At 37.4% G+C, this 71116-nt stretch overlaps 6 protein-coding genes across 10 annotated transcripts; 2 read left to right on the forward strand and 4 right to left on the reverse strand.

The window, feature by feature from the left end:
• The first annotated feature begins 5265 nt into the window (after nucleotides 1–5265).
• On the forward strand, nucleotides 5266–10280 carry P24BETA2 (emp24/gp25L/p24 family/GOLD family protein). Its single transcript, XM_078581765.1, has 5 exons — nucleotides 5266–5481; nucleotides 6461–6670; nucleotides 8174–8360; nucleotides 8494–8601; nucleotides 9999–10280. The coding sequence occupies exons 2-5, from the start codon at nucleotides 6464–6466 to the stop codon at nucleotides 10130–10132; spliced, it is 636 nt and encodes a 211-aa protein (XP_078437891.1). The 5' UTR covers nucleotides 5266–5481; nucleotides 6461–6463; the 3' UTR covers nucleotides 10133–10280.
• Nucleotides 10281–11451: 1171 nt separating this feature from the next.
• On the reverse strand, nucleotides 11452–22263 carry LOC144708691 (acetyl-CoA acetyltransferase 2-like). Of its 2 annotated transcripts, XM_078582111.1 has the most exons (15): nucleotides 22207–22263; nucleotides 21416–21478; nucleotides 20031–20129; nucleotides 19775–19948; nucleotides 19577–19682; nucleotides 18660–18798; nucleotides 17682–17759; nucleotides 17524–17589; nucleotides 17033–17118; nucleotides 16372–16471; nucleotides 16159–16269; nucleotides 16016–16057; nucleotides 15851–15937; nucleotides 15569–15654; nucleotides 11452–11618 (listed from the first exon to the last, which is right to left on the reverse strand). In XM_078582111.1, the coding sequence occupies exons 2-15, from the start codon at nucleotides 21441–21443 to the stop codon at nucleotides 11585–11587; spliced, it is 1236 nt and encodes a 411-aa protein (XP_078438237.1). In that variant the 5' UTR covers nucleotides 21444–21478; nucleotides 22207–22263; the 3' UTR covers nucleotides 11452–11584. The 2 variants fall into 2 exon arrangements, with proteins under 2 accessions (XP_078438237.1, XP_078438238.1); XM_078582112.1 differs by lacking the exons at nucleotides 20031–20129; nucleotides 21416–21478; nucleotides 22207–22263 and having other exon boundaries at nucleotides 19577–19699; nucleotides 19775–19942.
• Nucleotides 22264–28791: 6528 nt separating this feature from the next.
• On the reverse strand, nucleotides 28792–31388 carry LOC144708742 (large ribosomal subunit protein uL30y-like). The gene is made up of 6 exons (XM_078582180.1): nucleotides 31262–31388; nucleotides 30327–30526; nucleotides 30031–30128; nucleotides 29812–29949; nucleotides 29629–29731; nucleotides 28792–29143 (listed from the first exon to the last, which is right to left on the reverse strand). Exons 2-6 carry the CDS (start codon nucleotides 30510–30512, stop codon nucleotides 28928–28930), a joined length of 741 nt encoding a protein of 246 aa, XP_078438306.1. The 5' UTR covers nucleotides 30513–30526; nucleotides 31262–31388; the 3' UTR covers nucleotides 28792–28927.
• Nucleotides 31389–32334: 946 nt separating this feature from the next.
• GEK1 (D-aminoacyl-tRNA deacylase) lies at nucleotides 32335–39539 on the forward strand. 2 transcript variants are annotated; one of them, XM_078581744.1, is made up of 10 exons: nucleotides 32335–32499; nucleotides 32632–32836; nucleotides 33766–33908; nucleotides 34386–34449; nucleotides 35016–35068; nucleotides 36541–36596; nucleotides 37435–37500; nucleotides 37932–38150; nucleotides 38384–38476; nucleotides 39345–39539. In XM_078581744.1, exons 1-9 carry the CDS (start codon nucleotides 32398–32400, stop codon nucleotides 38469–38471), a joined length of 996 nt encoding a protein of 331 aa, XP_078437870.1. In that variant the 5' UTR covers nucleotides 32335–32397; the 3' UTR covers nucleotides 38472–38476; nucleotides 39345–39539. The 2 variants fall into 2 exon arrangements, with proteins under 2 accessions (XP_078437870.1, XP_078437869.1); XM_078581743.1 differs by lacking the exon at nucleotides 39345–39539 and having other exon boundaries at nucleotides 38384–38628.
• LOC144708430 (transcription factor BIM1-like) lies at nucleotides 39356–43427 on the reverse strand. Its single transcript, XM_078581745.1, has 9 exons — nucleotides 43351–43427; nucleotides 43129–43241; nucleotides 42838–42964; nucleotides 41787–41856; nucleotides 41018–41116; nucleotides 40602–40662; nucleotides 40449–40494; nucleotides 40263–40350; nucleotides 39356–39495 (listed from the first exon to the last, which is right to left on the reverse strand). Exons 1-9 carry the CDS (start codon nucleotides 43425–43427, stop codon nucleotides 39433–39435), a joined length of 744 nt encoding a protein of 247 aa, XP_078437871.1. The 3' UTR covers nucleotides 39356–39432.
• Nucleotides 43428–67416: 23989 nt separating this feature from the next.
• LOC144708650 (Galactose oxidase/kelch repeat superfamily protein) lies at nucleotides 67417–69951 on the reverse strand. Of its 3 annotated transcripts, XM_078582066.1 has the most exons (3): nucleotides 69764–69892; nucleotides 69566–69637; nucleotides 67417–69205 (listed from the first exon to the last, which is right to left on the reverse strand). In XM_078582066.1, exon 3 carries the CDS (start codon nucleotides 69109–69111, stop codon nucleotides 67837–67839), a length of 1275 nt encoding a protein of 424 aa, XP_078438192.1. In that variant the 5' UTR covers nucleotides 69112–69205; nucleotides 69566–69637; nucleotides 69764–69892; the 3' UTR covers nucleotides 67417–67836. The 3 variants fall into 3 exon arrangements, with proteins under 3 accessions (XP_078438192.1, XP_078438190.1, XP_078438191.1); XM_078582064.1 differs by lacking the exon at nucleotides 69566–69637 and having other exon boundaries at nucleotides 67417–69082; nucleotides 69764–69951; XM_078582065.1 differs by lacking the exon at nucleotides 69566–69637 and having other exon boundaries at nucleotides 69764–69904.
• Between the last annotated feature and the right edge of the window lie 1165 nt (nucleotides 69952–71116).

Consider the following 71116-nt stretch of genomic DNA (forward strand, 5'->3'; position numbering starts at 1 on the left):
GAGAGATGATTCCATTGCAGTCCAATGCTAGATGCTAGCTTCTAGGTGCAATGAGTTGTAAATGCAACATGAAGATAGGGAACCGAGGCCAATGTTACTTAATTTGATGGATTTATTTGCCAAACATGGTAGGACTCAGAGATATGAGATATCAAAGATCCTATTTCGGACTCACATAACCAATTTGTAGTTATGTACTAGCGATAATTGAGTGGATAGAAAGTTTGGCAGCACTCGAAGTCAAACTCCTCATCGCGATGAGCACAGACCTCATTCTTCGATCCTTACCTGATTCATTCTCACAGTTCATCCTTAGCTTCAACATTATCAAACTTCACACAACTCTATCAGAGTTGCTTAACATGCTTACAACAGCCGAGGGCAACGTTCAAAAGGAGAATATCCAAGTTCTCTTTGTTGGTAGGACTAACAAGAAGACAAAGGTGATGACTGCTTCAAGGAGATACAAAGGAAATAAACAAGTGAAAAAATCATCACCGATAAAGAAGGACAAGGCGGAGAAAGGCATTTGCTTCTATTTTTGAACAAATGGCCAGTGGAAGAGGAATTGCAATAAGTACCTCAATGAGATAGCTCAAAAGAATCATAATGATGCTTTAGGTATCTATCGGATATATACATGCCTTGTATACATTCTAATTTATGGGTTTTGAATACTGGATGTGAATCTCATATCTTTAATGACTTGCATGTGCGGACTACTAGAAGAAGGTTGAGCAAAGGTGAGGTGGATCTGACGGCGGAAAATTACACGAGTTACTGCTACCACTATGGGGATAATGAACCCTCAAGCTTCCATCAGGATATTTCCTGTTTTTAGAAGCCCAGCATTATGTTCCTAGCATAATAGATAACATCATCTATATTTCTTGTTTTGATAAGCTCTTTCCTTCATCTTCCTTGATTCTTGGTCTCTCTCTTTCTAGTATTCTAAAATAATCTAGAAACCCCTCTTCTCAATCTCCCGGTTTTTTTTCTCAAAACCTTCCTAAATTATTCTCACAACTCCTCTCTATTCATTCAAAAAATTTCCTATTTGCTTCCTCTTTAGATATTCCAGAATCCCTCTCACTAGTCCTCGCACTCTCCTTCATATTCAATGTATCAAAATGTAAAAATAGAAATGCGCACCACTTGAAAATTCAATCATCGATCTTTGCCTCTTCTAATTTCCATTCAATGCCTCTCCTTTCATTTCTTCTTTCCACGTGCAGCTTCCTCTTAATTAACCTAAAATAAATGCACAAAAATAAATAAACCTAAACATACCTCGAATGGGGAATGAATCCACATCCTTCCTTTTCCCCTGTTCACCTTGTGAGAGATGATGAATGGGAATTTTGGATGTTTGAATGCCTTATTTTATTTATTTCAGGTTTCTGTAACTTGGATCAAGATTTGTATAGGGGTTTCCTATGACGTGTCCAAGGTGGTCCATAAATACACCTTTTATGAGAAGATTTAATGGGAGAGATTAAGTTGATAAATCACATAATAATGACAATATTTTATTGTTCAATGCCTAATTTCATTAACTTATCATTAAGAGGGATCTTTTTCTTCCTTTCTCCTCATTAATTGCTCATTAGTTTCATCATTTGACATTTTACTTTGTGATTTACCTTTGGAACAATGTGCCAGTGAGATGGGTAGCTATCATAAAAGGTTAGTTTTTAAATTAAAGTACCATGCATTGGCTTTATGAACATTATCTCTCCTAGGAGACCCTAGAAGACCTTTTGAAATCCCCACAATTATGTCATGCCATCCTCGTCAACCATAAAAAATAATGTAAATAATCTACATTAAATATTTGAAATCATGAATTTCAAAATCAACCAACGTACTTACTGTCTGATTTACCAAGCTTATACAACAACTTACCATTAGAAAAAAAATATTTCCAAAGCAGACATTAATTTGATCTGTGTTTATCTATAAGAATTTTTTTTTGAATGATACATAGTTCACTCAAAAAAGTAAACTTGAATTGTGTGAATCCATTTGACTAGTCTAACGAATTTGAAGTAATAGAAATGAGCTCAGATTTGGTCATATACTTGGTCCAGTTTTGGCCATCAAAATAGTGGCTCAAAATACACATGACTGACTTGATGACCTTGCCTTGAGAGTCAGGAAAGTCAACACATTTTCGTGTACTTAAAAAGATATAAGCATGTATTGAATGTACTTGAGATTCTAATTTATTCTACAATACATGGAAATGTTGTTATTTTATTTTCCATGTCACAAGAATATGTGACCAATAGTTGACCAAAATTCATCAATTTTTTACATTAAATGATCCTCAATGTTCAAATTATTGTAGTGACATATATTTTTGAATATCAGACAACATTATCATTATCTCCTATGACAAATATTGCTCAAGCACCTTCCTCCAACCAAGACCATGGTACATGGAATCATCATGGAAATCAATATAGAGGAGGCAAGGTGTACAAGGGAAGAGGCATGTCCAGTCGATTTTCTCCAAGATGTCAAAACTGTGGACAGTTTTGTCTTCGAGCAAGAGAATGTCATGATCGATTTGGCAACAAATTCCCCCCTTGGGGGCAAAACCCATAAGCTTCAACTGGATACAATCAACACACACATACCAATGCACAACCTCAAGCATCCATGATAATGAACTCTAGAGTTGTGTCAAAACCCTCGGGTTGCAGGTTCCTGGTATATTGACAGTGCAGTTAGACACCATTTCACACCGGATCCAAGTATCCTAAATCATCCAATTTAGTATCACAGAATTGACCAGTAAAAGGTAATGGTGAAGGTTTGACAATTATCTATTTTGGACATTCTTAATTACAATCATGGACCCAATCTCTTAAACTTAAAAATGTTTTACATGTACCCAAAATTACTCAAAATATAGTCTCTATTCAAAGATTAACATCTGATAATAATATCTATGTTGAGTTTCATTCTGACTTTTGCCTTGTGAAGGACAAGAACACGCATCAGATTCTCTTCCAAGGATCAACTAAGGATCGCCTGTATTTCCTTGACTCCCAGAAAATAAAACCAGCAACACTTCTTGGTGAAAGAACATCCATTGAAATCGGGCGCAATTGCTTAGGACATCCTCATTTTAAAGTTCTTAAGTGTGTAATTGGACATTCTGGTCTACCTTTTACACCTGTACCTAGACATAACTTATGTGATGCACGTTGTCTTTCCAAATCACACAAATTACCATTTTCAAGATCCCCTAAACAGTCCAAATATCCTTTGGAACTAATACACTCGGACCTTTGGGGCCCTGCACCAATTTTATCCCATTTTGGTTTTCAATGTTATGTTATTTTAATTGATGATTTTAGCAAACATACCTGGCTTTATCTACTCAAACGCAAAACTGATGTTTTAAAAGTGTTCATAGAATTTAAAAACAAGTAGAGATACAATTTGGTAGTTGAATTATTTATTTTCAATCTGACTGGAGTGAGCAGTTTAAATATTTACATACATATCTGAAGGACCAAGGGACCACTCATTATGTCTCTTGTCCTCATACCCCCGAACAAAATGGGACAGCTGAAAGAAAACATTGCTGGATTAGTGTAACTAGTCTAACCTTGCTCAAGAAAGCCTCTATGTCGTCAAAGTTCTGGAATGAAGCCAGTTGTACTACTGTGTTTCTTATCAAGCAATTACCCACCTATTTTTACACAACAGATCACCCTTTGAAATTATGTTTAAAAAAATACCTGACTATACTTGTTTATGTTATCCATGTTCACAACCAAATGCACAACATAAACTTATTTCCCATTCCGATAAACACATCCTATTAGACTTTAACACACTTCACACTAGCTACAAATGTTTATCCAACAGCAATCCACTAACGGGACATCCCAGAACCCCACACCATGTCCACCACCTTCAAGTCATCATGTTCCTGAACTAAGACTGGATCCTCCAGATTCTACATCAGTCTAAACAACTAATGATATCGCTCACTCCCCAATTAGGGACGAGCCTCTCAGTGATATATATTCATCTATAGGTGTTGATATTGAACATCTTCAACAAGATCATGCTCGTCCACCAAAGAGATGGTGTATTCGATAATATCTAAGAACAGCAAATCTATCCATCAGATACCCCTTACGACATTTCTTCACATCTACACTTTACACACCATCGGAACCCGTCTTGTTATACACAAATGGCCAAACACCTCTGTGGATGAAGGCAATGAATGATGAGTTCAAAGCCCTCGTCCAAAATAGGACGTGGACCTAAATTCTTCGTTCCCCCACACTTCAAGTCATTGGGAGCGAATGGGTTTACAAAATTTTCATAAAAGCCCTTATCATCGGGAAAATTATAAAAGCATCCACACTTAAATTATATCCATCAGCATTGAAAGACCTTTTGTGTATGAACCTCTAGGACCATGTATCAGTCTAGTTAATAAAGTCAATAACCTTGATTGGGTTGACCTTATTAATTAACTATATAACGAACAATGAATATAGAACGAAATGTGAAATGTGAAATTGACTTGCATGCCACATATATTTTGAACAATGTGTTCTCGCCAAATTGGATGTAAGGCAAATAGCTTATTAAACAAGTGCATATGCATCTTCTCTCAAGGGCCGAGCTTGGAACTTCTTTCTAATATACTCAACGGAACTTTGGTACAACAATACGTAAGCTGTTTTACATTCTTTCTAATGCCTATAAAAATTATACTTGTGTTAATAAGTGTCATGATTTTATACCCATGACATTGACATAAAATAAAGAATAATAATCTTCTCATAGATCAAGCTTCTCCTTAATAGTTTTAATCAAATTATGTCTCTCCAAATAAAATCAAATGAAACCAATAGACAAAACTAAATAACAAGAAGGCCTAACTTCAATCACTCTCATGATAGTTCCACCTGCAAGATTGACCTCAAATTAGAAGTTAATCTTCCCATCTCACAAAATCCTCATTTCTCGAAAAAACCCCATTACCTCTCTTCAAGTAAATGCATCTCTACTAAAACAAAACAAATAAAATTATTTCTCCCAAAACATGGTTGACTACAGAAATCTAAGATAAACCATCTTATTATTCCCATAGTGAGGGGAAAAGGGTAGATATTTCTCATTAGCAGACCAACTTAAAATATTTTCATCTGTCACATCACTGGATGAACACAAAATAAACTTCATTCAAGAGTGTTGAACAGGCAGAGTTCTTCTCTTCAAAGTCAAAGACGAGCCAATCTCTGCTGATGGGCGCCCACAATAAATTTTTCCCCCTTGACGATTTAGACATAACGCGATAGAAATAAACGCGTGGTCGATCTAACCCAAATACCCATTTCTCTTCTACTCTGTCAAATCTCCTCTCGTTCTTCGCTTTCTCCAAAGTCGAAGCATATCGCCTTCCATCTCCATCGCCAGTGGCGATTCCAAGAGGCTAGGGAGGTGATGAACGTTCTTTCCTTCATTTCATTGATGCCCTATTGCCGTTCTGTTTCTTGGGTTTTGTGCTCGTGCTTGTTTTTTCTTGTTTCTTGGTTGAGAAATTCGAACCGTGAAACTTTTTCTTTCGTTACGAAAGGATTTGGTGTTTTTTTTGTGGGATTCCCGGATCTGGGTTCTGTTCTGATTCTCGGATATAGAGTCACCCTGCTCATAGATCTGTCTCTTCTCGTGTTTGTTCTTCGTCGTGGGCTTCTTGAATTTGTGATAAAAGGATATTTTTTGAAGGAATATTACTGTTTTAAAGCGTTTTGGTAGATCTGTCTCTCTTCGTATGGTGATTACTCGTAATGGGTTTCTTAAATTTGTTAAAAATGAGATTTTTTTAGGGAAGATTTCCGTTTGATAGCCTTGTCATAGATCTGTCTCTCCTCGTGTGTCGGTTCTTCGTTATGGGCTTGTTAAATTTGTTCAAACTGGAATTTTTTTGTGGATAGATTTCCGTTCTAAGACATTTTCATAGATCTTGCTCTCCTCGTGTGTTGGTTCTTCGTAAAAAAAATGGGCTTTTTAAATTTGTAAAAAAAGGGAACTTTTACGGTAGATTTCCTTTCGACAACATTTTCACAGATCTGTCTCTCCTCGTGTGGTTGGCTCTTCGTTATGGGCTTCTTAAATTTGTAAAAAATGAGATTCTTTAACGAAAGTTTTCCATTCTAAGACATCTTCATTGATCTGTCTCTCCTCGTGTGTTGGCTCTTCATTACGGGCCTGTTAAATTTGTTAAAAATGGGACTTTTTTAGTGAAGATTTCATTGATCTATGTCTTGGTTGTTCATTCTTCTTATGGGTTTCTTATCCGTAAAAGAAATGGGATTTTTGGATGGAAGATTTCAGTTCTTGAGCCTTTTTTCCTTATATTTCTTGATAAATTTTATCATTTCCCCTCTAACGCCCAGTATTATGACTCGTAAATTGTCAGGAAATGGTGATTCGGCGCGCTCCGATAATTCTCCTCGTTCTTCTTCTTAATATTTCTTGGAGCTTTTATTCTTCTGCACTGCGGTTTGTTATAGACAGGGAAGAATGCTTCTCACACGATGTCCCCTACGAAGGAGACACCGTCCACGTGTCATTTGTGGTGATAAAATCAGAGGGCTGGGGATACAGCGAGGAGGGTGTGGATCTTGTGGTTTGTTCCTCTTTTCTCATCATCTTTTCATATCCTCATCGATTCGTTCTGCGCTTGTTGTTTATCTTGGTTATGGATGATAGTATTTGGAAATAGTGTTTGCTAGAGTACTAAGATAATTGTTTTTATAGGTGGGCAACCAGTTCCGGGTGGTTTGCCCTATTTTCTTCAAAAAGAAAAAGGATAATTGTTTTTATTCCTTGTTGTCATCATCTTGTGTCAGGTTTTCTGCCACCGATGGATGACTCATCCTTGTTCTCTAGTCACGTTCTACATTTTAACTCTTTCATACGATGAAGATGATGACGAATCTTCATCGTCCTTGTCCTTGGTTTTTGGCTAGAATAACGGGGAAGATGATATTGCCATCCTCCTTGTCATTGTGGCCATGGACAAGGACGATGGTGAGTCGTCCTCGTCATATCCCCTCGTATCTGTCGAACCCAGTGTCGTTGCTGAACCTATCCTTGTCATTATTTTATGTAAATATCATTACCCATTGGGTAATGATGTTTATTTGCATGTAATGGATTCACTCTGTTCTTATGGACTGTTATGCTGATGCATGATCAAAACTGGAATAGTGTGTGCCGGATTTATGTTAGATGAAAGTTTTTCTTATTTCATTTAGTCAGCCGAAGAGTGCATTAATGTTTATTGTCTTTTTATTTGATTACACTGTACTTTTGTATATTTGTGTCAGTGCTCTTTTGAGGCTCTCGTATAAGAGTCCTTTTAAGAGGCCCAGTAAGCACAACTCAATGAGAGTGGCCCACTGTAACCCTATATAATTATGTATGAAACCTTTTATGAATGATTGAGTTTTATTGTTTTTGTTGTCTGCCTCCTAGCTAGGGTTAAAGTCTGTGCTTACTTTATTCCGATATTTAAAGAATGTTACAGAATATTTCACTGATGGATGATCAAATGTGCAATAAGGTGTATTTGAGGTGTCGCTTTATTCTGTGAGGGATTTTTTTCTTGTTTCGTGTTTTCTTCATCTGATATGTTTTGAAGAAATTTTTAATCTGATATTTGGAAAGGATCCTGCATTGATCTTTCCGGGTGATGGATATTTAAGGGTGATCATGTCCAAATTAGTTTAATAATTTTGGATAAATCCGTCACCTTTCCTCAAATCTCAGAGCGTCCACAAAAGCAACCATTGGACACTTAGCTAATGATCGAAAGCAACCATTGAACCGTCAATTAACATTCACCGTTCTTCAGTGAATATGGCAATGGTTGCTTAATTTCACGGTTCTTCAGTGAATATGGCAATGGTAGCTTAATTTCACGGTTCTTCGGTGAATATGGCAATGGTTGCTTAATTTCACGGTTCTTCAGTGAATATGTCAATGGTTGCTTAATTTCATGGTTCTCCAGTGAATTCATAGTTTTTCAATCACTTTCGTTCTGCCACTTAATGTTTTTCTGAGCTATGTACGATGGTGATGATGATGATGATGATGGTGATGAAATAATTATGCTAATGTGATTCAGATCAAAGGCCCACTGGGCGATCAGATACGTGATTCACGCGGATTGACCAGCGACAAGGTTGAGTTCACAGTCCAGAGGAAGGGGGTCCACCGCTTCTGTTTCACTAATAACTCTCCCTACCATGAGACTGTTGACTTCGATGTCCACGTCAGCCATTTCGCCTACTTTGAGCAACACGCCAAGGACGGTGAGAAATGGCTTTAATTACCGACTTCTCGAATTTATTCATTTTATCTTGAACTTCCTGAATTTTGTATATCATTGTTAATGTGATGTAACTTCAGTTGATTGATTATTATTTTATCCATTTAATTTTCCAGAGCATTTTGCTCCTGTAATTGAGCAAATTGGGAAGCTGGAGGAAGCGCTCTACAATATTCAGTTTGAGCAGCATTGGCTAGAGGCACAGACGGAGCGTCAAGCATTACGTACGCGTTTGTTTTCAAAGTTTTATTTTTAGTTATATTTGAGTTGGTTAATTTTCTTAAAAATAAAACTGTCCAACTTAGTTTTGCACCACGTCGAGTTATCCAGCGTTGACAGGTCAAAAAAGTCAGTAATATTTAAACTTACTCTTTATCTTCTTTCAAGTATTAGAGATTTTAAAAATAATGCATGATTTTTATTTCTCAGAATTATTGCAGCTAACATAATGATTCTCCGTGTGCAATCTAGTTTGTCATGTATATTTTATTTTATGGTCGAACAAATGTTTACTATAAATTTATGGTCGAACATTTAGTAACAACAATTATTTTCCTCTGTTGAAATTATTGCAGTGAACGAAATGACTATTTGAGAGATTAATTTCTTGCGGTTGAATATTAAATATAATGCTCAAATATCTTTCCCGGAATTCTTTCTTCTTGGCAGTGAAATTAATATATAGTGACCAATATCCTTCTCGGAATTTTTTCTTTGAATTATCGTTGTGAACTTTCTCATCCTCTTTTTAGCAGTTTAATATCAATAGATAATGATCAATATCTTTCTCGTTTCCTTCAAGTAATTGCAGCTATCTTTATCCTTAAAATCAGTATCTTTCTCGTAATTGTTTCGTGGAGTCATTGCAGCTATCTTTATCATCTTTCAGAGAGCATAAATTAATAGATAACTATAATCCTCTTTTCAGCAGGGGAAGATTAGTTCGTAAAGGATACTTATATTGTTTAGGATTACTGTAATCCAGCTTCTCTTGCAAAATGAAAAACAAATACTCAGAAATAACGTTTCTTGTTATCGTTTTTTGAACATTGGAATGCAAACCAAGTTGTTAATATTACATCTTCTTTGAATTATTGCAGTGAAATCATGATGAATAATCTTCTTTTCTGGATTATTGTAGTGAACCATATAATCCTCGGGAGAGATTAAGAAATCTATCTTGTCCTGCAGATTGAAAAACACCCATAGATACTTTTTCTTGTTATCTTTTTTCTAACATTGGAATGCAAACCTAGATGATAATAATACCTCTTTTTCGATTATTTCAGTGAAATCATGATAAAGAATCTTCTTTTCTGGACTATTGCAGTGAAATCACGATAAAGAATCATTAATTTTGGATTATTGCATTGTAATCACGATAAATAATTGTCTTTTCTAGATTATTGCAGTGAAATTATGATAAAGAATATTCTTTTCTGGATTATTGCATTGAAATCACAATAAAGAGTCTTCTATTTTTGGATTATTGCTTTGAAATCACGATAAAAAATCTTCTTTCTCTTGAATATTGCAGTGAAATCACGATAAAGAATCTTCTTTTTTTGGATTGTTGCTGTGAAATCAAGATAAAAAAATCTTCTTTTTTATATTTTTGCAGTGAATCAAGGCATGAACAGGAGGACGATCCACAAGGCCTTGTTTGAGTCAGCAGCTCTGATTGGAGCCAGCGTTCTACAAGTTTATCTCCTCCGCCGCCTCTTCGAGAGGAAACTTGGCTCCACCAGAGTTTAACAATTTTCTTTTTTTTGTAATGTTTAATCATCTGGGTTCTACAGATTTATGTGTATCAGTTTCGGCCTGGTATAAGTTTATGTATACAATCAACGGGGATGATGCTAAACTTTTAATAAATCACGTTCTAATTTATGTTCCAGAAGAATGTCTTGGACGGGATAGTCTTCAGTTGGGACTGGATATGAACAAAAATATTTCGGCCGTTACGAACTCTGGATGAGACAACTCGGATAAACCTCTAAAAGTTGGGGCGTATGACGAGACAATCTTTGTCCCTTGCCCTGGACGAGATTTTCAATTCAATATATCCTCAATGAGAACTTCAATATTTTGCTCTACTAATAATTATGTATGGTAAGCACACAAAATCGATATTTGAAAATTTTTCTCTCATCTCTGTTTCAAAATTTTAGATGTGTAACCCCATAATACCTGTACCGGGGATTGTCCAACCAATACCCGTCTGTTATCCGGTATTGGACAATCGATACCCGTCTGTTATCAACCTTAAAGACGGTTTACGTTTAGGCGAAATGTTCTTTATCTATATTCTAAGTTGTTTAATATATACCTTTCAACCTTTTTGTTTTCTTCCATATGGGATAACAGGATTCAGAGTTTAACATTGAACTCCGAATCCTATTGTCCCATATAGAAGGAAACAAAATTTTAAGCTGTATATATAGAATGAGGTAGGAAACATATTAAACAATTTAATAATATTTTATAATTGCTACATTATCACCTTATTTAGGACGTAATAAATATATAAATTTAATATGTTATTATCTTTTTCAATAAATACAGCTCAAGGTTTCTGTTTTCTTTCATATGGGACAATAGGATTCGGAGTTTACACTCCAAATCCTGTTATCCCATATGGAAGGAAACAAAAAGATAGAGAGGTATATATTAAACGGCTTTCCAAATTAAAAAGCCTACTGTTAAAGAGCTGGCCCACATATATCTTCTACATAATGTCGCACTATGACAATGAATTAATTTTTAAACAACCGCTCTATGTTGGATATCGAAATCCAATATCTACGTCCGATATCCGATATCGTCATCCTCCCTGCGAGACGGAGGCTGATGACAACATTGAGACGGATACAGATATCGGATATCATTACTGTAGCAACCGATATCCGATATTGAAATCCGATATCCGGATACAGAAAACTTCTTGCAGGTTCCTGCAAGATTCGATCTATACATTAGAGCGAAGAGTTGTTTTTTCTACCATTGATTTATTTGAGAGTAACTGGTATGGTTTTTTTTATCTTGGGCATGGGGCTTTAATGACAGCTTCGATGTAGTGAGAAAATAAATTGTGCTCATGGATTAAGCCCAAAATTTCATTTATTCTAATAAATATGACATCTATATCACTTTATTTGTATCACCTGATGAGATCAAATTATTAGTATGTCATCGGGCTGCTTTGATTCATAACAGAGAACGCTCTGATCCAGAAAATGGCCTGAAAAAATAAATCAATCAATCAGCAGACTTGATCACTGGTCCTAAAAAATATATGAGGCCCAAAAAAATTTTATACTCCAGATTAAGTTCCAGGAAATGATAATATTTAAGAAAGCAATTGAGACAAGTACTATAAGCAATTATAATTGGACTAGTGATATTAATTGAAAAATATTTGCCATGCACATGATATAATCTCAGTATCATGGAAATCATTTGAAATTCACATGAGAAACTTAATCTCGTACCAATAAACCACAAAATTACAGGAAATGATCAAAATCAGGAGAGAGAGAGAGAGAGAGTGAGGCGGAGAGATCGATACTTCCAATTTCTAGAATATTTTTTATGCAATTGACCAAACCACTAACACTGCCACAATCATCCGACATTACATGATCTAAATCTCATATTCATTATACAGAATGACAATAAATACGGAAAGTGAGCAAGATTAGTAATCATTAGACCTAGCTTCAACTGGTAAGGAGAGATCATCCGCAGATAGTATGCTTTACTCATTAGATCAGACCACAAACTGGTAACATGATATGAATCCTGTCCCATCTAGGGTTAGTTTCATCATGTTAGCCTACAAAGGAGCACTTTGGTCATTTGGCCATTATGAATGAAGCTAGAGTTACTTATCTCTCCTCTCTATGTCTAAACTCGCTATCTACCTCACTGCGTCATCAGAAGCCCAACCCCGGTTGATCCTTGCCTCCACCATTCGACCTCTCCTCTTATCATTCTCATTCTATTCTCCAACCCCAGGAACATCTTCATTTCTTGATTCTTATTCTGATTATAAAATCCCTTGATTCTAATCATCCAAATCTTGAGAGAGTAGATGGAGGATGACGAAGGAGAGGAAGAGAGGTTCCCTGAGTGAAGAGATGAATGGGAATGGAAAAAGGGATTGACGAAGGATCATCAATGATAGGGGCTACTCTTCAGGAGGAATGATATTGAGCCTGTTGATAGGATCCTATCAATGATATTCAACCTATCTAAGTGCAGTTTTGTCATGTTAGCCCACAGGGGCATTTCAGTCATTTGGCTATTAGGTATTTCCTTTAAATATGGATGCCCTCCCAAATGGCAGCCAAGAAGAAGAAGAAGAATGAAGTAGTGTTCCTGTCTCCCCCTTCTCGTCTAGGTCTGGTCTCTGATAGGAACCTTGATCTAGGTTCGTATCGGGAGGAGGTTGGAGGACGAGGCGAGGTAGACGTTCCCGGGCTAGAAGAGTCGAAACGGGAATGAAGAGAGAGGTCGAACAGATGGGGACAGGGATCGACCGAGGACGAGCCGCCTGATGACGCGGTGAAGGGTTGACGATCGCGGGGACGGGGATCGCTGGAGACTAGAAGGGAACTGAACGGCAAGGGTAGGGATCGGATTGGAGGGGAGCCGGCTGAAGATCCGGGGAGACGACCACGGGGACAGGGGATTGCTTGACGGTCAAGGGGATGGGACCGCGACAGGGAGGATCGAGATAGTGAGCCAAGAGGCCGATCTTACCATAAGTCTTGACTGCCCTCCTCAATGGAGGGCTACACATACTTATCAGAAAAGGAGACGATCTACCTTAAACATGAAATGACTAAAATGCCCCTAACAGGCTAAATTCCTAGGATACCCTTTGGGGGTAGAGGATCATATCAGTCTCTCTCTCCCCCCCTCAACGATCCCCGGCCCTCGTGATCGTCTCTACCTCACCGCGTCTTCAGGCAGCTCGTCCTCGGCCAATCCCTGCCCCCTCTGCTCGGCCTCCTCTCGGATCCTTGCCGTTTCACCTCTCTACCCCGGGAACTTCTACCTCGCCTCGTCCTCTACCCTCCTTCTGATACGAGCCTAGATCCAGCTTCGTATCACCTGTAGAGTGAGAGAGAGGGGGTTATGGTCGAGTAAGGGAGAGGGAGGTATTAACTAGTGTAGCTTGAGTTGGGATTTAAATAGCTTCATTAGTAAGCTGGCCTCTGGGTTGGGCCCACTCGTACGCTGGTCTTTCTTCCATTCGTAGTCCCGAAGCTGGATCATATCATGCTGTCACCCCAATCACCCTACAAATCCCCATTTTCTTATGTCCCCCATTTTCTTACGCTGGTCTTTCTTATGGGGCCGACGAGTGGCGAGTCCTCATGAGCTGGCGCGGATAGAAAATCAGAGAATTGACAAAAACTGAACACTGATTCTCACATGAGGTGTTCATTTTAGGCAGATTCTTCAACTTTTCAAAGGTTTCCATCTCGTGCGGGGAGCTCCTCATATCAATGATCTGTTCTGGTTCCAGCTTCCATTATAGATCTTACGCAAGGTTTATAGGGATTGTCATCATGTTGATCTGGTCTCCAATAGACTTGGACAATCAAGAGCCATGAATAATTGGGAGAATCGATGATGCCAGGGAAAGTACCAGCTTGTATTCCGCTGGGCTAATTCAGGAACAGATGGCAATTCAGCGCAGCTTCAGCTTCCTCCCCTTCCCCAGTGAAGACTTCTGATATGGTCTGAGCTTGAAAAACAAATAATCACCCTATTCAGATTATCAGTGTGTCTTGAAGTCTGTCACATTTCGTCAGCACGGCTTTGATTTCAGCAAAAAATAGTGGGTAGGTCTCTTCCATAAAGTGCCTTGAAAGTGATCGTCCATATCGCTGTATGATAAGAGGAATTATGGCAGAATTCAGCCCGTGTATGCACTTGAGGTCTTGCGATCTTCTCCTGCAAAGAACCTCGAGAACTTCTACGCACCACAGTTAACCACCTCATCTGCCCTTCTGATTTGGGTTGGTAAGCTGAACTGAAGCACAATTTGATGCCCTGATTCTTATGCAGTTCGCGACACAACTGAGGCGTTCACACCATCGTCTATTGACGCCCTTGCAATCGGACTGCCCCTTTGGCCAAAACATTGCCGACATCCCTGTCAGTGAAAGGATGATGGAGCAGGATAAAATAATTGAACTCACTGAAGTGGTCAACCACCATGAGGCTTGTGTTGATGTCGTCTTTACCTTAGTAGGTCTGAGCGAGACGGAGCACCGGGAGTAGGGGTAGGTGTGTTTCCTTGCGTTTCTACCCCCCGAAACGTGCCAAAAACTGGTCTTATTAGAGTTTAGAGAGACACTGTTACACATCCTAATATGAGGTCCCAAATCTTCCAAAAAAAAGTTGATACTGGAATCCTGCCAATCTCTGAGTGGCAGGAAATATCTACGAGGTTTGTTAGGTACGGAGCCTTTTCAAAGCACCCTATCAAGGCATTCGAACAGGCTCATGCAGATCCAAAACTTCCTGCTGGTTTTAAATAGAATCCGTAATTTGGTTCCCTAGATAGAATCTGACGCAGCCTTAGTAGAAAATCCTGTCAGAAGATCTTGTCAGAGAAAATCCTGTCATAGGATTTTGAGGGGCTCTAGTTAATTTTCTGGAGATCCTGTCAGTTCTAGAAGAATCTCCTTCGTGGGTCAAAAGTTGCCAATGGGCCTCAGAAAAAGGGCTTCTGGGCTACATCAGAATCCGTGATAACTTATAAATTGTACTTCTTCCAGTCGCAGAGAAAGAGTGGAAGTTTCTACCTATTTCCCCTTGTCCACTCTCAAGCAATTTTTACACTTCCCTGCTCAATTCTTAACAATGCAGATCAGTAGTGAGATGACTCTCCACCTCCATACTCCCTCGGCATAGATAGATAGATTGGTAGGTCGCATCGATAGATAGAGGGTGTCATTCATCATCGTCCTCGAGTAAAATCCGAGGTAAAAAAAAACCATGATTAGAAAGAACAAAATCCCAAAAAAACCATGAATAGAAAGAATAAAATTCCTTGGCATGGTGACACATTTGAGTTCTGCTGATTATTGTGCTCAAACCTTTACGATTTTTTTGTTGATATTTTCGACAATGCAGAAGCAGCAGTGCAACTTATTGAGGACAGGTACTTACATGTGCTCAAGAACAAGTGCTGAAGCTCCACCACCGCCATTGCAAATGCCCGCAGCTCCGAATCTCCCGTTTCTTTCCCTCAAAACCTGCCATATTCAATAATTTTAATTTTCCTATCACCTAAAATCCATGAGACAGGAATATTTTCAATAAAAACAAAAAAGAACAGGCAACTGGAAATTTTTTTATTTAGATGTAATTTCATGAATGCTGTTTTATAAAGGGAGAGCAGGGAAGACAGCAAGCTTATATCGGGGAGGATGGAAAAAAAAAATTCCTCACCCCAAGAAGTGTGACCAAAATACGAGCCCCACTACAACCCAATGGATGCCCGAGTGATACTGCTCCGCCATGCACATTCAGTTTCTCCTATAAATGAGAAAAAATAGAGGGATAATATCAATGAAACTTGATTCAAAGAAAATAAATTAACAACGAAGTACTTACGGAAGGAATGTTGAGCAGTTTCCGATTTGCAAGGGCCACAACCTATAATCAGCAAGAGAATATTAATAAAACAGTAGTTTTGACAAATAAGAGTATTTTTTGGAAATAAATGTTCTGAACCATAAGCCAGGTTGGAGTCTCACAGAAAAAGCTTCATTAATTTCATAGTAATCAATCTGCGAGCCCTCTAAGCCAGCATTTGAGAGAGCTTTTGGAATTGCCAGTGCCGGTGTTGTGGTAAATAATTTTGGATCCTGGAAGACGGCTTCAGCTCGTAATTTAAAAAGATTTAGGAAATATATTAATCTGTAAAGCTGGTTTTGCCATTATTTGTTGGGGGGAGCATTAAAAAGGACCTGTGCTGCATCAGCATAACCCTTTATCTTTGCAATGACGACCAGGCCCAGTTCCCGGGCCTTCTCTTCGCTGACCAAAACTAATGCGGCAGCGCCATCACTGCCAAAATGGAATTTAGGTGTTACCAGTCATGTATTTCGGAAGGAAATCAAAATAAATAATGAAAATTCTTTTCGGAGATAATTTACCTTTCCAACATAAACCATGAGGAAATAATTTCCAAGAAATCAATTCAGATGGTAGAAATGGGGGGCAGTTTTCTATGAAAAGGTCATTTCATTTTGATTCAGCGTTTAGTTTTATTTTTTTTGAAAGATAGCGTTTAGTTTAATGAAAATGAGAGATGAAACCATTTCTGATATTTAGGAATTAAATTTAGGAAATACTGGGTTACATCAAAAAATAAGTCAAAGGTGAGATCTACAAGTGATCACAAAAGAAATTAGGAACAGCATGAAGCAAAAACCAATAACCAGAGACTGGAAGCCATAAACCAGAAGTAAAGTTGTTTTTTCTAAAGATACCAGGACCAAAGTTGTATGATAGTGGTCTGAAAAAGACCCGCATCCATGCTTTTGCAGACAAGTTTAGACGTTTGAAAACATAAAAGATAAATAATACAAACATTCCAAAAACATGTCAAATGGATTACTAACTTACCTTAAGCTTGAGGCGTTGCCCGCTGTAACAGTGCCTTCGTTCTCCTTGAAACTGGGTCGAAGTTTCTTCAGTTTCTCGGGATCAAACTATGCACAAAATGTAAAGTGAGCTGATCCCTAGGAAAGGATAAAGGAATCATATTAACGAAAGAATATATCATTTTCAGACTGTGAGTTATTCTTTCTTTCTATAAATCTTTTCCTTCAGGTAAGATGAGAAGTTTTATATGATGAAAAAGTATTTATTTTTTAGAGAGATCAAAGCTTAAGTTTGACGGAAGCAGGATCAATTAATTCTCCGAAGAGCATTTGCATGAAACAGTTTGTGAAATCTTACATCCAAAAGAACCGAATAACAGGGTGAAGAAATTGGAGACCACATGGAATAAAATGTAAAACCAGTAAAAGCTTACATAGGACTCAAAAGACGACAAAATAGAGATGGAATACGATGAAAGGACAGAAAATTAATTAAATAGCATTATCACTTACCTTTTGGAGACTCTCATCCTTATCAACAACAGTCAACGGCTTCCCCCTTCCTCCTGGGACTTCAACCTGTTTGAGATGATAAATGAGTTCGAGAGAAATATTGTATATTTGAAAATTTATTATCTGACATCAGAGTATCATAGGCCAGAAGAACCTACCGGAATGATTTCCCAAGAGAATCCGCCACCTTTCTGGGCTGCAATTCCTCGTTCGTTGCTCTGAATTGCAAAAGTGTCCTAAAAGAAATAAGAAAATTTAGGAAAATCGAAAAAATTTTAAATGCCCAATTAAAAAACAAAGCATTTAATATTGGTTTCAGATCTGCTTTATGCCACATAATACGTTGACTCTGATGGTATTTTATTTTCAAAAACTTCTCGGATTCTATTTGCACCAAAGCTCCCATTATAGATTTATTTGTGAGTGATTAATTCAGTTGACTTTTGGAATTACAGCTTGTAGAGAAATTATTCATAATGAACAGAAATTTGAGGTAGGATGCAACGTTCTTCACAGACATGTCGTCCATATATACTTGGCTAAATTTGAGCAGACCCATGGCCATCGAAAGTTGTCATTTTACTCAATTTATTCCTCCCCAATTCTTCTCGAAAACTGTCTCCAAATCAGACCTTCTATCAGCCCTTTATTTTTTGGATAAAAGGAGACAGCGCGGTCAAGAAAAGACCTTTGAAAGCTATTTCTATCTCTTTCTCGCTTTGATGATGGATTTAATTACCCATGACATAACTGAAAGTAGGTAGACACTGTATTTTTTAACTCCTAGGTTTTCTTTCTCTTTTTCAAGTCATTTGAGTATTCATCATAAATCAGAAAGCCGCAAGATTTCAAACTAAGGAACTGGCATCTGATGAATAAGAGTATCCACCAACTTATTTTTCCATCGGAGTTAGCCACAAAATAATGTCCGTAAGAGAGCTTTATACGAATGACCTTGAACCCACAATGAGGCTAGCAAATATCATGCTCTCCGGATGAAATGTTATGAACTCGGGGAGCATCGAATCTCCACGAATACAACCCATTTTGCAGGAAATGGAATGCAATTGCAAAAATAAGAAGACGAGATAAAAGCACAATGAAACTAAACATAATGAAAGAAAAGGCACGTTTACCTGTTCTTCTCTGGGAATAGTGTGAAGATCAGCACATAGCTCAGCACATATTCCCATCGCACAATTATTGTAGGCATCCCATAGACCATCCTTAAGCAGGCCATCAACAACTGTTTCATGCCCATATCGTGACCCTTTTCTGAAAATATTGAGATCAAGATTAACGTTTTTGTTTGGCCAAGGCAAAAACTAGTGTGTAAGGGGACAAGAAACTCAGAGAACAGGCTCAAGATGCCTAGATCAGGTCTATACTATGAATCATTTAAAATTTACGTAAAACTAACTGTAATAATCCTTTCGGGAGGATTTTCCTCTCATTATTACAAAAAAAAAAATCCTTGAGACTTCTAAAAAGTGTGCATGCTTTAGTTGAAGAAATTCCCTGTCTGTCTACCACCAAAAAAGGAAAAAACTATATTTCTTCATGTACTTTAACAGAGAATAAAGATGCTTTTATCCATCATGGTACAGTGGATAGCTACATTTAAAACACATACAAACACAAGCATCTCTTTCTTCCTGTAGATATCACGTATGATGGGAGAACATAATCTTTGCAGACTATATTTTATGAGTCGACTTCTATACCAGATTTAGGGTCATATAGTTTCATCTTCGGCTATTATGAGTCTCTGCATAAGGGTCATAGAGCCATGTGGCGCCATGTGGTATATGAATACAGTAAATGATAAAATAATATAATGCAAAAAGTGATGCTCTTAGAGCCTACTCAATTAGACTTGAAACAAGAAAAAATATCGTAGAAACCTGATGAAATATTTTTCAACACAGAAAACCGAAATTTATCTTGTAGCCAAAACTGCTAAGTTGAGCACAGTTCTCGAAGTACATGCAAGAAATTTTGCCATGTTCAGCAGATTAAATACAGTTGGAGATGCATACATAAAGATAGTAACCTTGCATCAGGTAAATATTTTGGCGCATTAGACATGCTTTCCATGCCGCCAGTGACAACAATGTCATTGATACCGAGTTGGATACTCTGTGCACCCAGCATTGTTGCTAAGAGAAAGAATAGACTACATATAGTTAGGTAGAACGAAAACTTCTTCAATCAAATAATTTCTAAATTTTGATATAAAATCAACACAAACCCTTCATGCCAGATGCACAGACTTTGTTCACAGTTGTGCATATAACAGAATAAGGTATCCCAGCACCTAGAGCAGCCTGCCTTGCAGGTGCCTGCCCCAGATTTGCACTCAGTACATTTCCGAAGAAAACCTCTTGGACCAGCTCAGGACTAATATTCGCCCTCTTCAGTGCACCTGCATTCAAATGTACAAATGTCAATATATTGCATCATAAAGCTGATGAGGGGAATGAAGAGGAAAGGTTTTCTTGTCTTACTTTCGATAACAATGGACCCAAGTTTGGTAGCAGACAAGGACGAAAGGGAACCGAGGAATGCGCCAATAGGAGTACGAGCGACTCCAACAATGCAGACATCTGCAAACACATTCAATGGTGGGTACATTTTAGGTTAATGGCTAATGGAGTATTAGAAGTCCCATTTAAACTATAGGAGGGTTTTTTGTTGTAATTTTAATCATATATCCCCCTATTTAAGGTGGAAAACCCAGAATTTCAAGCGTCATTCTATCTGCTCAAAGGGAGGCAGGCTCTTCCCTTGCCCTTCCTTCACTTATCTCTCCTCCGACATTCCAAAATCAAACAGGTTCCAGTCAAGTTTTACAAGTTTAAGCCCAAAATAGCTTCCCAACTTGTTCTTTCATTACAGGGGGACACACTGGGTACTCGTACGTTATTGGGCCTGTTTGGTAACCATCTGAAGAAAATTTCAGCGCACCCAATGCTTAACATGGATCAGAGCAATCAACTTTTTAATAAAATACAGCTTCACGAAATCAATAACTTCAAAACCTTTTTTGGTTCATATTTACTGAAAAAACTAATAGAAATTATTTTATCATCTGAAGGAAATTTCAGCGCACCCAATGCCCAACGTGGATCATAGCAATCATTTTTTTAAGAAAATATAGCTCCACGAAATCAATAACTTCAAAACCTTTTGTGGTTCATAGTTAATAAAAAAACTAATAGAAATTTAAAACCCAAAGAAGTAAGGAAATTTCGGGCCGTCCGAGAAGTATAGGATATGCTCCTCTGGAGATTGATCTCAAATGGAACCAAGAACTCCAAGGGTTTCCGAGAATAGAAGTAGTTTCCAGGATTAGAAGAATTGAAGAAATAGACAGAAAAGTGAGATAAAAAAGGTAAAAACAATAGAAGGAACAGTCAAAGACTGGCCGAATTAGTCTAGTCTCCCTCGCAATCGAGAGAATCTCCCTCATTACAGGCAGTGTCGCCACAGCAACTGACTTCCAGAAGGCTTCCTCAATTCCCAGTTCACTTCCTCATTATTTATAGGCGGATGCTCCCACCAATGGCCCCTTCTTTCTGACGTGCTGTTTGATTTGGCATGTGTATGTCTGGTATGCTTCCTCCGCAGGTATTCTTGGGTTAGGTTCGTATTAATACACAAGACAAAATTTCGCACAATTTGGCTCACACATCCTTTTTGGCAACTTTTTGACACGATTATTGCATTCAGGAATATAATTTGCTCCGGACCAGTCAAATTTTGTTTACGGAGGAGTTTTAATTTTGACTTGTGCAAGATGATTAAAAGAATCACACGCTTTCGCACTAAAAATGCCGATGGCAAGACCACACAAAGTTAAATCGCGAGCAAAAAAAAATGCTTCACTGACCTCTACGAGTAGAATTATTGGGAGCCATGTTCAGAGACTGACTAGAACAAGTGAGTCCAGCGCCTGGTATGAAAATTCAGATGAAACAGGAAAATCAATTATTTGCACTGAAAGAGGGATAAGAGAGAAAGTTCGGCCAATTCAGTTAAATTAAAATAGTAAAAACCAGCGCCCAGCAAGCCGCATGCAACGCAAAAGGCACACACGTTTACAGAATACTGAGTCCGGAATTTATGCCACAAAAGATCAGTCATTCTATGTAGACGATGCAGAGGTACGCGGAACTGAGAGATACTCGAGATGATTCTAAGTTACATAAAAGAACACAAAATACAGCAAGACAGACAAAATTACTGAATGACCAAAGCAAAGATCAGTTGGCAGCCAATCCCTACGGACACCAAGAAGAAAAAGCCATCAGTAGAACAAGAGACGGTTAATATAGTGCGCTTGCTTGAAATTCAAATAAAGCATCTGAAAAGAACAACCTCGAACGTGGACACACAGCACAACACGAATCAAACACAACGACAATGGTAGAAAACACAAATCGAAGATCTGATACAAATTCAAAGATCAGTTGGTGGTCAACAAGTAGAAAACAAAATCAGCAAACAAGAGGCAGAAAAACACGACAATTGTGCTGGATTGAAGTACAAATACACAATCGCAGAAAAAAATAGATATCGAACTCGAACACACAGCACAACATCAATCAAACAAATGATAATTGCGCTAGAGAAGATGCGCAAAACTAACAGATCAGATACAGATTCGATTTGAGAGCTCACCTTCCGAGCTTGCCGAGGAAAAACTCGGAAAGAAAGATTTTAGAATACGGATCGTACTTATATACTTGTTCAATTTTCTTATACTCTCTCTCTTGCCGGTTACTTTCGTCCATTACGTCATCCATCTCGGCCGTTGACGTCCTCCGTCGTCCGTCGTCCGCCTTGACCTCAGATTACAGTTATTTATTTACTCTAGGTTTATAACAGTCCTTTGTCCCGTTCCGTAGTACTCCATCGCTCTGTTTAGGCCCTCCGACTGAAATAGAACGAAACTACAAACTCTGTGACGGATGACTGACCTAGTTGTCGTTCTGTCCCGTTCCGTTCGTCCCCGGAGATTAGTTGATTTAAAGTTGCCCCTCTTTAGACGACATTCTTGCCTCTTTTGCCCATATTTTTGTATGGCCATTAATGATTGATTCCGCGAATTTCAATTTGCTGAAGGAATATAAAACTCCACCCATCACTAAATAATTAAAGGATAATTTATGTGCTTGAGGTCAAAATTTTTGATAAATTACTTTATTATGAGGGGTAAAACGGGTGCCAGCAGTTCGATTGAAACTCGGAATGAGTTCGGTGAATATTTGGGCTTTTGGTAACAAAGTTAACGGAAAGGCGCGAGTGAGCGGGAGCAAAGTATTCAAATTGGTTTGTGTAGTTAAATTCAATGTGTATAGGATTACTATGAAGCAAAGTATTCAACCAAGGTTGTGTTGCTAAATTCAATTTTGATACACACAATCATCTTAGAATATTTTCCCTCATGAAAAATGACTTTACCTAATCAGAATGAATTAACATGAAAAATGAATTTCCCTCATAAATTTGGGTTGTGTGTCAAAATTGAATGCAAATGTGTTTTCCGTGACTTTATATTACATTTTTGAGTTGAGCATTAATAGTGTTTGTGTGATAAAAGCCCACTTGGTTGTAGTTGTTGAACTACCTAATTATTTCCAACGGAACCAGCTCATTAAATATCGGTTATAAATATGCAAAGTAAAGAGATACCATTTTATTATTGTCAACAGTAAATAAATATAATGGAAATATATGTGGCCGCCAAGTCAATCACTCATGTTACACATCATTCTAATTCACTGACACAATACATTCATATGACGCACATTATTGCCATTATATTCAGAAAGATATTAATTTTAAAAAAAAGAATCTATATGTTATAAGTTATATCTTTTTAAAATCAAATTTATTTTATACTTTCTAATTTTAAATCATGTGAATGCTGGAAAAACAAAAAAAAAAAAAAGCATCGACGTGGAATCGCAATCAGTATCCCCATATCAATTAATGTTTACATGATTAATTTTCTTTTAATGAGAGTGACATGCGTCAACATGTAACTAAGCAAAAGAAAAAATGCATTGATGAGGCACACAGAGATGTGCCATCATTTCACACATTAATTATTGGAATATTCTACATTTTCTATTGTTTTCCTAAGTAGGACACATCAAAATGTCAGGTAATCGTTAAAAGGGCATATTTGAAATCAGCTAATTTTAAAAGATGAATCAACCACTATGCTGAAGAGGAGAGAAAATAGTCAATTAAATGTACAAACAAGATTGCTTCAACTTCTGTGTTTGATTGGTAACGATCCAAAAGGCCCACTACTCTACAATTTTCAGGGCAGCTTTGTCTTCCTTCCCTATTTGCATCTTCGATTTATACAGTGTGGCATGAAATTTTGTATATATTATCGTAGAAATTTCTGCATACATTTGTGGGACGATTAAATGAGAGTTACTTTGTAACATATATCAAGCCTCTTATTAATATAATGGGTGTTTGATGAGAGGCAACAGAGATGAGGGGAACCTTAACTGCACTTGCAAATTATTCCATATTGTTATCACAACTAGATCACAAATTTCCACATTTCTATCACATCTCATGCCTTGTACAGTACACTGTCTTCATCATCTTACCACAATTCCACTTACGAACATTGTTCTATCATCACATACTATACCTACATATTAAATACGTTATGGTGAGACAAAGAAAATGTGACTGATGTCAATACAACACTTTTGCTAGTCAATATTTAAATAGCCGTAAATCCCTAATTACCATTCCCTAGGAGATGACCTGTACTTGTAACTCGCTAGATGACCCATATAAGTTTATATTTTTATTGATTAAACTCAAAAGTACTAACAACAAATTAAATACTAATTTTGAGTTTTTTAGCCATTAGAAGATATACTCAAAATTTAGGTTTTCTCAAAAACTATCATTAAATAGATATAAAAAGAGATCCCTCACACAAAATTCAGTCGCCAACCCCAGATTGAGGATCTGAATTTTATTTATTATTAGGATTTGATTCCTTATCATGCTTAATTTACAAATATTATTTATCTTCTTTACGGCCTGTAAATAAGTCTTTTGTGTGATGGATAATTTGGTGATTTTTATAACTGAATTTAATTTGTTGTAACTGATTTTTATAACTGAATTTACTCGGGCGTGTAAATTTCTAGAGCTTATTCTTCAGTGCCTTCCTAAGCAAGTTAAGCTGTCTTGGAGATATCATGAACTCCAATTTGGCCAAACAAGCTATGAATGGATCGTGATGTTGTCTAGATTGGGAGATGAAAATTTCAAGGTCAAAGATCTCTTTTTAAGGTCTCATGAGGACCCTCGTCAGCTATGGATAAGGTGGCCGGCCATAGACATGTTCATTTTGTTCTTTTTGTGCGAATTGTTGGTTCTTTTTAGTTTTCCGAACAGAACAAAAACGAATTCGAATTTAACATCGCACAGACCCGTGTGCAGTTCTTTTGTTCACTTTTTGAGAATTTTGTACTAGTTTTGTGCAAATTTGTGCAAATGTACGGGTTTTGTTTGTTTTTGAAAAAAAAAGAACAGAACAAAGAACAAGGCCCTGTGAGGTTCTTTTGTGCGAATTTTTTCTTTGTTTCAAACGAACAGAACAGAACAACCATGTCTACCCGACCATGGGGGTCCTCCAGCCGTGACTCGAAATCACTCTTTCAAGGAGCCAAACAGTAGCGAATTTGACTAACATTAGAGTTAGTATAGTAAACAAAATTAATTATAGCATTAGATCTCTGATTTGGTTCGTATTTAATGTAATGACTTTAGATTGTTGCTGAATTTTGTAGGAATGCTATGGTAAACAAAATTAATTGTGCACTTCGGAGGAAATGGTGATGACACAATTGAGATAGTCTAACCATAAATTGATATCAAATTTCTTGAACAGTGTTTCTCCAATTCATGAGAGTAGCAGCATTGCATAGGGGTGATCTATAGACAAATAGATCTCTAACTCATCTACACTGTCAATTCAGAAAAAAAATCTGAAATTGTCAACAGAAACTCCATTCCCAGATGATTTCCGCTTAATTGGAATCATCTGTCTGAAATTTGGACTGTAGAGATGTATAATTCACCTGCTCAAGCTGTTGGGATAGATAGTTGTCAATCACATGGGAAGAAAGATGGAGGTCACCTTTCGATTCTTTAACATCATCCTCAAATTCAAATTACAGTGACAGAAATTCAAATTGAGCATAGACTCAGCCCAAGATCTAAAACAATTGAGATGTTAATATTAAGTCCACTCCCTCGACCTCCATGGTAAATAAAGACCAGATTCTAGTAGATACCATGGCATTTTAGTCAATGCCCATCTCCAAATGTGATTGCAGGAATACTCAAAACACAAATAAAATGTAGGGATAGAGCACCTAGGGTCTGTTGGACCTTAACGAGTCTTGACGAGTCTCAATTTCTCCTTGAATAACTGTTTTCTATCAAACTTGCATCAGCCCTCTCTCCTCTCCAGCTGCTCTCTGCCCTGAAGCTCTGTTGGCTAGGGTTTTGGCCAAAAAACACACTTAATTCTATTGAATGGGATTGGCCTTTAAAGGCCATACAGAGTGAGGGTGGGCCCCATGTCACTTAAACGAAATGGGCTACTTATATCATGTGGCCCATTAGTACATGAAGAAGAAAATACAAAGGAAAACAAAGGAAAAGAAAAGAAGAAAAACAAAAGACTGTCTAACACCCCCCTGCAAGTTGGCGTGAATGTTGATCATGCCCAACTTGGAGATGAGTCTCTGGAATTGGGAACCGGGAAGGCCATTGGTGAAGATGTCAGCAACTTGCTCCAATGACCTCACATACTGGAGTGTGATAACTCCTCCATTAAATTTTTCTTTAATGAAATGCCTATCAATCTCAATGTGCTCTGTCCTATCAAGCTGAACCGGATTCTGAGCAATTGCAATGGCTGATTGATTATCACAACACAGTTTAATATCCCCTTGGTAGAATAAACTAAGGTCTTCCATGATGCCTTTGATCCAAAGTGCTTCACGTACACCATGTGCTAAGGCTCTGAGCTCTGCTTCTGCACTTGAGAGAGCAACTACTTTCTGCTTCTTCCTCCGCCATGTCACTAGACTGTTCCCAATAAAAGTACAATGGTCAGAGGTGGATCTTCTGTCTGTTATTGAATCAGCAAAGTCAGCATTAGAATAAATCTTTACTGACACATCTTCATCTCTTGTGAACAAAATACCTAGTCCCACTGTAACCTTAAGGTACTGCAAAACTCTATTTGCTGCCTGGAGGTGAGCTTCATATGGATTATTCATAAACTGGTTCTAAGTACTAACATCATGCGAAATATCCAACCGGGTATGATTTAGATAGATGAGTTTTCCGTTCAACCTCTGAAACGAGTCTTTATTCACTGGAGGGCTATTGTTTTCCTTATCCAGTTTAACATTGATGTCAACTGGTGTTCCCAGCAGTCTGCTGTTAAATATTCTTATCTCATGGAGTACATCCAAAATGTGCTTATGCTATGAAATGAAAATTCCTCTTTTTGAGTATTCAACCTCAATACCCAGGAAATATGTCAAGGCCCCCAATGCGTTAATATCAAACTTCTCAGAAAGTTGCTGGCTAAGTTGTTGAATTTCTTCCTCATTGTTTCCTGTGACAATTATATCATCCACATAGACACTAAGAATTGCCATAGAGCCAGAGGGACTATGCTTGATAAACAGTGTATGATCACCGTTACTCTGCTAATATCCCATTCTTATGACTACGGACAATTTTCCAAACCAGACCCTTGGCGACTGTTTCAAGCCATAAAGTGCCTTCCGTAATTTACACACCACATTAGGTCTATCAGCTAGTTGGTATCCAAGAGTAGTCTTATACACTTCCTCCTCTAAATCACCTTGCAGAAAAGCATTTTTAATATCAAACTAGAGCAAATTTCATCCCAACTTTGCAGCTAGAGCAATCAATATTCTGACAGTATTGAACTTGGCTTCAGGTGCAAAAGTTTCGAAGTAATCAATGCCATATGATTGAGTATAACCCTTGGCAACTAGCCTCGCCTTGTATCTCTCTAGAGTCCCAATCAGCATTGAACTTTGGTGTATTTATCCACCTACACCCAACAACTTTTCTTCCTGGAGGTAAGAAAGTTAAGTCCCAAGTATGATTTTTCTTTAATGCCTCCATTTCATCATCCATGGCAGTCTTCCACTCTCTACTCTCTAGAGCCACTTCAACATTTCTAGGAACAGAGATTCCTCTGAGAGCACATAAGGATGCTTGGTACCTTGGGCTCAGTCTGGCATAAGAGACATAATTCTCCAATGCATCCGCTGCTTAGAATAGCTCTTGATAATTTCTTCCCACATCTGCTTAACAGATTCCACATAGAGATAATTGTCTACCATATCAGAGGCTATAGTTCCAAGAAGCCATTGACGGATAAGGGACTCCTCTGACTTCCACACTTTATACCTTGGATCTCCAGAGGTTATCGGATCCTCCACAAGGTGGTCTCCAAGGAACCTATCTCCCAAAGATAATTCCACCAGCTTACGCCATTGATATGCATTATGCCCATTGAACTCTATCTTGATATAAGTGAGCACAATTGTGACCCTGTCTCGATCTGTGCTGGCCACAGTAATAGAAATCTTGTTCTGGTCTTCCATTCCAGATTTCGAAATGCCACTTCACGAACAGTGAATCCTCTAGCAAGAGAGATATAATAGAACAGAGAGGAAGGTTTCTACTAAAGAGAAGGGAGGCGCAATGTGCTCACCAGGCTTGATCTGACGCCATGTCAAACTTGCATCAGACCTCTCTCCTCTCCAGCTGCTCTCTGCGCAGAAGCTCTGTCAGCTAGGGTTTTGGCCAAAAAACACACTTAATTCTATTGAACGGGATTGACCTTTAAAAGACCATACAGAATGAAACGGTGGGCCCCATGTCACTTAAACGAAATGGGCCACTTATATCACGTGGCCCATTAGTACATGAAGAAGAAAATATATAAGAAAACAAAGGAAAAGAAAAGAATAAAAATAAAAGACTGTCTAACAATTTCACCCACAACTTTCAGCCAGTTTCTTTTATTATCCTCTCCCAATTTTCAAAATCCTGAGAGAAATAGAAGTTATTTCTTTGAAATTCAGCTTATATAAGAAAAAATATCCCACCTCATCTGACTATTTTGATCTGGAAATCTCGTTTTACTCTAATAAATCAACAAGGGCTTGAAAGATCATATTACCTTCCCTTTAAAACTTCATTAATACAAGCGAAAACAACAAAAATTATAAAGAGAAAAATTATGCTAAAGAAGATTGGATTTCCAGAAACACCCAGGAGAAAAAAGAGACTAGTTCATCTGGGCGATCAGATCATTGATCTGGCCTTTGCGGTCACCAGAATCCCCACCGTCTTTGAAGGGTTTCTTCTTCTTTTGCAGGAACCCATCTGGCCTCTTCAGCTTGAATGGGGCCAGGAAGCTCGTCACCTCCTTAAAGTGGGGCCCAACTGTGGCGATTTGATGGACAATATCTTCAATACATATCACACCAAGGTTTCCAAGAGCCTGCAATTCAACAAAAGAATGATTTTCAGCAAGTGCAAAATATATAAATTTAAAATATATATTTCATGGACAATTCTATGATGTAATTTTTTTAAGAATTAGAAATTGGAAGTTAAAGGAATAAAAAGGTGTTCTGACGTATATTCAGGAAACTTGGGTATATTCAAGAAGTGTAAGAAAAAAATTTTAACTCTAATTTTATTTCCATGTGTGAGTTTCAACATCACTTTAAAACCGAACCAATAAGTTTTGTACTGCGTGCAGCAAATATAGACGGATTGATAAAAAAATGTGAAGAAATATTTTAATATTGTGCTGATGGAAGTGAACGTTCTACTCAACAACAGCAATACATAATAATTATGACTATGCATTGAAATCGGTGTGACACTGAACGTTAAAAGATCCGAACATTTCATAAATAAAATCTGATCGTGATAGATCCCTTCTACCCCATCAATAAAAAATGATAAAGATGGGGGCACCTGCTCAATGATGTTATTGTCTGTAAGAGGAACCCTTTGCTTGTTTATTCTCCCGGAACCCTTTTTGAATATGAGCTCTCTCACACTCTTCAAATTTGGGGACCTGTCGAGTGTAAATCTCACTCAGAACGAAGATGAATGACAGTTCCTAATTAAAATAACATGATTGCCCAGTCACAATACCCGTAAGTCACAAATGGCTCCACTGTAAGTAACATGTTCATCGTCCCCTCACTGACTTTCAAGAACACTCCGTCATAGATGTGCCTCAGCCTCAGCAGATGAAGAACTTTCTTTGTTCTAGGGTGCATATCCTTCGCTCTGAAATAATTTTTCATTGCTTATGAACATTCAATAATAAGTGATAGTTTAAAAAAATGTGGCAAAGAACTTGACACTAACCCATGTGTCCGTATTACGAAGAGAAGATTTGATTCCGGATAGTTAAGTGATGATCGATGGGCTTTGGTTCTGTGCTTCATTTGAACAAGATCCAACTCCTGAATTCATAATTACAAGTCAAATTTGATAAGGGAAGAATGACTAATCCAGGGAAGTTAAACGTTTGATGTTTTCTAAGTCACACCCAAAAAAAGAAGTGCAAAGTATCATTTTTCTTAAAAAATATTTTATCTTTTTTCAAAATCTGATTGGGAAGTTTAATGGGAGTAAGAGATCAATCAGGAAGAAAAAGTTACCTTAGACCTGAACTCTTTAACAAAATCTTCAGGCTTCTTAATTAAGTTATTTGACCTTTCTTTTGCACTCCTCTTCTTTGCCTCGGCATATCCTTTCCTTCTTAGGGCCAAACCCTCGTTACTTCTTCTTTTCTTAAGAACTGTCTCAGGAATATAAGACAGCGGCTGTGGATCTTCACTTGCCATTTATCTAGTTCTTCCTGAAAGATGTCACAAAATCATACAAACCTTAACAACGACAGAGCAATCTTCAACCAGGGAGAACGTTTTGATAAAAACAAAAAACCCCTCAAGACACAGATTTAAAGTTTAGAATAAGAATCAAAACGTCTCCAGAAGATTAAAGTCCCTTCCGAGATCGACAAATTGCACCCTTCGTTCGGAGATTACTCCTAAACATACAAAATTCTACTCCATTTTGCAACCGAAATCAATGGTTCCAAGCGGTCCCAGAACAGACGCGAAGAGTTTCAAACGGAAAAACGTTACACGATTGAAAAGGAAGCAGCAAGAAAGATCGAATATAAAGGCAAACCACTTCATCTCCACGTCTCGAACAAAAGGAATACCGCGATGTGAGAAACAATAAACCGAAGCCTCGGAAACTGCGTAAAATCATTAACCAGCTCGGATGATGGACTTGGAATGCGATTAAAGTCCTCCCTTCGAATATTAGACCTAAATGTACCAAATTTGAAATTATCCTCCATTTTAACTTCCGAAATCCATGGTTAGAAGTAGGTTTCATAAAAGAAACGAATAATTTAAAATCGAAAAACGGAAAAGGATTAAAAAAGAAGCAGTATGATGATCGAATGAGAAGCCAAACCACTTCGTCTCCATATCTCGAACAAAAAGCATACCGCGATGCGGAGAACGAGAAAATCTAAACCACAAAAACTGCGAGAGATCATAAACAAGTTCGAATGATGTACCAAGCACAGCGGATAATCGATCGCCCCTCGTTTGCGACAAGCTCCGAGCTCAGCCGATCTGCAAAGAAGGAAGAACAGCAACGGAATTCCGTTAAATAAAACCCTAAATCGTCCGGTCAAAACCCATCCGGTCAACGCAACGGGAGAAAATCACTAAACATCTAAAATATATCCATTCAAAATATAATACTAGTTTTTTTATTATTTTTCCCTTTTGAAAAATAGAAAACGAGTTAAGTAAATATCTACATCCTATCAATTTTGCAGTTAAGTAAAAATCAGTTTTTTAGAAAAAAAATTGCTCTACATTCATTGAAACATACATGAAATAGTTAAATACAGCAAAACCATGTCTACATGGCCAATAACTCTCAAGAGACAATAAACATTTTGGATACTAATTCAGAAAACTTGTTATTTTGAACAATAATTGAATTTTAAGTACATTCAGTAAATGCCCTGAAGAGCTTTATGGATAAATATTCAATCGCCCGAATCAGATGAAGATACTTATGATTTCTTACATAAATTTTAACGATAATACTCCTCACTAACTCCGAGTATTTATTTTAATTTCATGACAAAATTTTAATTATTTAGAGAGAGCTCCCAGCAAATCTCTAGAAGCTCAGACGCTTTAATTTTTTTTGATATCTACTTATAATTACTATTTACATGAGAAAATGAATAAAGACACTCTTCGCAGTCTATCAAATACTTAATTCGAATTTACGAAAAATCATAGAAATGAAATTATACCATTCACCTCCCCCTATATAAATAGAAATATACAAATAGGACTCACTTTTTTCGTAGAGTTATTTATTGATATTTCCCAGAGATTGTACACTTTCGCAAATTGAATTTACGAAAGTAAAAACACACGAGAGAGAGAGAGTGAGTCTGAGAGACACTATGAGAAAGAGAGACTACGAGAGAGAAACTCCTCATTGTCTATGCGAGTAATTATTTTACCTCCAGGACAAAATTTTCAAAAAAGTCTGTTACATCCCTTCTCTCTCTCCCTATAAATATCGAGAAAGAGCACCGGGAAATTTCTGCGAACTCATAGAGAGAGAGAGCGAGAGAGAGAGAGAGAGAGAGAGAGAGAGAGAGAGAGAGAGAGAGAGAGAGAGATGGTGACGGTGGTGGTGGCGACGACGGCAGATCCAGCATCCATCGGGCCGGCGTCTGCGCTTCTATCCATGCCAGGATGGCATCTCGGACCTTCGCTTGAGGTAGTAATCCGCGATAATTACATCGTTTTCTTAATTTTTAGCTTCGATCTGTTGAAATTTTCTTTTCTGAAAGACTCGATCTGGAGAAATTGATCTAGAAAAGGATGAACTGTGCGGATTATGCATGGATAGGGAGGTGGATTGACGAAGGAGGGCGGCATGGTGAGCTACACCAATGGAAGAGTGAGATTGCTTCAGCACGGGAACAGCATCGTGGCGGAAGACGACCTGGATCGTCGATGGGAGGAGGCGACGGGGGAGATCGTAGAGGAGGTCATCTTCCTCAGCAGGCACTCCGCTCTTACTCACCGTCCTTCTCTCACTGTTCACCCCATTGGTGAGTTTCTTACATCGAAGCGGCTTTTGTTGTTCTTCTTCTTTCTTATTCTTTTTTCTTCTTCTTGTTGTTGTTTATTTTCGTCTTTTCCTCGTATTATTCTTCTTCATTTTTTCTGTTATTGTTATTCTATTGTTTATACTATTTTCTTCATTTTCTTCTTCTTACTATTATTGTGTTCTACTTTTATTATTATTATTTTATTATCTTCTTCTCTGTCTTATTCTTATTAATGTCATTCATTTTAATCTCTATCTTTATTATTATTGTTGTTATCTTCTCTTTATTTTTCTTCTTATGTTTTTGTATTAATTTTCTTCTCTTTCTTCTTCTTATTTCTCTTATTATTATTATTTTATTCTTCTCCTTCTTATCTTTCTTGTTCTTCTTTCTCTTATTATTATCATTATTATTTTATTCTTCTCCTTCTTCTTTTTCATCTTCTTTTTACTATCATTATTTTTCCTCTTCTCTTTCTTCTTCTTATTCTTCTCCCTTTTTTTTCATCATCATAATCTTCTTTTTATTCTTATTCTTATTGTTCTCCTTTTTCTTTTTTCTTATTCTCCTTCTTCTCCTCATTGTTTTCCTTTCTTCTTCTTCTTTCTTATTCTTCTTCTTCCTTCTTCTTTCTTCTTCTTCTTTCTTCTTCTTCTTCTTCTTTCTTCTTTCTTTCTTCTTTCTTTCTTCTTTCTTTCTTCTTTCTTTCTTCTTTCTTTCTTCTTTCTTTCTTCTTTCTTTCTTCTTTCTTTCTTCTTTCTTTCTTTCTTCTTCTTCTTCTTATTCTTGATCTTCTTATTCTTGTTCTTCTTATTCTTGATCTTCTTATTCTAGTTCTTCTTGTTCTTGCTCTTCTTTCTATTCTTTTTTTCCTTATTTTTCTGCTTCTTCTTCTTCTTTGTCTTTGCTTTGGCTGCTTGTTGGAAAAGGTGTACCGCATTTGAGGGAGGATGAGGTTCCTCTTCAAGGAGGGCGGCCTGGGTGGGCAAGTCTCCCTAATCCGAGGATAGGCCCGTGGATTAGACTCTTGAAGAAGATAGCCAACGATCATGGGCTCATCCCTGAGTTTGAGGTATGGAACTTGACGACCTTGATTAAAATTTTAAATTTCCTGTGCTTTTTCTTCCAGAAATAGTGATTTTTAATGAAGATTTTCCGGAATTAAATTAATTTAGTTACTTATTGGAGCATTTTTCTGCTAAGAAATGTGTCCTGTGAGAAATTTTCAGGTTCCACGTATACCTTGGGATAAAAACTTCTCATCTCTGAAAATAATTAAAATCAGCAGTTAATAGGTATTATCGTTCAGCTATCAAAGTCTTTTTAGCAGAATTTGGTTCTTTGAGCTCAAAAACTGTAATCATAAACTTATGATTTTTCAACAATGTTCGTCCATAACATGTCCAGTTTCAGAATTTTTTCCGTCTCTCAGATCGTCTTCTTAGAGTGCAGTGTGCTATGCTTTTCTTCAACTTGAAGATTAATTTTTGTTTTTTTTTGTAGTTTATTGATTTCTACGAGTTCTTAAATATATATCCCCTGTAAACAGGTTACCTTGGAGGCAACTCATCATGGTCCTGTGGTGAATACACCAACTATGTTCGTAGAGATTGGTAATTCCTCGACATTTGTAGTTATGAATTAAAACGATCATTAAAATCTGATAAGAGTCTTGTTCAAAAAAAAAAATCTGATAAGAATCATATCTTCAACCCAATTTTTCTCATTTCCTCTTATTTCATACACTTGTTTCTAGGGCATGACTATAACTGTCAGTCACTGCACCAGCTGCGGGCTTCTAGTAAATGACAGAAATGTCTAGAGTTCAGAATGAAAAACTTCCACATATTACGTGTTCAGGACTGGTATAAATGCCAGTTTACAGAAGGATGGGGCCTATTAGTAGTTACAGGTGGGCCCAGACAACGAAAGAGAAAGCAACGAAAATAATTAGGTGATATGGATATTGGGCCTGTTTACTTATTGTCGAATACCATTTACAAATGAAGACGAGAGAGAGAGAGAGAGAGAGAGGGAGAGAGAGAGAGAGAGGGAGATTGAACAACTATGTCAAACAACAACCATTGAGTTAATCTTTATTATTTTTTCTGATTGAATAAAAATTGATTTTGTGCATATGATTGTTGTTATAAAGCGGAAGCCTTCTTTACTATTGTAGGAAGCACTGAAGCGCAGTGGGGAAGGCAGGATGCTGCCCAAGTCATTGCTCTAGTTCGGTATTTTTCAATTGTATTGTTTAATTTATTTGTTTTTGTTGCTCAAATTGGATTATTGTTTTTTCTGCTTTACTTAAATACACATTTTAATTTTCCAAGTAACTAGATGTCAGGTGAAAATTCTTTCCCAGCTCGTTTTCTTTTTATCACATTGAGCTTGTCTTTGGAAAAGCTGAACCCATACATTTTTTCCTTTCAATTTCTTCTAAAAAATGTTTTCATTCCAATTATATAGAAACTTTCTATTTTAATGTTCATGTTGGGACTCATACTTTTTTAAAATGCATGGATCACTTGCGTTTTTATTTCTCATGTTGGATTCCAATCTTCGTGTATTGAGAATAAGGCTAGAGCTTCTAGTGTCTTCTAGACAGATTTTTTTAGCTTTAGGCAATGAACAATAATGTGAGCGGAGGAAATGTTTTTTGGAAGGTCTCCAACAGGGAATGATCTTGGAAAGGTATGTATAGAGAAAAATAATAATGGCCACAGGCCATTTTGTGAACTCTCCCAGGGAGGACTGCATGTATATTATAGGGTTTTGATAAAGATCCTATTGAAATGTACCCTGGACTTGTGTAATGAGGAACAAGATCTTTGATTTAAGATTGTTCAAGAAGGAGAGATGAGAGTGTAGGGAGAGACAGTGTTAAGATTGTTGAAGGGATGTTAGGATAAGAGAGTCGTTGCTGATCCTGCAGGGAAGAATGTCTGCGGTGACACCAGGTGTAAGATGACTACAATGGGATGAAGAGGACGGGAGGAAGAACATCACCAAGAGGAGAGGGAATAAGAGCAACTTCCATACTTCTTGCCTGCCCTTCCCAGAGGAGAGCAATATTTATTGAAAGGAAAAACTAGCTAAATACCCCTAGGGTTTGAATGAAAGAAGATGCCTGGAGTCGACGAAATGGCATAAATAACCCTAGATATGACGAGGATCGCATCAATAACCCTTAAAGGGGCTGTGGCAAGTACGCATCTCATTACATTGGAGATCCTATTTGTTGGACCATCAACCGAACGCAAAAATATATACTTTGATTTTAAAACAACGTTAGTTTGGTAAGTCAGCGAATCATCAACAGAGAATAGCGAGTTGGTAATTCAGAATCACCGACTCGATTCACTATATTCTGGATTCTTGATTCACTGTATTCTTTCTTCTGAACTTGTTCTCCTGTACGATCTCGGTCCACCACAACGTGTTTCGTCCTTTCCTTGCAGCCCCCCCCTTCTCTGGCTCAGTTTTTATTTATTTAAAACAACTAATTTCTGCCAAAAACACCATCCTCACAGTCCATTGTGTTGCTCTGGAGATTCATATAATATCCATCAAGTGCTTCAAAATATATGTCATCTACTTTTCAATGATGCTAGTTTTCTTTTGTTTTTATTGTTTCTCTTTTTTCTTGTTTATTTCTGTGCCGTTATCTATTTGTAAACGTGCCTCTATGATCATGACAGTTAGCCTGGGAAGGACTTGGGCTTGATGGGGGGAGTGGTCTGGGACGGTGGGACAGGTACAGTCATGATCCCAAGCCAACTATAACAGTCTTGTTTATTTAATCATAATTTCTTTCATGACAGAAATTGTTTCCAATTTCCCAACGTAGTTTATTTTGAACATCTGGAATCCGAAAAGGCAATCCATTGCAAACTCCTTTTTTTATGGGAATAAATTGCAAACATCGTTGTGACGCGGCTGTGACATTAGAAAAGTAAATGTTTTTATTACCTTAAAACTCTTTTCTGTTGAAGTTTATGTTATTTTAGATCATTTCAAAATTCGATTTAATTTATTGTTTTCACGTCACTTTATTATTCTTTGTCCGGTATATTATTTTCAATTTAATTTCTTGTTTTCTGAATCAAAGAATCGTTATCTAAAAGAACGTCTGGTTGAGCTGGTCTGCTGTTAGTTATTTGCTTGTCCGACTTCTATCAATATTGTAAAAAATCAAGATGAACTTTAAAAATAATTCTCTCCTCTAAGTAATTATTTTGATCTAATCTGAGTTTATCATTGAAAAGTAAGATTTTTTTCATGGCTTAGATGAACAAAGATTCGTTTGGTTTTATCTGTCAATTTTTGGATAATCATCGGACAGAGAGAGGAGAAAGGGCAACGGGACAATCCCGCTTCCAGGGAGCTCCAAAACAAACCCTAGAATTTTCACTCTACTATTAAATAGGCTGATAGATATTTCAGTTTTACTTTAAAAGGCCTACAAAAGTTCAGAGTTTACTTTTTGAACCTCTAACATCAGTTATAGATTATTGGGACATTGTGTGATTTTCCCGTTAATGTTTTCAAAATTTTATTCATCTCTTATTAAAAATATACCATTTGGGGAGCAGGGGTGGGAAGGTCCTCCTCGGATTGGGTGGAGGACACTACGTGCCTCGCCACATGGACATTGCAGCGTAAGTTCTTCTCCATTAATTGTTTTTCTGTTTATAATTACACGTCTCTTTCCAGAGTATATTCATGCACTAGCTCATTATCAGGGTTTAAGTGTAAATGCATTTACTTTTATCGAACCCCCAAATTTTCAGCTCATTGCTTGTCAACTAGTAAATTCAACGATCTCAAATAAATAGAAATTCTCCGCCTATCTCGCCACGGCATCTCGTCCGAGATGATAATATAAATGTCATTAAATTTTCCCATGCATTCTAATATATTATTGTGGGGATTCTTAGCGTTAAATACGATTTGCAGCTCATTTAACCTGCAACCCTAAGCATTCGTTTCTCTCTCTTCTTCTGGTCTCATGAAGAGAGTTGACTCCCTTAATTTTTATACTGTGGGCCCCACATAAAATCCTCAAAATAAAAAATAATAATAATAACAGCAAGGATGGAGTTTGGGTGGGGCACATGCTCTCAGGCTACTCTCTGCCCATGGAAGAACCAGGCAAACACAAGAATGGTGGCGGCAGCGGTAACGTTGACGGGCCCAATGGTGGCAGAGATGGTGTGGGGGGTACTTGGAAACAAGCCATCAAGATATCACTTGCTGCCACTGAGGCTGCCTTCCCTGGTGGCCAGATCATTGCTCATCTAGATAACAAGTATGCACCCTCCCTCTTATCATAATAAACTTTTTTAATTCCATGTTTGTGTGCGATATAATGACGTTTGTTATCACATTACCTTCTATAAATCTTAATAGTAGTTCGTTATTTGCTTGCTTATTTCCTTTTTTTTTTCTTTTTTCCTGTAATAGTAAATGCATCATTATATTGAGCTGAGCATCAAGTTTCATTTTAATATCTTGTATTTTTGTTGTGGTATGAACTTGCAGGGCTTTCAAGGGCTGGCAGAGGAATGCTGTAACCGGCTTCCTGGTCGAGCAGAGCGTCAAAATTGGAAAACCTGCTGATTTCTTCTGAAAAATGTTAGTTTTCTCTAAAAAACTATTGGTAATCTCTTTAATGATGTTCATTTGTCTATTTATTAATGAGAAATAATCATATTCATATATAGATATGATTTTCGGTTCAACACTGCGTTGTGGCCGGTGTTGGCCGAAGCTCCCTCTTCTTACAACGATTAGTTTTATGATGTTTTGTGTCTATGTATTTATGCGAAATAATCATCTTCATATATAGATTTGATATTCTGTTCATTACTGGGTTGTGATCTGCGTTGACCAAAGCTTCCTATTCTTACGAATGCTAATTTTCTCGAAAGAAACTATAGCTAATCTCTTTTATGATGCTCATTTGACTAAGTATTTATGAGAAATAATCATCTTTACATGTATATTTGATTTTCTGTTCGACATTGGGTTGTGGGCAGCGTTGAACGAAGCTTTTTTTCTGACAAATATTAGTTTTCTCTAGTAAAACTAATGGTAAACTCTTTTATGATGCTCATTTGTCTATGTAATTATGAGAAATAATCATCTTTATATGCATATTTGATTTTCTGTTCGACATTGGGTTGTGGGCAGCGTTGAACGAAGCTTTTTTTCTGACAAATATTAGTTTTCTCTAGAAAAACTAATGGTAAACTCTTTTATGATGCTCATTTGTCTATGTAATTATGAGAAATAATCATCTTTATATGTATATTTGATTTTCTGTTCGACATTGGGTTGTGGGCAGCGTTGACCGAAGCTCTTTTTTCTGACAAATATTAGTTTTCTTTAGAAAAACTATAGGTAAACTCTTTTATGATGATCGTTTGTCTATTTATTTATGAGAAATAGCCATCTTCATATATAGATTTTGATTTTCTGTTCAACATTGGGTTGTGGGCAGCGTTGGCCAGAGCTCCCTCTTGCAACATGATACAGGGCCGGGATTCGTATCCGTGTAATGAATTATGTACAGAGGGTCCGGTCAGTGCCTAGCTCGGGCCAGGCTTCGGCCGCTTCTCGGGCCGGGCCGAGAGCGGGGCTTCCGTCTGAGCCTGCACCTCAATTTTCATTTTAAAAGTTACTTTTCAGAGTTAAATTTCACTAAAATAGTAACTAAAAAGCCTACTTTTCATTATAAGCAAATGAATAAGTTAATAAGCATGGAAAATATAAAAAAAACAACTGAAATACCCTTTTTTTTAGAAGAAATGCGGTCCCATCATTAGGAAATGGCAAAGGTAAGAAGGGGAAAATAGAAAATAGTAAATCATATTTCTCCTTTTGGAAAAAAAATAGTTCCATGATAAGTAAATACAAGTTATAAGAAGGGGAAAATAGTGAAATAATAACCACAATATCTCCTTTTCGCAAAGAAAAAACAGTCCCATGAAAAGAAAAATGAAAAAATTTAACAATATGGGAAAATTACTAAAATATTGAAAATTCACTTAGATAGTAACTCAGATATCTTCTTATTGCAAACAAAAAACAGTCTCCTGTTAATAAGAAAAATACTAGAGTTTTTATTAAAATATCCCTTTTTTGCAAAAAAAAAAACAGTTCCATGATAAGAAAATGAAAAAGGTCATAAAAAGGGAAGATTAATAAAATACTGACAAAAATATCCTTCTTCTCGCAAAAAAACAGCAGTTCCATGATAAGAAAATGAAAAAAGATAATAAGAAGAGAAAAGGTATATTAGTATTATCAAGTATTTTAGGGATAAAAGACGGGAGGTTCACTGATTCGTCGGGTGTTCATCCCTTTTATATATATATTTTAAAAAATTATGGATAAAAGAGAAGAAAGAGAAGGATACCTTCCCTAATTTGACCTCCACTGACAGGTTACCCTCGGTCAAATCCAATCCGGCCGCCTCCAGTGCCCCGGTCAATCTCTCCATCAATCTTCCACGCCAATTAAAAAAATAAATAATTATTAATAACCCGGCTAGAAATTTCAAGAAAAATAAATCAATAAATTCACTTCTTATAGTCGAATTTACCTCTGGGAGTAGAAAGAAGAAAGGTCACAGATCCCCTCTTCTCTAGCTGAAATACTCAAAATCAATTTAATTCAGAAAAAAATACACGAAGGATGAAATGGAGTAAAAAATAATTAACATATATCGGAAAGATGACGATGACGACAGGCTGACCTCTTATTGGCTCACCCGCCGCTAATGGCTGGAAATTGGCCATCTCTCTTGATGCCGAACCCTACCATAATTAAAATTTATAAAGGAATTTTAGAAAAATGAAGCTTGCCTTTCTAACTTGTTTCTGCCAATGGTTTAGAGAGTAAACCGGAAGAAAGAGTGGACAGTGTCTCGACGATGGAGGGTAAATTGGAATTTTAAGCACATGATGAATGATTGGGTGAGTACCACGAGAAGGAATTTAGAATAGAATATTAAACAACAATGATTGTTAACTGTAGTCAAATTTTTCTGCCCATGTTTGGAGAGAAAAAGATTTAGGAGATCTGGGTTTAGAGATGAATGAATGGAAAGTGTCTTGATTATTGAGGGTAATTTGGAAATTTGAAGCTCAGGATGAAAGATTTAGTGAGTACCCATTGGGTCAACTTTGGACCGTCATGGCTCAGTTCTGGGCAAGGCCAAGACTCATACTTTTGAACCTTATCTTGTAGTACTTGAATGTATTCGATCGCCTGTGGATCAGCAAAGAAGAAAAAAAAGGAGAGAGATAAAAAGAGTGAGAGAGAGAGAAAGAGAGATATAGAGAGAGATAGAGGTAAAGATACAGATAGATAGATGGATATATAGAGAGAGATAGAGGTAAAGATACAGATAGATAGATGGATATATAGTTAGAGATAGAGGTAAAGATACAGATAGATAGATGGATATATAGTTAGAGATAGAGGTAAAGATACAGATAGATAGATGGATTTATAGAGAGAGATAAAGGTAAAGATACAGATAGATAGATGGATATATAGTTAGAGATAGAGGTAAAGATACAGATAGATAGATGGATATATAGAGAGAGATAGAGGTAAAGATACAGATAGATAGATGGATATATAGAGAGAGATAGAGGTAAAGATATAGATAGATAGATAGATGGATATATAGAGAGAGATAGAGGTAAAGATACAGATATATAGAGGTAGAGGTAGAGATATGTATATATATAGATAGATAGAGATAGAGAGAGAGATATAAAGAGAGATGGACAGATAAAGAGACAGCTAGAGTAGAGGAAGAGGTAGAGATAGAGAGAGATATAGATAGAGGTTGGCATAGAAAGAGAGATGGATAGATAGAGAGAGAAAGATAGAGAGAAAGGGCTAACCCAATGATCAAATGAAGCTTTACCTCTAAAAGAATGGATGCTTTGTCCCTCTTCTGCTCGCTAGGGGGAATGAGGTCTCTTAAAGTGCGGAATCTAAACAAAGAATTGACCTTAGGATTAAGGATCGAAGCAGTAGGAAAGACTCAAAAAATAATTCAAGCTAAAAGTTAAAAGAGATTATTAGTTTTACTAGGAATCTGCATAGACACAAGCTACACCCACAAATTACTTCAGGAGGGGACTGATCCGGTCATTCCTTTTCCTATTGGGGAGTTGTATCTTATCACTCTCCAGATATCTTGTAAGCCAAATTATTCTTGAGAACATTGCCACTTTCGGTATATTTTCAGAGAGAATTACTCTTTGAAGTCTACTGCGGATTCCAACTCTTAAGGCTGGACCTTGACAATCCGTTCTTACTTTAGATCGAAATATTGGACAACATGCCTATATTCTGCATCTCCTTGGAGTTTTCATACTCGAATTATTGTTCGATCCTGATCTTACGCCAGGATCGTAAAAGAAAGATCTAAATCTGAAATAAGCCCATACCCGGCATGCTTTTGGATGATTTCTAGAGCACTGATAAATAAAAATTTCGTTGAAGTCTTCCAGCCTTTCTCTTTTTTTTTCATCATTTACTTTCAAATGAACTTCTAAAGTTCATAATTTGATTTTAGGAAGGAAAAGTTAAAGGTGCTGAGAAGCCAACCACTGAACGCCAAGAAAAAACTAGAATGAATTTTTAACTTAGTTTTGGCGAGGAAGAATATTGCATGAGGTGGATATAAAAAAAAGATTATAATACAACCAGGAACAATCTACAAGATGACATTCTTAATTCTCATACGAATTAGTAACATGCAACAGTAAAAATTTACTTTCCAGCTTATCCTCTCTCCTCCCTCTCAACCCTTCTCTGGAAGACTCTGGTAACGTTCAATTTCAGATTCAAGCAACTTTATTTGATAAAGAAAGAAGATTCAAGCGAGTTTATACTAAAATCGAAAGAGACTGCGTTTCTGGAAAATAATAGAATGATTAAGAAAGAACATATTTAAACAGAAGCTCAACCTATCATTGATTTTTGTCCTCCGTCGCTGTTCCGTAGCCGAATGCTTTGATCTCGGGGTGGAAGGCTTCTGTTCGGCGTTTTGTTCGATTGAATTATCCACGTCAACCTTAACCGTTCTGACTGCAACTAATCAATCGATCAAGGAAAATATTACAAACATTGCATGAATCGCCCCCACAAACAAACACCCGACCTCCAAAAATTGCTAAAAGAATATACGAGACCCCAAAGACAATAAACACCGAAAAATTCCCTAATTCTAACTCAAAAAAAGGGGTAAAAGGGCCGACCTTTGTGTTTAACTTCGCCCTTATCGAAAATATCGTCTTCGCCGCCTGAGAAACCACCATTAGATCTGGACGCCGCGACCATGTAGCCGTACTTAGTCCAATCCAGACGGGCCCTGATCTTGCCCAAAACCAGTCGGGAGGAATGAAGATTATTCAAAATACAGCTCGAACTCGAGACGGACCATCACCAGGGAAGTGATAATCAATAGGAAAAATACGAACTTTTGGAAGAAATCGCAACTTTGCGGTGGATTCGGAAGAGCTGGGCGACAAGTCTCGTGGCTTCTCGTGTTCTTCATTCCCTCAAAATAAATAGATAAAAAGTCAACTTTTGTAGTTCGTTTATCCACTGCCAGAGATAATGGGTCGGACCCACAGTGGGTATGGTGTATGGTGTGATCTGGTGTGGTATGGTATGGTATGGTGTGATGTGGTGTGGTTTTGGTATGGTATGGTATGATATGGTATTGTTTTGGTATGGTATGGTATTGTTTTGGTATTGTCTTGGTATGGTATGGTATGGTATGGTATGGTATGGTATGGTATGGTATGGTATGGTATGGTATGGTATGGTATGGCATGGCATGGTATGACATGGCATAGTATGGGATGGTATGGTATGATATGGCATGATATGGTATGGTATGGTATGGTATGGTATGGTATGGTATGGTATGGTATGGTATGGTATGGTATGGTATGGTATGGTATGGTATGGTATGGTATGGTATGGTATGGTGTGGTGTGGTGTGGTGTGGTGTGGTGTGGTGTGGTGTGGTGTGGTGTGGTGTGGTGTGGTGTGGGATGGGATGGGATGGGATGGGATGGTGTGGTATGGTATCTATGGTATGGGATATTATGGTATGGTGTGGTATGGTATAATATGTATATTTTTGGGAATTAATTGGATGTAAAAGGCAAGTTTATTTTAATTTATTTTCCACCATTTGTGTGATTTGCGCTTAAAATCGAATATATAATACATACATATATATATGTATATATATGTCAAACATTAAGTAATGAGCCAGCAGTTGAACGTCAGACCTGAGTTCGACCCCCTTGGATTCCACCATTTGTATGTTTCGCACTTAACATGGAATATATAATACATCTCTATATATATATATATAAATATATATATACAAACATTAAGTAATGACCCAGCGGTTGAACGTCAGACCTGGGTGGACCCCCCTTGGATTCCACCATTTTGTATGTTTTGCACTTAATATGGAGTATATAATACATTACATATATATCAAACATTAAGTAATGACCGAGCAGTTGGACGTCAGACCTGGGCTTGACCCCCTTTTATTCCACCACTTGTATTTTTTGCACTTAACGTGGAATATATAATACATACATATATATATATATATATATCATTAAGTTATAGCCCAGCGGTTGGACGTCAGACCTAGGTTCGGCCCCCCTTGGACTCCACCATTTGTATGTTTTGCACGTAATATGGGATATAAATATATATGTATGTATATATATATGTATCAAACATTAAGTAATGACCCAACGGTTGGACGTCAGACTTGGATTCGACCCCCCTTGAGAGAAAAATAATATTTATGCCACGTGCCTATGTGGCCAATAAGTGACCTAGGTGTAGGCGAGTTGGTGGCCGACTTCATTGGCCGTGTCCATCACCAAGCTAGCATGGTTGCCCACGTGGACCCTCCACATAGGCAAACCACCTAGGTGGCACTTTCCACGGGGGTGTGGCTGCTTATGTGGTCCTACAACATGGGTGAGCCACCTAATCAGCGCACGAGACGTGGACCCCCTAGGTGGCTCCTGCCACACGGGGGGTGCCTATGTTTTGATGTGGCTAATACGTGGCAAAGCCGCGTAGGCCCGTGTTTGAAGTTGTTTGGGCCTGCCTAAAGGGAATCCTGTCTGACTCAATGTGATAAGTGGCAGCCTCCTAGCCAATGGCAGGTCCTATCATTGGCGGATCGAGGAGAAACCCGAACTGCTAAGAGTGGACATCGTTGGTGTCGGGTCGGGTCTTGGTCAGTCCTAGTCATTGTTGGGCTGCCGCAGAGCTGTTGTGGGCACCAGTTGCCGCCGAACTGACCCCATTCGGCTAGCAATGGTTTCGTCCATGTTCAGCCCTCCAAGGACTCCATTCAGATGCTGAACGGGGTCCATTTGAACCCTGGAGAACTTAGAGTGGAAATTGGCCGACGTCTCAATCTAAAATGACCAAAGCAAGTGGAAAACTAATTTTAGCTTTGTTTTGGACGATTTTGATGTCATTCTTCATCCTAATCAAGGCAGACCATGGATATGATACTACTTTTGGGTTCTATGGCTTTGCTTTTGATGAAACTATAGTGATTCACACAATGGAAGACTATGAACAAAAGTGTAATAACACCTACAACGTGATAATCAAATCACAGGTGCATGAATCACATCCATAATTTCTCAATTATTAGAGTGAAATGGGTTGAGCTATTCATGTGTCCAACCTCAAGATGAATCCACACGATATATGATTTGTCAATTTTCCTCCATCCTAATGAGCCTTCTTCTCACTCCATCGTCGTTGTTACGTCATTCAAATCACATCGCAAACAGAGAGAAGCCAAGGTAAGAAGGGAAAAGAAGGGTGGGACTCTAAAATATAGTGGCCTAGGCAAAAAAATTTCACGACCGTCCCCCATTTTTACATATGGATTTTTTTCATAAAACTGTTTAAATTTAAGTACATCTATCAACATCCAAAAGACCATTTGCATATATCTTTCTAGGTCAATTACCAACAGAGTTAATGTCTCTAGTTATAGTGGCCTACTAACCTTTATTGGGCTTCCAACTTAGTTATATTTATCATCATACATATTAATTAACCACTCATCGATTTAAGCAAAACCAATAAGTTGAGTTTTCAGTTGATAGGGTGCCAAGCTACACCTTGTACTCGAGAAGATAGAAATAAAAATATTGACTCACTCATGTAACCTTTTTGTGATCAACTATCAAGTAGTTCTAGTCCCTAATCTTCGTGACACTTCTAGGATGACTTTGGGCATGGTCAACTGTCTAACCTTAATTGGTTATCCGAGTTAGTACTGATGTGTTTGAAAATCATCGACAAAACCTTCTATGTTATTCCCCTACCTTGACGGAGGGCTTCATTGTATCATCTCCATTGACTCGTTCCCTCTTACATCGAGGGCAATCTCATCTTCACCACTCAATAATCTTCATGACTCCAAGAATAGTAACTCATAACTCATAGTAAAATTACAATCACGCATCCACATGACCTCTTTGGTGTCTCAAGACTAAGGGTCACTTACACAATGAAAAGAAAGTTAAATGGGAGTCTGTTACTATACCATTTATGGATTCCAAAAGATCATTTCAATGAACTTTTGCCACTATAGAGCACCGGCTATCTATCCTTAGTGTCTCCATAAAAATGGCTATGGGATCGACCACACTCATCACATGAGTGAGGTAAAAAAATTTTATTATGAATATTTGTGACACATGCCTAAGAACCAATGATCCTTGTGTTTTGATCTCATCATAGTTCGCATACACTATAAGTCAAATCATGTATTCATGAACTTCATAATAAGCATTACACATACACTATAATGAATACATTGTAGGAATGAACAATGAACGAGATGTAGATAGTGTTATTGGCTTACCAGCTACATATATTTACATCACTATCGTCACATAATACCTATCAATCCATCTACCTTCTTACCTCGATATTATCACTTAATCCTCCATCTCATTCATTCTTATTATCTCACTAATATTAATATCTCCTATCTACTATCCTTCATATTAACTATGACTCTCTCACCTTGCATTTTCTTCATCTCTTTTTCTCTTATTTAATAAGTAATTTATCTCACCTATTTATTTGATCACTATCATACTAAGGAATAAAAAGCTATGGAATACTTTCTTTTCAATTATGAAATGGCTAAAGAATACTGACACCAAGTTACTGCAAACTGCCTTAGCGCAGTCCAAAATTATACACATATAACTTCATTAGTCTGTTTTGAGTGGATATTTACTTTTCCACAACACTCGAAAGGTAGACCTTACCTATGTATCATCATAACATACATATTATCATAACCTACTTACTATGAAATGTCTAGAAATAAAAAAAAATTCTCATTTTGTAATCCAGCCCATGAGCACACAAGACACATGAGGAGAGTTAAGCAATGGTTGATGCAAAGCCATAGTCGAGTGACACAATGGTTGATCACTTGACACATGTGAGAGGCTAAAAATATAGTGAATCTCAACCTACTTGACTTTCACAATGACTCACATAAAGTTAGTGAGATGGCATCCACTATTGGAAGCAAAGCAAACACAAAAAATAATCTATGGCAATATGAGATTGCGAAATCCTTTGTGAGGAATAGAATATTCATAATATCGTCTTGGAATCTGACTAATATTTAGTAATCAGCTACATGCCCCTTTTGGCACATCATGAGCATCTGGTAAAACACCGACAAGTTTCAACGAAAACTTGGATATGTCTAATAAAATCTACAAGCCTATCAAAACTACAAACATGCTCTTAAACAGCGCAGTATACTCATGTAGTAGCAACCTTTTCCCCTCTTGGAAGTACATACCAAGAGAAGAATGTGATAGAGATTGGCTTAAGTGGATCATCATGCTCTCTATCACAACACTTTGCGTTCTCATTCTTGATAATCCAAGCCAATGGAAAATTACATGGAATTAAAAGAGGGTGAAGTGTGTAAAGAGTGCAGCTTTGAATATCCTATAAGGATCTTCATGCACTACTCTGTGTGGGATATTAGTGAAGATGACCGATCCCTCAACACCTAACATCATAAAATTGATCCATTTATCCATTTAGCCCAACACTAAGTTGTAAGATTACAATGCCTTTGACTGAGTGCTGACAAGTCCCACCTACCCTAAGTCACAAGGTGATGATGTCCAAAACTGAGATCGTAAACCAGTTCAATGTTTTTTGGGTTCTACAGACCTTGAGATGGATGAACAAATCAAAATGATCTGCAGCGAACGACTTCTACGGAATCAAAATGGTATCGATAAAAACATGAAACGAAGAATCTATGCATGGATCGCGTTTGTGATTTCTTTGATCCTAGAGCAAGACTAGTCAAACTGCTTAAGCTGCTTAAGGATCGCATTTGTGATTTTTTGGGTTCTTTGATCATGTGGATATGCTTGGTCTGCTTAAGTGAGCAAGACCAGGCATATCCACATGATCCACAAAATGTCCAATCTCCTCCTTTACCCTTGCAAACTCCACTCACCTTCTATCGTCGACATTACGTTGTCCCGATTGCATCGGGAGTGGAGAGGAGGAGTAGAAAGAAAGGGGAAGGGGAAGGTTCCTGAACAGCTCTGGCTTGGGAAAATTTCATTCATGGCCTTCCCCTATATATAATAATTTGGTATTTTTCATAAAAAACCCCAAAAATTAAGTATATCTTCTAACATCCAAAAGCCCACTTGCATGTGACCCTATAGGCCCATGTATCAGTATAGTTAACGATTCAAGCGACCCAGTAACCTTTATTGGCTTTTCAAATTAACTAATTATATCATCATATACATTAATTAAAGTCGGATCGATTTAACCCAATCAATAGGTTGAGTCTCCAACACGTGGAGTGTCAAGCTACACCTTGTGCTCTAGAAGATACAAAGGATTATGTATCAATTCAATCATGGAACCTATTCATCATTGGTTATCGTGTATGTATAGTCCCTCATCCACTTGATGCTCCTAGGACGACTTAGGGTATGACCAACTTTCAAACCCTTATTGGACATCCGAGTGACTACTAATGTGTTCAGAAATCATTAGAACTCTTCTCTGATATTTCACTACCTTAGCCAAGAACTACATCGCATCATCTTCCTCGAGTTTCCTCTTATACAAACTTGACCACTCAATTGTCTTTGCAAACATCTTGATGCACCATTTGAACATACAGAAAAATTGGCCATAGTGATATAGAAGTCTTTTGTGGAAGGGATCTTGCTCAATAGATCAAAGGTACAAAAGGAATAACAAGCTGATGACTCCCAAGAGCTCTTATCAATGGAGTTGTTTGGCACCTCGATGTCGACTCATCACATCATAGGGTTAAAGAAGGTCCTAGATTTTGGTTATTCGCCGTTGAAAGTGGTAAAAGAGTTGGGTTTTAGACCATCATGGGACAGTACACTTTATATATACCTTTGGCAAGTGGGAACTGTGAAAATCCAACCCAAGTATAAGAGGAATGGGTTGGGCCAACCTATGGTGCACCGGTTGTTATGCCAATACAATCATTGGGCAGCTAAGTTGGTATGGACAAATGACTACATGGTGAGAAAAACTTCTCTAAACAAGTTCATGCACAAGGTTTTTGAACATAACATTAACATGTCAGAAGCCATCTCATACCATATGTATTACGACTTCCCAGCACAAAAATGAAACAGAGTCAAATTGTGGGTCTTAAAGACTAACTCCATATTACAGGTAAAACAATGGATGATAGATAAAGGCATATTATTTAACAGAAATTATTTAATTTTTACACTTTTATTTTCACCTGCCTTATGCCAACATTTGAGTTAATCTAATGCTAACCATTCAAAAAATTTGGAAATGATTAGAGCATTTAATCATTGTGAAAAGACGCTATTATGGCATTGAAAATTGTGAAGTCACAATGACCAATGATTAATTATTGCCTTTTCATTTTTTGAAATCCTAAGATGACAGGGAACAATAGAAAAAATATATGATTCAGATTATAATAAAAGCAATCATGGATAACAAGAAAATAATTTATGAGTTACTCGAAGGTAGAAAGTCAAAAAAGTGGCACCCTTATGTGACGTCACTCATGAATAAAAATGCAAAAACCACGTTGATGTGGTGCCACAGTTAGTGTTACCATGTCTTGACTTTATTATCCTATTGACTGAACATGCATGCTTTATATATGTTTTTGTGTCACTAATTCAAAGAGGGTACAAATTTATGTGACGAATGACGATGAATTAGCACATATAACGAGTACATTATTATATTATTATTTTTCCTCCTCTTTGTTGTAGTACATGTTTCAGTCTTGATGTGGTCAATCGCTGATGATGAAGATAACATCAGCTCTCAATTGAGTGGGTGATTTTGAAAATTTTAAGGGTACCAAACAATTAAAGGACAAATATAAATCAGTAGATATATTGATGTGGAGTGAAAGATCATGTAACTAAATGAAGGACCAAAATTTTTCCAGCCATAATGTGATGAGCTTATATATATGTATGTATATATATATATATATATTAAAATCACATTTTATCTTTCATCACATCAAACTCCATTTTCATCAGCATCTCATAACCCTCATCATCACTTCACCTAGTCATCTCATTACAACTAAATTGTCATCACATTTAATCTACTCATATATTTACACCTACTTGTATCTGTCTATCCACCTTCTCATCCCATTAGCCCCTTTTTCTTCATTTTCCATCCCTCTTTCTTTTTTTCTCCCTCAAATCAATATTTATTATCTTCTATAATTCATATTAATTTACAAATAGTAAATATTATCTTCATATCTCACTGTTTCACTCATCCCCTATCTCACAATCTATAACGATCCCCTCTCATGTCATTAATCACTACTTAAGGAGTCTTATTTTCCTAATCACAATTCAACGTGGAGATGATCCTCACTCATCACTAGAAAGATCTATTTCAGTGAGTAAATGTATTTATACATTTTATTGATTCAATTCAAAAACCAACAATGATGAGTTGAAGTCCTAGTTTTGAATTGATCAATGTTTCAAATAAAATTTGCCACCTTATCACCACATTGTCAATTGCACAACATGTACTAACCTTCACCTTCCTGAAGATTGAAGGCCATCGACTTTAAGTAAATGTGTTGATTTGGATGAATTTATTGTTTTTATTTGATGGGTCTATATGCACCTTGGTCAACCAATGACCAATCTGATTTCCAAGACTTTGAAAAAAAAAATTTCATCCTATATATACAGTTTTAGGATGGGTTTCGCTCTCAAAACTATTTCATACATACATGCTTCACCTATGCTCATGGAGTATCTTAATATAGTTGACTTGGCATGTAAAGTCAAAGTATGAGACATTCACATATTGACTACATGAGCATAGTTTGTGACCATTTGGATGGTCAAATGAAGACTTCGCTTTTTACCAATCCCCAAAATTTTATTCCCACAAAATTTATGTGACCAGTCAAAAACATTGACCAATAGATGGTTTCTGCTTTTGGGTCTACTCTGAATGATTTAACTAAATATTTTATACTCTAAATGATTTAACTAAATATTTTATACTCTGAATGATTTAACTAAATATTTTGCGTTCAATAAGTACATTATATTTGAATTAATGTTGAAATAATTATATTGAATAATCTTAAAATTTTAATTTCATAATTATTATTAAGTGTAACTTGATAGGTAGAGATGTCTAAAATATAAATTCATTTCTGCATTTTCGTTTAGGGGTCAATAACAAATGATTTATATGAATTATTTTTATCTATTATAACAATTTGAATGAATGCATGATGTCCAAAAAAAGTCATGAAATTTAATTAAAGCTTTCAAAATATATTTATTTCATATTTTCTTGATAAGTATTCGAGCACATAGGTCTTGCTCATCAGATGAAGATCTTTAGGATGACCGATGATCATGTGACTTTCTTTAGTATTTGATAATATTTATCTTCTGAACCGGACTATGTGATATCACGTTGAGGACATTAGAGAGTTCTCCAAAAGTTCCACTAATCCCCCCTCACGAAAGTCAGGCTGGTGAGAAAGAGAAAATGGCAAAAATGGTATGCCTTAAAAAACATTTATAATAATAGTTTCTGCCTAAATCTTACTCCAAAGGAAGGACATCCCCTTCCATTCATAGTTAGCAATGGGCATTTATCCTTACCCATCAGTTAATAAAAGTTTCAATGATGGTTTTAATGGGGCATTTTCCCTAGAGAGTGCCTTAAATACACAAACAATCTAAATGACTCCTTGGATATTAAAGCTAATGATTGATTAAATGCATTTAAGTTGTCTGTATTCAAAGCTCCATCAATTGCATTCAAGGGCTGATTCACGGAGCATCTCATGGAAACTCTCCCTGATCTTCAAGGCCTCCTTCATGGCTGCATTGGTGTGATTTATGCCTTAATTTTAGGTCATTCAAAGAAAGAAAAACAACTGTGGAAGAAGAGAGCGTGTGTCAAGCAAAAAAGGAACTATAAGATTCACTGTTAGGAATCAATCTTGGTGCACGTTTCCAATCATAAGTTGCATAAATTGTGAGCATACGCTCTATTAAGTGACAAAATAAGATAGAAAAAATGTGAAACCTAGGTGACTCAAAAGATATTAGAGGTGCTGGCACACACAACCATGCCCCATCATCCGACGCAACACCACCACTACAGGAGGAGATGACACATGTGACATGTCGTCATCGTCCACCTCAGACCTAGGATCTGAGTTTCATTTATTATTAGATTGATTTCTGAAAGTTGTTTGAAATTTCTAGTTATTTTCTCTTTCCTCCAAGGCCTATAAATAGGCCATTGCTGTAATGGATAATTGGTCATTTTTTATATTTAATTTTTCTTCTAAAAAATTGCCATGATTTCCTCTCTACCACCGCCACCGCCACTCGTTGCTGCCACAATCACTGTTGAGAGGAAAGTGTCCCTCTCACACCCTGTTCTGATCTTCGGGTACTGCCACACCCGCGCGCCGCTGCTTGCCCGCTTGACCACCACAACCACCATCTGCCCATGCCTCATCGTCGACTTCACGGCCACCGCGCACCGCAGTTGCCCACGCGGCCACCGCTCTCTGTCATCGCCCGCGCGGCCATCGCTTGTCGTCATCGCCCGCACGGCAGCCACTTGCCACCATCATCTGTGTGGCCATCGCATGCCTTTGTAGCCGGCGCAGCCACCACGCACCACAGCTGCCCATGCGACCACCGCGTGCAGCCGTTGCCCGCGCGGTCACTGAACGCAGCCACCACCCTCCTGCACACTCCGCGCGTCGGTCTACATCAGACATCTCGTCCTTAGTTGGATCTGCATCCAGCCCTATCAAAGCGGCCATCATCCACTCTCGCCATTGAACTCTTCCATAACTTCCTGCATCGCCCTATTGCAGTGTGCCGGTGCTAAAGGCCCACTCTTCCCTCTTTGGTGATCTGCATTATTCTAACCAGTATTTTCTCATGTGTTATTCCACTGCCATCGGACTGAGTAGAATAGGTTTGCGTCTTTTTGTAATTGATCGTTCGGGGTATTGGTTGTAAGACAGTCCTCCCGGCCTCAACCAAGGAAAGGGGCTGCACCATCAACATTTTCTCCAGATTTAAATGTTCAAAATCAACATCCAGAGCCATCCTACATCAAGAGGCCTTGATTAGAGACAAAAATCATACATTAACTATACTTTAGAGGGTATTTTTGAGGGACTAAAGTATTGAGATTTGAGAGGACATTGCATGAAGAAAATTCTGCATTCATAAGGGAAACATATTGGGGCTTCTACTGAAGCGTAGTGGGCCAAATAGAAGTGGACATTGGACTAATTCAAAGGGGGCATATTGGGCTGTCTTTGAAGAGTAATATTAAGGAGATCAAAAGAGACAGATTAAGGAAAATAGAAATAACTAATTAGTGGATTTGTTTGAGGGCTAAATGGGAAAGTTCCAATATACTTCTTATAATCTCCAGCATCTTGATCCTTTCGGATTGTCTTGAGGAAACATTAGTGCATTAACTTGAAGAGCCATTTTGCGATCCAATTTAATGGAACTTAATAAGCATACGTGAGATTTTATTAAGAAGTATTATTGAGGAAATTTTATTGAATTTGTGTGGATTTAGAATAGTGAAGTTTAGTTGTCCATCCATGTTCTCTTATTGGGCTTAGCGTGAAACTAAGAGAAAATAGTTGGGAAGAAAACTAGGAGTAGGAAAAATTTGATTGAGTTGGACTATCAACGTTTCAACCAGTTAAATTCAAAGATAAAAAGTATATAGGAAAAAAGTCAAAAGTGAGAAATTTCTTAATTTGAGATCATATATTTATATGTGTTTGTTATTTTTTTAATTGATTATATAATCTTGAAAGGTCTAGGGATATTGAGAGAGTTTTCTATACTAGGCTAAGGGGGATAACTTAGAGATCTATGTAGTCGATACTAAGGTTATGGTAACCTCATTCACAGCGCCTATGGGGGCCAAGTAAAGTGACCTTTGTGGTCCAAATAAGAGATGGAAGATATGTGCATCCAATAAGGCTAAGTGGGGCAAGGAGTGACAAGTTCTATACCAAGTTTTTTTTTCATTGATATCTGGGCATAACCCTCTTTCCAAGCATTTTCTCGGTGGACTTTTAATAAATTAAGCTATAAAATGAAAAACAAATATTTAAATACCTAATTCACCCCTCCCCTTTGGTATAAACCTAGTCACATCAAGCAACATGTCCGAGCAAGGCCACTTCCCTTCACCAATTTTGTATGCTTCCACTTGTCATTACTTATTCTTGGTAATACATCATGTCATCGAACTTGACTTCCCAAATCTGAGTCATTTAAGAAAGGGAGATTAATCCAGTAATCCCACAGAAGCCCATGCAGAATTTTTGTGAGCAACATCCATGGGATCTCCACAATTAGAAGGAATATAATATTGCATGTGATTTCTTGGGGTTTATCCATATTAATGTAAAAGTTTGTGTTATTCTGAAAAAATCCATCCAGAAAGCCGGTCCAATATAACCATGTATGTCTTAGTTGGTGGCCTCCCATCACGTTGCATGAGATATTTCTTATAGAAATTTATATGTTTACACAATGCCGCCAAAGTTGTTACCTTCGTGCAACAACATAAACTTCCAACTGATGCTGCCCCTCTCATCATTGCAGCTAAATATAGTTCCACTCACCAATACCAATTGGGCACAGTGATGCCAATCTCCCCTGATCCCTTTTGTAGGTCATTCACCCTTTGATAATCACAAATGACATGAAATTTTAGAACTAGTTTCAAATATTTTACATATTTATTTCCATTAAGGTTATCTTAAATGCAAATTTATTAAGTGTAAAATAATATTTTTCATTTTTAGATTCATAATCTGATTTTTCCTAATTAAATGATAAATTCATAAAATAAAACAATGTCACATATCAGACTATACATTTATGGCTTTATTCAAATATTTTCAGGGGATTATTATATTTTAAGGATGATATTCTGCTTTTCCACAATTTTATGGTATTTTTTGAAGCATTCCACCATTGATTTCATAAATATAATAATTGTGTAAGTAAAAAAATATTGTTCTGGATTAGATTTAATTTTTTTAGGGGATTTAATTGCATTTTAGTCTGCTCTGCCAGCTGTTAAAACCTGATTCTCTGGAATTGTAGCCAATGATTATGTGTGTTTATCTAAGATATTTTTATTTATTAATTTTTTCATGGTAAGTGATTAGATAATAGCCCATGACACATGGCAAAAGGATAAAAATCAATGCTTTATTTCACAGTCATGGATCTAACATGATTTAAATGCAAATGTTGATGTGACATGATTGGTGTGTTTGGGAAAAATCAAGGGCATACTGAGACATGGTTTCAAATGTGTATTAAATTCTACATAGTTGAGAAATGTGGCATTTTGTGCCATGCTGGAAATCCATGATGAGAATAATTAATTTTTTAGATTTCTCCAACTTCAAGATTGGCTATCTAACAATTCAGAGGAAGTATCATCTGAAATTTTACTGGTAGTTTATCCTTTATCATCTGTAGCTATCCCTGACATATAAATAGAACCTCTCTCTTGAACTTTATGAAAAAGGCGCCTTTGGATTTTTTACTAATTACTACTAGTAGAGTGATTTGTTCATTTAAAATATTATTTTGGTATATTCTAAAGTTTTGAGAGTGATGGATTCAAGGAGCAATGATCTGATCAAGACTAATTAAGAGAAAATACCAAGTATTATGTTGGACACGTGACGAAAAGTTTAGTGAAATATTTGATATTTTTCAGACTAATTTATTCATCATTTTTCATAGGTTATCCCCCTTAAGGATTGGTGGACACCATCTAGCACCCAAGACCCGGTTATCCCCCTTGAGGAGACAAGGTGGAAGTGAAAGACCCAGCCTTCAAATATTCGCCCTACTCAACAGGCCAAAAGGTTGACTTTGTCCTCACCCGTATTTTTTTGGCACGTCTTTGTGTTTTGGGCCTACAAGTGTGGCGTATGTCTTTGTGTCTGCACTTGGGGTACGTGGACCCTAAATGTGATATGTAAAACAATGTTGCGGTGTCGTCGAATTGGTTTACACCACAGTAAATAGGTGAATGCGATGCTGGGATTGAGTGATACAACTTTTAAAATAATGAGAAGTAGTTCAAGTGTTGCCGATTTAGAATGAAGGTCAGGAGATGACTCGAGAGGTCTAGGGCAGGTAGGCTCCTAATAACCCGATCGATCGGTCTCAACACCAACGAAGCAGGAAGGCAATCACTACCCATAAGTGTCCACAACCTTCACTGTTCTTATATTTAATCCGCCACCAAGAAAGAGAATCCTACTTCAAGATGAGGTGGCTAATCCTGAGTAAAAAAAACTCTCTCTCCGACAGAGGAGTGATGTCATCGGCATTGATGAAAATAATTAAGCTGAAAATTTAAAGGGGTTGGGGGAGGGAATTGACCTGTACGTAAGCTCTGGCATGGAGGCGGGGTGCGTAAATCATCCAAAAGGGTGAAATCCTTCGGTGCGTACATCTGGCAAGAATACGGAGCACCTGGGATATCCGTAAGGGAAGGGATCCTTTCGCAATATCAGTTGACCGGGGATCCATTACACCAAGCATTCAAGACTAGCAAGAAGTCGATTTGGAGTCTCGCTGGTGGGGCCCAAGGGGACTCATTTAGAGGAGAGAGACCCCTCAAGTCAACATATCCCAAATCGATCAAAGTATTCCCAAACTAATTCACTAGATCGACGGTTGAGAAAGCTCTTTCGATCGATGGAGTTCCCGGCGGACTGGCGGACGATGGGTGCAAACCAGGAACAGAAGAAGTATATAGATTCCTTTGGTGGAAGGTCAGGTCCTTTGCGTCAGCTCGGGCTTGACGTCGCGGTTGCTGCCAAGCTTGCAAAGGAGCTTTCCGATGGTCCTCCATAAGTGTGGGCCTTCTAAATGCCCAGTACCCCTATGTATGGAAGGGTGGTTGCCCCTTCACTTGTTAGAGAAGAAGGAAGGAAGTAAAAAATAATTACCTATTTTTTTAAGTTAGTATTTGTGATTTTATCATCTCAATGTGGTCACCCTTGTGAAACCCTAACCCAGCTGCCACTGCCGCCGCCACTCAAATCACCACCGCCATCTGCTGCCCCTCGTCGTTGAGTGTCCATATCTTCTATTGTCGTCATCCCAAAGGCCGGTCGTCGCTATAGCGCATCATCACCGCCCACAACATCACCACCCTGGAGCGTTGTCGGTCGCCACCAATAGTGCCCCGTCCCACAACACTCTTGGTCATCCCGCAATGCCAGCGCCACTTAAAGTGCCCCCACCATCGCCATCAGTCATCCCTGCCTGCGCCACAAGATGCCCATACCCACACTACAACCGCATGCTGCACTACTGCCACCATGCTACCAATAGCGCTCCCACCATATGTGACCATCACTGCCGCTATCGCAGTACGCCGCCATTGGATCCACCATCTTCATGCCAATCTGCCGCTGTTTGTGCCACGGCGCCACCACCTCGTGCTGCTCAAGCTGCCACGCCGCTATCACTTGGCCCTTTGTGCCATCGCTGCCACCACTGCCACGTTGCCGTGCGTACACCATTTGTGCCACCGCCTTCACGCCACCATTTGCACACCATTCACACTATAGCCTTTGCGCATTGCCATTCGAACACCATTCGCATCGCCGACGCGCCACCACTCATGATAACCTGCCGACGCCCTGGAAGACAGTCGCTGCACCACCGTTGACAAACACCACCCACGCGTTCCCGACCGTTGCCACCATCAATCATCGGGCCTACGTCCCCGAGGAAGCTGAGGAAGCACCTAAATCTCCTCCCCATGCGTGTGCCCTTGTGCCTATTAGTTTTCTCAACGCTCGTGCACCTACACAGCCACTGGATCAATTATGTTCATCCCGCACATCGATCGACACCCCGGCTACCCATGCACAACCTGCATCCCCAACAATTGGGATTCGTTAAGCCTGAACCCCATACTGTCACCATTGCACCACCACCCTGTGATGTAGTTGACATCAACGGCACGTCCGCCAGATTCTCGCTATTATTATCGCGACCTATTGTGTTTTGGCCCCACAGGTGCATCCATCATCATGTCTTTGTACTTTCTTTATTTCCATTAGCTCATTCCGAGTTCGTCTCCACCTCCGGACTGGGGCTAGGTTAGGGATAGATAGGGCTAACGCTCCTAGGGATAGGGCTTCTATCTGTACATCCTTGGTTGGACCCGTAGAGGGTGAACGTACTAGCAGTGGTAGCTGTGCTCGCACCGTCGGCCTTCAACCCAACGTCCGGGTCATTGGGAGCCTAGTGGCATTTACAGGTCCCTCTTACCACTATTTAGTGGTTGTCGGTGTCATGCGACGTCCAGTTTCTTTTTCTTGTTGATTTTCCACGCACATTCGCATTGACATTACAACTGCATTTTTACTCTCGTAATTTACACTGGAGCAATCGATCGATCTCAACCCGTCATTCCGCATCAAGGATAGACTTGGTTTTTTTTTCACCATCTTCACACCATTGTGAACTACGGTGCTCCCTGGCACGTATCTGGCTTCATATCTCCTGACCTCAGTAGTCGCAAGATCGTATCCCTTTCCTCCCTTGTTCATCATCTTATATTTGATGTTATATATGTCATGATCTGTGACTACAAAACAACATCACTCCACTTCACATGTACCTCACATGCCTAACTTGATCTCAGTCAACTATTAGTACCAAAGTGCCATTTAAGTTAATTTTATTAGAATTATTTATAATTTCTACTCATAAAATTCCATCAAATTCCCAAAACTATTCTATAAATTTTGATAAATTTGGTTAAATTGGATTAATATTTCTTACCGTCATAATATTATTTTGCATTAATTGTCACTAGTTATATTTTATTAAATTATTTTGCATTATGTCTTGAAAATGTAAAAGAATCAAAATTTCAGTATCAGGTCCTTGTTCACTAGACCCTTGCCCTTTGGTCACATGCAAATTATACATATTATCATATACTTAAGAAACCTAAAATGCATATCAACCCTAATTGGTGGTTTAGAGAATATCCACAATTGTCTCCATGTTCTGACCTACGCAAGAGATACTACTGTCAAGGCATGATAATCAAGATGCCAACCTCAAAACCCTCTTTAATAAGATGATAACACACAATATTAATAGGCTTTTATAATGATACTTACATATTTATTAGTATTAAATTATTTATACATGCATGTTATCAAGCCTAAAATGATTAAATCCGATTTTAGAGTCATATATTAAATTTTTTGAGTTTTTAAGTATTTTTAGGGATTTTTCTGACTAGATATTCTGAAAGAAAATAATCTTTTGAATCTTTTGTATGAATTTTTTGACATTATATTCATAAAGATATGATTTTCCTAAGTCACAATATATATATATTTATATGTTGTGAAGTTTATATTTAATTTTATATGAATCATTAATGTAATTTTCAGTTTTCTTTCCTCCATGCAATGTGTAACTGTTCAATTTATCAAATGGCAACCAACCAAATAAGTAATTTTAATGATTGACGTAAGCCAATCACTAAAGCTGAACCATTATGGCATCATGATTAGCAATGTCATAATACCATCTATCACTAGCATTTATTTTTAATCCAGATGATGACGTGGACAAATGGAAAAAAGAAGGCATTTTTCACGAATTAAATCAGCGTGTTGGCTGAGTTCTGCAAATCTTCAAAAATAATATTTAAATGGTCTAGAAATTCAAAAGGCACAGCACAAATGACATGTTAGAGACGTGGTTTTTCCTTAAAAGCCATGCGCTGATATGTGGCTTCATCACACACCCTCTTCCTTTAAATATTATTACCATATGAGTATACTGTTATGCTTTATTTTGTCTTTTTCACGAACCACAAGAAGCACAATGGGAGTCGTCGATCGTGGATGCTGCAAGCCAATTTGAGCCAATGATTGCATTTAATGCCATGATAAAGACAAACCCTAAAAATAACACGATGACACCGATGAGGATGAAGCGAGAGAAACATTTTGGATTAAATAAACGACTATGAATCGTCCAACTTTAAGGCTTCATTTTTCTCTCCTCTATCAATCCATATGGTTGGATCTATAAGTTGAGCCCCCGAGCTTTATAAAAGATATCTTTAAGCTCACATCCTCATAGAGAGGAAAATTGAAAGAATGAGGTTTTGAAGGTCCATCAAGGGTGCTCTTTGTGTCTTGAGTGCTTAGAGAAGGTCAATAGAGAAGTGGGGAGGCTGATATGCATCAAGAAGATGTCTCGGCCCCGGCAGAACATAGGGATCTAAGGTTTGTCTCTTGCCTTAGATTGATCTACCTTCAACACATTCACTTCACTAGATCACATCCATTTCATCATAAGTATCCACTATTGTATTTTATCATCCATCATCATCTACTAGTTGTGTCACATATCACCAAGCACCTTCGTCACGTACCATCCACATCATTCTGATCTTGTCACCTGTTTCCCTCTCTATTCACCTGATAAACCCTAAAATACAACCTTCCTACATCTCATTCCTCACTCATATCCTACATCCACCACCTTCATCCCAATGCCTCATTTTGTCATCTCCATCATGTCTCGTCTAACCCTCTTATCCTATAATAAACCTAATTTATATATTTATTCTTATCATTCCCCCTTATTAATTATCTTTATTGATGATATTTTCTCATCCTTACCTCTTCACGTATTCCTCTATCTCACTATCTCGCTTTCACTTACTTCGTTCACATTCTCTATCTGCCCTCTTGGTAATATTCATCTTAATCGTATTCACTAATTACTATCCCTATCTTATCTCACTCACCAACTTCATCTTATTGTTACCTCTTATGCTATAGGTATCCCCTCTCACCCTCTAAAAATCTGAGTTATTTCCCTAAGATTCGTTCCATGTGGAGATAAACCATACTCATTCATTTTCTAGTACATTTGAAGGAGTATTGGTTAATAAATTATATTGATTAAACTCAAATCCAAAAACGATCTAAATAAAACCATAATTTTGAGTTTATCACAATACCATCTTAAATATTGTCTTTTTATTTAGAAAAACAAGTCACTAAAATCTACAAATGTTTCATCTTCTATCACCTTGACATTTAACATTAGTATTTTGGGTCATTTGATCAAATTAGAGTTTGAGTCACTGATCTGATCAACCTTTCGCCTGCAAGATTAGAATGGAGTTTATGATCATATTTTATAAAAAATATCGAATTTTAATAATACAAAATTACTGGAGATAGAGCAATGAGCCATGCTCATTCCAATTTTTGATATTCCTTGAGCATTTATTGTGGATATGATGTAGACTAGCCTTGATATTCTTGATAATTCTTACAGCTCCCTCTTGTTTTTCTAGTTTCAGAGGTATTCTACCCATGTATTTAACCAACGAAGTATTCACCTCTCATACCCTCATCCTCAAATGTCAACCTAGCTCTTCCATGGGACAAAGTGAAATTTATTTATTTATTTGTCGCTCCATTTATATGTGTATTGTCATCAAGGCTTGAAAGTGTACTTTAAGGTTAATGAATAACCTCTCAACTTTTTCATCAGTGGAGTACCATGATAAAAATAACATTGCCATACTCTGTATCTTTTCACATGTACATGTGTCATATGTTATCAGATTGGAGGAATCATTTTTTGAAAACTTAAAATATGTAGGATGAATTCAATTTCAAATTGGAATTTATTTTTTTCTATAAAATGATCAAAGTTGACTTGATTTTGGCGTAGACTCCTATTTCCTCTTCTATCTTCATTTATTAAAGATTTTCTTTGGCTGTTGTTCTACAATCAGCTTCTTATTCATTGTTACAGTTATATGATTAGAATTATCACTGTGGATACATTGGGTAACCCACATTCAAAAGGTAAAAACTTGTCCTGATTTCTAAGTCACCAGATTTTGAAATGTTAACTTTTGCTTCGGGCATACTTTAAGAAATTATTTACTCTCAACAGCATATCATTCAGAAATTGTGTACTTTTAATTGTAAAATAATGTTTTTTGTTAAATTACAAGTTTAGGCCTTTATATAGTATTCTGTCTGGTAGAAATAATATAAACACAGGCAGTGCCAGCACCTCTGATTTATGTTTTGACAAATACTTGGTTTTATTTCCCTCTATCTTTCATCAGTATAGATTTTTACCCTAAAAGAAACACTATTGTGACTCATCCAAAATCTCCACCTTTATCATCTTAAAGGTATATGTAATAAGTTTATTTTAGGCCTAAAGTTTTATCGTTGTTTAGGTAAAATGTGATTTTGCAATAAATTTGAAGATTCACCTTAAAAACAAGATATCAAGTATAGAGAATGGCTTTGAACCACTAAGAGGATGATGTTTCAATCTGAGTTATAATTTCATTAAGATTTATTCAAGTAGGTGAGATGAAAAAATAGAGTTTAGATAGATGATAAAAAATAGCTCTCTATTTTCAGGGATTGAGATATTTAAGATCTTAAAAGAGAATAGGAGATAATATAGTGATGACGGACAAATCAGATTCCAAATATTGGATGAAAAATGTAACTTGTGGGTATTTTTAATGTGATGGAAAACAATATAGAGATGTTCCTAAATTATTCATTCACTCAATGCTATGTATATATTTTTTAGGCTAGGTGTATAGAAATCAACAACAACAATGAAATGAAAAAGGGGAAACTCACTGAAATCAAAGTTTAAGCACTCAATTATGATCTGTGGATACCTTCTTCCCTGCTGGTCAACAATGTTGGAGCTGAGTCCATAATATATTTTCTTGGGTTTTGGGCACTCTCCTATCTATACTAGGATATGGATGGATAGAAGAGAGAAAGATGAATTTTTCATCCAATGAGAACTAAAAAATCCTTTTTCTCCTCAGATATCATGACCAGAAATTACAAAATTTTGAGATATTCCTTTCCTCATCTTTTTTTTCATCAGTGTCGTCACATCATCTTGAATGTCCAAGTCCTTGGCAGATCCAAAAAGTGGGTATTTATTGGGTACATGTAAAGCCATGTCTTATATTTGTTTTTGGTGACTAAATCAGGATATGACATGATTATCTACACATATTAAAAACCTATCATTTAATTATATGCAATAAAGTGTATTGTGGACAACAGAGTTGATAACATATATTTTTAGTAGTTTAATATGACCATATTTACATGTTTATTTGCATTAAAATAATTATATATGCATGTTATCAAGCTTAAAATGATTCACTTCATTTTTTGAATGATATTCTGAATTTTCTGCATTTTTATGTACTTATGAAGATTTTTGTGACAACAGATTCTGAAAGATATAATTTTATGAATTAGAATATGATTTTTCTGGAATTTTTTGACATTAAATTTGTAAAGATATGATTTTTATAAGTCCATATATATATATATTAATTTATATTTTTGGGCCTTTATTTAGTTAAATATGGAATTTTGAATATATTTTAGTGCTTTAATGTTGTGACGCCACGTGTTGCCCTTCGATTCGTAGCTTGAGATAATGATTGTCGACAACCAATCATTAACTTAGTCAATAATTGGCACCACCCAATCATTTTGCTAAGCAGTTATGTCATTGCGATTAGGGATGCCATAATTCCATTTAATGGAAAAGCCATAATTCACTTTTTCCTGGCGCAGGTCATGTGGATCAATAAAAAAAAGAAGCTCTTTTTTGCAATAAATGTGTGCCTGAACAAAGGCAAATAATGTTCAATATATTTAAATAATGATGGATAGGCGACGTGTCAACGCCACATGGACCGACGTGAAAAAAATACCGATGGTTTTTCCTTTCTCTCTCTTTGGAATTGTCAACAATGACGGACAAGCGACGTGTCAATGCCACATATCCCCACGTGTACATGTGGCATGCATGTGTACACATGGTGCACACATGTCACATTTTTATTGGATTAGAAGAGGAAATCACTGATGTGGCACAAGCTAAGGCGCTGCCATGTCAGTTGTGAGCTAGTACTTTATAATATATTTAAATAATATATTATTATTCTTCCTTTTTGTCTTTTCCCATAGTGACATGTGGCGCGAGAATCGTCAATCATGGATGACAAAGAGGAATATCAGCCAATCATAGCATTTAATGATCACAAGAGACAAACCCTAACTGAATGACATGACAACGCTAACGAGGATGAGGAGAGAGAAATATTTGAATTAAATTGGTGGCTAGAAATCATCCAGCTTCCAGACTTGATATCCAACGATCTAGAACTTGGATTGAGCTAAACTTTTAAGGGCAACTTTTTTTGTCTTCTATCCCTCCATACAATTGGATCTATAAATTGAGCCGCCAATCATTGTAAAAAACATCTTTAAGCTCACTTCCTTCTATAGAGGCAAATTGAAAGAAAGTGAAGTTTTGAATGTCCATCAAGTGTTCCTTGGTGTCTCTAGTGCTTGGAGAAGTTGAACAGAGAAGTGGGGAGGTTGATATGTAACAAGAAGACACTTTGATCCGGTGGAATATAGGGATCTAAGGTTAGCCTTTCGCCTTACATTGAATCATATCCAACACATGTATTCGGTTTAACCATCTTCACCATCCATTACCTTCCTTTAGCCGCTCTGTCGTCATTACTTATCATCCACTCTCACCCATTTCACTTGTTCTCTTACACCATCAGGATCTAACTAGCCATCTCTCATCTTATTGTTCACTCTCATCACGCATTCACTGCCGTGTATGCTAAACATAATTCCTCTCATCTTTGTGACGTCACCAAATTGAGACTGTTCTTTCCCTAACATCCGTTCTCTGTGGAGACGATCCTTACTCATCACTAGCGAACTAAATTATTTATGAGTATAGGTTTATAAATACTATTGAATAAACTCAAATTCTTAACAATATAATTCCACCCCTAATTTTGAGTTTATCAAAAGCCACTTCAGTGTTTCTTTTCCTTTTTGGCCAGTAGTCATTCGCCACATGTGATCTGGTATGTGTCAGCTGCTAGTCATATTTATTGGGACTTAAATCACCAATTTGTTGCTACCTCATGTATTATGCATCAGTTGCATCGAATGCAAAAAATGCATTTTTATTGGCTGGTTTGACTATTAAGTTGTATGCCTGGAACAGGAACAAGATATCATACAAAATATATAAATTATTGGAGTAACATCAAATGACTACACCATTTTTTAATTGTGCGCTGCCCAATGTTCATAATAATGTGACTGAATGCTTAAAAGTGCTTTAAAAACCCTTCCAAAATTCAGTAAAAATATATTCTGACTTATTAAACTAATTTCCTAATGTATCTGATGTCAAAAACTGTGCCAAAATTCCAGAAACTCTAGAAAAATCACAATATCACTCTAAAGATGAATTTAATCATTCAAAGTCATTGTAACATGCATATATGATAATCATAATGCAGATATATGTGTAAAATTCAATATATTGATGCAATAATTAGCATGTTATCAATATCTTGAAGTTGATACTGTTATAAAGACTCATCGTAGAAGTAAGATAATTGTGGATAGAAGAGTCGAAACTTAAAAATAATGGGCTGAATAAGCACCCGGGCGGAGCAAAAAAAATCTACCGTCAGATATGCTGAAATCCAATCACAAGATGAAGGGTCAGAGATTTTGGTTTCTACAGATCAAAATCAAGGTAAGAAAAGGGTGAATTCATCTCCTCTGTTTTGTCTTTAATTTGTTCATTCCTTACTTCGCCAGAATTGCTCAAGATAGTTTGGGTTTATATAAATAGTGCTTGAACAATTTAGTTCATTAGACAATGAGAACTTGAAAAATTGTAAACTAAAGATTAAATGATCTATAACTCTTTCCACCTTAACTCAAATGCCAGTAATGATGTGACTGTACACAAGCAGAAGAATCTGTGATGTGAGAATGATTGACACTAATGTTTAGCTCTTGCAGCCAAAACAAGATGAGTGCTGAAAGCATGCAAACTCAATCAAGATATACATCTTAAGAAGATAGCTGAAATAATGAACTATGAGAAGATATTTCAGTGAATCTTTCAAGTCATATCTTCCAAATTTAGCACTGGTAATGTGAAGTCCTAAACTAATAGATTAAGACTATAACAGACTTTTGAGGATGAATGATCAACATGCTACTTTTATTATGGACTTAGTTGTCTCTAACCAGAAGTGGTGTTATAATTACCCTTTATCTCGTGCTCCTGATTGAATAAGGAGAAGAAGATTTTCTGTTAGAGAACAAAAAGTTCCATCATTTGGAGAAGTCAAGGACCATTTGCATCTGATATCAGGCTGAAAATAAAAGGTAATTATAGTTTTGAAGAATTTACATAAAACTTTTCAAATGATCTGAGATTTTTTCCATATTCTAGACTTTTTTACAAGAGTTCATTCTTCCTACTGGGGAAAGTTTTTCAACCTTCCAATATGTATGTTTCTCCACCTCTCTCTAGTACTTAATTTTGGCGTAGTTCATTTCATTTTTTTTTCTCTCGTTTCCTGATCGTGTAAAAAACTAAAGGAAATATTGACGAAATAACAGCAAATAGTGAGCCAGCTCACCCGGGCACTGATATCAAACATAAGAGACAATTCTATAGATGCAAGCTCATTATTCACTTATTCCCTCCCTCTAAACGTCAGACATTGACAACGAGTCATATTTCCTTAAATGTGAATTTATGAGCAGAAGTGACGGAGCGAAGGGGAAATGAAAATAAACATTTGAAAGAAAGTTGGAATTAGTTATTTGATAAAAAATTGAATCGAAATTGCTTCAAATGAACAGGGCAGCAGACCCTATTACCCACACATAATGATACAAATATTATTGGATAACCATATCTAAATTACAAAAGAGTTTCAATAAGTTATAAGCATCACCCTCCCAGAGCATGGATGTTAATCTTCATATTCTGCTACTAAACAGCACATTCCAAAGTTCCATGAAAAAATAACAGTCTGTGCCTGAAAAAATATATAATGCAATCTGTCCCAACAATCGTCTTGAGGAGCTTGGATTTACAGGAGCTAAAAAGAAACAGAATAAACAACGATAAGAATTAGTGATATGTTTTGCATGAGTTGACCATACTTTGTACAAGATCTTTGATTAGGCATTTATGGCGCAGAGTTCAGTTTGTTGCAGACATGATTCTTCTTGGGATAAACACCAGCTGACATGCATTATGCCACCAACTGACCAAACATATCAGAAGTTGAGACCAATAAAATAATCAAAAGTTGGAAGAATCAAATCTGGGCTCATAAAAACAGATCTGACTGTTACACATCTGAAGAGCACACCCTGTAATCCAAGACCAAGACTTCTTGTCCACATCATAAACTAACCCCTTCCCTTGGTTCCAAGTAGTAAAGCATATCAAGTTATCCTGACCAAAGCACTCAAATCTTTCAGCAGCTAATCTCAAAAGAGCCCTAAAATGCTTTGGTGGCATCCTATTAACTTCCACCCACACTGTTCTATCATGATCCAGTTCCCAAATTCTCATACTCTGCAATGTACTGTACAATCCAATCCTGCCCACCAAGAACAACCTCTTCCGAGGCCCAGAAACCAAGTACCCGTCAAGCAATGATCTTGGAAACCTGGCCGGTATATGCTCCCATCGGCCAGAATCAACCCGATACATCATCAAACCAAGAGGGGAGATAGTCTCTAGATAGAGCCTGGAGTCACAGAAAGCCATCTTCGAGGAGAAGATGCTCACAGCTGGCATAATCTGATTGACCGACCAGCGGTCGACTTTCGAATCGTAGACCTCCGTCGGAAGCGGTTCATACACGTCACTCACTGCAATAACCATGAAGGATTTGTCCTTCCTGTCAGCCACCATGATCATTTGCCTTTGCTGATTATAATGCATCAATGGCAGCAGCTTCCATTCCTGGGTGAGAGGATTGCAGATGATGACTCTGAAAGTCGGCCCTTCGTAACCGGAGAGGCAAATAAGGCTGCCCGAGGAGCTCACTAAGAACAAGGCCCAGTCAGGTAGGAATCCAGATGGCATCCTGTACCATGACTTGAGAGAGAAACTGAAGACAGAGAAATGGCGCGTTTGTGAGTTCCTCCAGAAGGTGAGGAGGCAAGGACCATGAGAATGAACTTGGGAGTGGAATCTCAGAAATCTCCTGTCGTTGAGAATAGAGTTCCATCTTTTGCAGACGGAACGCATTCGAAACAGCAGAAACGGAGGAATTCGGGCGAGAACCTCTGTCAATAAATCGTCTGGGAGAGTAGCCCAAATATCATTTTCCATTTGTACATCTATCTGGATGATCTTGGCGAATGTTGGCATGGTTTCCTCTTCGTCGAATCCCCTCGGCTTCGTCTTTGCAACTTTCTGTCGTGACGGGCTGGTGTTCCTCATCGGACTTCTCCCGCTGCCTGTGGACTGTTTTAGGGCAGCATTTTCTAGGAACATGGAGTTGATCACAGATGCGGATCCTATTTGGGCATCTCTGATCATCCTCACGAGAATTTCAAGCATGTCAGATAGCACAAGTTCATTAAATGGTTATGTGCTTCGATTTGATAAGCTACTTGGGTTTATAAATGACAATTTGCCGAAAGATGAGGAACATCTGAAAATAAAAAATCGACCATCATGAAATTAAGAGAAAATAGACGAGGGAAAAAAATTGGAATGAGTCTGTAATTAGATATTGGGAAAACGATGATCAATAGCTGTGGTATTGCACTACATTGAAGCACATAAATGTATGCAGTTGAGCATTAAATCGTCATGCGATTCAGTTTCGTACGCTATTTGAGTGTATAAATAATAGTTTTGCGATAGATGGGAAACATATGAAACTTATATAGATTATGCCAACGGACGAAACTTGGAATTTTTAAATCTATTCTTAGAATAATTAACGAACAATGATCGATCCCACAAAGATCGATCCATCGGGAAAACTAAACCGATCAAGAACACCAACCCCCAGATCGACGATCAATCGGAAATAGAATCTCTGATCCCAAACGAGAAACTTGAAAAGAACAGATTTTTCCTGCAACCCAGGCGAAACAACAGAAATAGAACGGATTATACAGCAAGACCCACTTCAATCTCTTTCTCCCAAACCCAAATCGGAAGACAAGGAAAACAAGAAATGCATCGATGGAGTTGCTTATACCTTGTCATTGGCGATGGCTTCTCTATCCTGAAAATGGAAATGGGTTGCAGCAATAAGAACATCGTCCTCCCCCCCTTGTTCGAGAATTTGACAAGCGAGAAGCTGGAGATGGCGATGGGGAAACAAACCCATTTAACCAAAATCGCATTTTTTCGATGGCAAAGCTCGAACATAGGAAAGAGATTGAACAGGAAGAGACAAACTCCCTTCACAAAATATAAATTAGCCGTGTGTCCTTTTTGGGGGAGCAACTGTTTGAAATATCAATATTTTTCTTCCCATTTGTGTAAGAATCTATCGAGAAAATAAGGGAATGTCACAGACCGGCTTTAGGGAAAACCTAAACCTATACCTGAAGTTTGGTCTGGTCTCAGTCCGAACAAGGATCGATCATGTGTAGTCTCGGTCCGGTTTTAGCAAAAACGTAAACCTATACTTGAAGTTCCGTCCGGTCTCAGTGAGGTCAACGATCGGTCATGTCTAGTTTCGGTCCAGTTTTAGCAAAAAGGTAAGCCTATACTTGAAGTTTGGTCCGGTCTCAGTGAGGTCAAGCAACGGTCATGTCTAGCCTCGGTCTGGTTTTAACAAAAACCAAAACCTACACTTGAAGTTCGGTCTGGTCTCAGTGAGGTCAAGGATCGGTCATGTCTAGTCTTGTTCCGATTTTAGCAAAAATGTTAACCTTTACTTGAAGTTCGGTCCGGTCTCAGTGAGATCGAGTATCGATCATGTCTAGTCTCGGTCTGGTTTCAGCAAAAATGTGAACCTGTACTTGAAGTTTCGTTCGGTCTCAATGGGGTCAAGCATCCATCATGTCTAGACTCGGTCCAGTTTTAACAAAAACCTAAACCTGTACTTGAAGTTCCGTTTGGTCTCAATGAGGTCAAGGATTGGTCATGTCTAGTCTCGGTCCGGTTTTAGCAAAAACCTAAACCTATTGCTGAACTTTTGTCCCAATCTTTGTCCAGTCAATGACCCATTCTGTCTTGTCTACAAAACAAGGCAGAACCGGATTAGAATTAGGTCCAATCTAAAAAGGTAGAATGACGCTCTCAGTTCAGTCCGGCCTGATCAAACTTTGGTCATACCATGACATTACCTAAAAAAATAGCTCAAAATACCCGACAAAGTATGATAATTGAATCTTTACTAGGGTGAATTTCAACACAATCTTGTAAGGGTATAAATTAGGAATGGGGCTAGATGAGAAGGAAGAAACTCCCTTTGTAAAATATAAATTGGCTGATCTCATTTTTAAAGGATATCATTTTAAAACAATTTCTTCTTTACATTACTAGAAGAATCTAGAAATATGATAGTTGAATTTCAACGCAAGTTTTTTAGGGATGTAAA

This window comes from Wolffia australiana, chromosome 10 (genome assembly GCF_029677425.1).
Source record: "Wolffia australiana isolate 7733 chromosome 10, ASM2967742v1".
NCBI classification, from domain to species: domain Eukaryota; kingdom Viridiplantae; phylum Streptophyta; class Magnoliopsida; order Alismatales; family Araceae; genus Wolffia; species Wolffia australiana.

Coding starts and splice junctions, on each gene's coding strand:
- P24BETA2 (XM_078581765.1), top strand. CDS start 6,464: ATGGTGATTCGGCGCGCTCCGATAATTCTCCTCGTTCTTCTTCTTAAT. Junction 6,671..8,173: donor AGGAGGGTGTGGATCTTGTG/GTTTGTTCCTCT, acceptor AATGTGATTCAG/ATCAAAGGCCCACTGGGCGA. Junction 8,602..9,998: donor GACGGAGCGTCAAGCATTAC/GTACGCGTTTGT, acceptor ATATTTTTGCAG/TGAATCAAGGCATGAACAGG.
- LOC144708691 (XM_078582111.1), bottom strand. CDS start 21,443: ATGGCTCCCAATAATTCTACTCGTAGAG. Junction 16,270..16,371: donor GTTATGCTGATGCAGCACAG/GTCCTTTTTAAT, acceptor GCCGTCTTCCAG/GATCCAAAATTATTTACCAC. Junction 16,058..16,158: donor AAATTAATGAAGCTTTTTCT/GTGAGACTCCAA, acceptor TGCTGATTATAG/GTTGTGGCCCTTGCAAATCG.
- LOC144708742 (XM_078582180.1), bottom strand. CDS start 30,512: ATGGCAAGTGAAGATCCACAGCCGCTGTCTTATATTCCTGAGACAGTT. Junction 30,129..30,326: donor TTAAAGAGTTCAGGTCTAAG/GTAACTTTTTCT, acceptor TTATGAATTCAG/GAGTTGGATCTTGTTCAAAT. Junction 29,950..30,030: donor TTCGTAATACGGACACATGG/GTTAGTGTCAAG, acceptor AAATTATTTCAG/AGCGAAGGATATGCACCCTA.
- GEK1 (XM_078581744.1), top strand. CDS start 32,398: ATGGTGACGGTGGTGGTGGCGACGACGGCAGATCCAGCATCCATCGGG. Junction 32,500..32,631: donor ATCTCGGACCTTCGCTTGAG/GTAGTAATCCGC, acceptor ATGCATGGATAG/GGAGGTGGATTGACGAAGGA. Junction 38,151..38,383: donor ATTGCTCATCTAGATAACAA/GTATGCACCCTC, acceptor ATGAACTTGCAG/GGCTTTCAAGGGCTGGCAGA.
- LOC144708430 (XM_078581745.1), bottom strand. CDS start 43,427: ATGAAGAACACGAGAAGCCACGAGACTTGTCGCCCAGCTCTTCCGAAT. Junction 42,965..43,128: donor GGGCGAAGTTAAACACAAAG/GTCGGCCCTTTT, acceptor TCGATTGATTAG/TTGCAGTCAGAACGGTTAAG. Junction 40,495..40,601: donor GGCGGGTGAGCCAATAAGAG/GTCAGCCTGTCG, acceptor TGAGTATTTCAG/CTAGAGAAGAGGGGATCTGT.
- LOC144708650 (XM_078582064.1), bottom strand. CDS start 69,936: ATGTTCGAGCTTTGCCATCGAAAAAATGCGATTTTGGTTAAATGGGTT. Junction 69,083..69,763: donor AAGCCATCGCCAATGACAAG/GTATAAGCAACT, acceptor GAGGATGATCAG/AGATGCCCAAATAGGATCCG.